The sequence below is a fragment of the Drosophila subobscura genome, chromosome A (genome assembly GCF_008121235.1).
Source record: "Drosophila subobscura isolate 14011-0131.10 chromosome A, UCBerk_Dsub_1.0, whole genome shotgun sequence".
Taxonomy (NCBI): Eukaryota; Metazoa; Arthropoda; class Insecta; order Diptera; family Drosophilidae; genus Drosophila; species Drosophila subobscura.
In genome coordinates, this window is record NC_048530.1 from 8,298,196 (window position 1) to 8,370,284 (window position 72,089).

Below are 72,089 nucleotides of genomic sequence, written 5' to 3' on the forward strand. Positions count from 1 at the left end.
CACAAAGTCTGGAAAACATATTCAACCATCCAAGGATTATGTAACAAACTTGCTTGCGACCAAAAAATGGTAAAAGAACGACGAATCATAAGTATTTGCGGCAATTGAAAACGTTAATGCACAACATTTATCGGAAGTTCCCATCACTAGAAGAAACTTTCGCTTAAATCTGAGCTTGAATTTCAATCGATAGCCGCGAAAATCGCTTTTGTTTTTCTTCCGTGCCAATGCCTCAAGAACGAATTCCAAGCGGAATCGATCCTTCCGCAATTATTAAATTATTATTGCTTACAACTGCGAAAGTTGTGCGTCTTGACCCGATGTGTTTTAAGCTGATCATTTTAGGCATTGATCAAATAAAGGATAGAGTTCAATGCAAATAAAAATGAGCAAAATGAAATCGAATTGTGGAGTGGTTCATTTGAAAACGACTTCTAAACGACTTCAGCTTTCCATGTGCCAAATGCCAGATCAAAAGTAAAGAAAACTTCTCTTTTCTGGTTGTTAATTGTTTTGTTTTGCATATGCCAAATATATTTCGAAGCTTCTTTTATAATTTTCTGTAATTTACTTACATTTAATGCAGAGAAAAATGGAAAATGCTCAGTCGAAGTATAAATGAAAAATTAAATAATTATCTTGGAAATTGTCGCATTGCCACAGCAAGGTCTCAGAGATTGAATTGATTTTTTTGGCGTTGGGGCTGACCACCCATCAGCCTCAGCATCAGCATCAGCATCACTCGCACTCGCACTGCTGCGGCCTGCGGCCTGCGAGTGGGGATCAGTGTGAGAACTGTTTCAGTTTCAGTGAGTATAAGTACACGGCTGGCCGATTAATTTGCTTGGGGCATACAATTTGCGTTAACACAGAGCTTGGAGCCTGCATGAGAATTGGGATGGGAATGGGGTTGGGTTTGGGTTTGGGTTTGGGCTTGGGTTTGGGGATGTGGTTGGGGATGGGGATGTGGTGTCCATCCCCCAGAGAGACAGAGAGGAAGGATCTGCGGCCATGGCCCTCTGATCGTCTAACTGGCAATCTCTGCGGCAAGTGGTCGATCGATTCGTCCAGATCTGTGGCTTGGCTCTGGCTCTGGCTTTGGCTTTGACTGCGACTTAATTCAGGGGCTTAAGTTACGGTACTCGAGTTGGGATTTCGATGGGAGATGAGATGGCCGGGACCTGCCCATTTCATGGCTAGTAGACCGTTTAAGTGCCGGCGCATCCCATCAGGCTCTCAGTCTGGGCATGGGTCTGGGCATGGGCTCATATGCATATGCGCCTGATCATTTCAGAAGTCAGGAGTTTCAGTTTGGAGAGTCAGTCTCGGCTTCAGCTTTGGGTTTGGGCTTTGAGTTTTTGGTTTTGGGTTGGGTTTTGGCATTGGCTTTGGCTTTCGCCACATAATTGGTCTTGGTCTTGCTCTCGGTCTTGGTCTCGGTCTCTGGCGTGGCCTCATCGTCTGGGTATATATGCATTCATATCCGTATCGTATGCCGACCAATTGAGAGGGGCCCCCAATTTGAGTGATAATGATTATGCGTTGCCTCGACTCTTCCCCATATTCTCCATACTCCCAGTTAGGTCGTCGAAGAAGAAGCCCATTCGGAGGCTGATTCTCTGAGGCTCTGAGGCCCATGCTGTGGTGTTATTGTGATTTGTGGTTAGTTGCATCAGCTCCTGTGCTACGTTTAAGCCATTGGTGAGCTGTCAGGTCTACGTTTGACTTTAAGGCTCATTACGTCCATAAGATGCAGAGAAAAAGTATCGTTAAAACCTTTGGCAATCTGTGGGAAAATTCTCTTCACCATAATTTGCATTGAGTTCAATTAAATTTGTGCCTTTGCCGTTCTTGTTGCTGTTGCTGCTGTTGTTGCTGCTGTTGTGGCCCCGTGTATCGACAGGCACAATATGGACATTAGCAGGAAATTGATGTTATTGCCGCTCTGTGGCCCAATCCAATCCCAATGCCAATGCCAATGCCAAGGTCCCATCCCAGCATCAACGCCAATCCCACAGCAATACGTGCCCAGGGCCAGAAGACACACAGAAGCCACCAGCAGCTACTGTATGCAATATTCATTCCATTTCAAAGCATTTCCCATATGTACATCCTAATCATATGCAACCTGCATATTTGCGCACATTTTTGTGCTGAAGAATTGTCTCTTATTTAGTTCTGATCCACAGGAATGCCTGTGGAACTCTTCGGCGCATAAATGAAGCATCAAATTACAACGAAAAGTGGTCGGAATATATTACTTGCATATCCCATAAAAGTAAAAGTCTTTTCACAGCAGTGCATCCGATCAAACGATCACTTTGCGATGATATTTATCCACTTATTGCAAATATTAGCTAGATCAAATGATGGCAATATATTATACCTTCTGGGGGTAAACATATCTTATATAACTAAGTTCTTGTTAGTATTTTAGTTTATGTAATTCATAGATAATTATTTGCAACCAGTCACTGCGCGTTTTGGTTCAAACTGGGTCGTTGTTGGTTGCTTCTTTTCCACAATGAAATATTTCAGTTCATTGGGCACACATGAGCCTGTTGTGTAATCGATTTCTGCATTTATTATTCTACAGCAGGAAAGAATTGTTGGAATGCATCTTAAAAATCTGCAAATATTGTTGAATATTTCTTTCTTTTGTTTTATATTTTGTGAATTAATTCCTCAATTTGTGTTTTACTTTTCGAGTGCTTTGACAGCTTCGATTCGATTCGATTGGATGCCCCTTTTGATCTGAACTATTGACGGTTGCAATCATTCATTAATTTAGCTTCAACTAAGTACCACGAGGCAGCGGCAGGCAGTCGCACCTTGGCCAACACCTTCAGATCCCAGACTCCAGAGCCCAGAGCCCAGATGCCAGATGCCAGACCCCTGGCAGAAGTCGGCACTCTACTCCATTGCTCCATTGCTCCTGTGCTCCTGCTTCTCAGAGCTCCTCCTCCAATGCCATTTCCAACGCAAATCCAAACTAATTAGCATAAAATTGAAAATGCGCTCATTGCCGGCTTAGGCAGGGAAGAGCTGGCAGCCGGAAGAGAGCGAAGTTTAGAGTCAAGTGCAGCCCATAAGCAGCAGCGGCAGCGGCATGGCATGGCATGGAGGCTGTGGTGGGCTGCGGTAGGCGTGGCAGTCGGCCAATTTAAAAGGCATGTTGCTTCTGGAACGATGAAGCGCACAGCTTCCATGACATGAGGCACAGCCGTCGAACGAAGTCGAAGTTTGATATTGCACTCGCACTCGTACTCGTGCTCGTGCTCTTGTAATATTTGTTCGGAGTCGAAAGCAACTCCATAACCATGAGCATCCACACAGCCGCAGACCCAGACCCAGACCAAGACCCAGTCCGAAACCGAGACCCTCTCTGAGTCGCAGTCCACAGAGCCTCAAAGAAACAAAAAAACAAAAAACAGTTTGCGTAGCGAAGCGAGCAACATAAAACAATTACGCCTACACTTGCTCACTGCCGCCTGGTGAATCGTTCGGTGGCTCGGTGGATCTGCGGATCGTTGTGGTTCTTTGGCCGAGGATCAATTCGGAGGAGGCATGGCATGGGCATGGGAGGACGGCGCTACACCAGCGTAAGTGTGTCGTGGTGATCTGTTGATGGCGTGCACGACCTTCCCTGGCAAACGCAGACGAAGACGCAGACGCAGACGCAGACGACGACGATCCATTTGCTCTGCCAAACCCAAAGTCAAACCGTTGCCAAAGCTTCAGCTTCAGCTTCAAGCTTCAAGCTTCCAAAGTTGGGAACACCACACTCTATCGGTTGATTTTCAGTGGGCAAAACGGATTCCAGTCGGAAGCTGTAAAAACGACGACTTTCAGCCTTCTGCGGCAGGCTATGAAACACAATATTCATTAACTTGGAGAGCATTAATGCTGGAGATGGCTGAGGATCGCTCTTTATGCGCGGCTCCTGACGGAGCTGCGAGCTGGCTGACTGGCTGACTGGCGGGGCACAGGCGCACTTACTATGGGGCATAACTGGAACTTGAACGGTGCCAGCGATACTGCGACTACTGCTGCTGCTCGTGTGTATTTCTGCGGCTGCATCTGGGTATGGCATGGTATTGTATGGGGCATGATTTCTTGCTGGCTGTGGCTGTGGCTCTGGCTGTGGCTTGTTTTGTGGGTTTGGTTTTCTTCGAGGAGTTTCATTTTTTTATGGTTTTTGCATGGCTCTGTTTGGCTGTAATAATGCGGCTATTAAACTCTGCAATCACTAACTTGAACCAATCCATTGGTTACCTGAGAACTTACTCTTCTCGCCTGCCTGCCTGCCTGCCTCCTGCCTGCCTGCCATCCTTTTTACTTTAACGATCCACTCGCTCTCCCTCCCGCCCTCTCTCGCTCTCTCTCTCTCTCTGTGTCATTTGGTGGTGCCTGTGATTGTCTCTGATGGATCTACTACAACTACTTTGGGCTACCTGCTATTACGCAAGGTCATTCCATTGAGGTATCCATCGGCCCCGACAGCACTCGCATCTTCCTGCTTGCCCGCACGGTGACAGATCGTGCGATTGGGTTCCAACAGTCGCACACCGATATTCTATCGATATATACGTTGATTACCGATAGATTGATGGGCAAAATAATCGAATCGAATAGCTTCAATCTCAACGATCGTATGGCACATTTCATTATGAAGTTTACCAAGTAAGTCGAAGAGTTTTCCATATATTTAAATGCTATCCCTGCGTAGCCGAAACTACTTTAAGCCGATTGTTGGTTGACATTTTGCTGTGCCCCCCAAGCCACAATAATGTTCAATGCCTTGGCAACGTGCAAGCCTCAGCGTCCAGACCCGCACCCGGCAATCCTCGGCCAGGCTGTGGGAATGGGAATTGCTGTCGGTCTTTGGATCGAGCTTGTCATTAAAGCGCACTCATGATTGCCGGTTTTGGGCTTTATCTGCATCTGGGCTAACCAGGCAGACGGATGAAGCTTGGGGCCCACAGCATGAGCACCGAATGCAGTGCGACATTCGGCAATGACTCTGTTATGACTTGGGGCCACTCTTCCGTATCGCGCCTCTCTGGCCGCCCTGCCGTTTGTCAACGCGTGCCCACGGGGGGGCAGATACGAGTATCTGGTGTCTGCGTGTGGCGTCTTAATTCGATTTTGAATATTGGAGCTCCGGGCTCTGTGGCTTTTGTGACCTCTGCGCTGACTTCGATTCGGTTGGGCACTGCTCCAGCATTTTCTTCTTTTGTCACAATATGCACTACTGCCCTGCCCTAAGTCACATCTAATTTTGATTGATTACTTGACCAGCCTTGGGTCCATTGTCTCTCCGTCCGTCTGTACCCAATTGTGTTTGCTTCTGGGGCTACTGAGACGAGACTCTAAGCCGATTTCTTTTCACACTTCGGCACTCTGTTCTGCGGCAGACAAAGATTATTGCTGCTGAGCGGTCGCTGAGGTAATTACCACATAACCCTCCTTTGACACTTTTTTAACAAGACATTTCGATGCAGCCAAGATCTTTGAGTTTGATTTTGAGCCTGTGGGGATTATTCCACATTATGTTGCAGCTCATTTGAAATGGCAGCTTTATTTTTTATTTGTACTCTGGAGTTCTTTGTAGAAGCTGCTCGACGGTGCATTTTGTTGGCTGTTTTTGGAGATCCATTCAAAATTAAATGCAGTCTCTCGTGGCATTAAACTTAAGTAAATTAATGAGTTTCATTCTTAAGTACATCATAAAAAGCATGTGACACCTTTTATCCTGACAATCAGATTGATTTCAATTCATATTAAAAACTAAAACCACAAGAGGTCTCCTTTCATTTGAATCCTTCGCCTGCGTACTCCTCGAATATTCTGCAAATATTAAACAAATATTTGCATGTGTCTGGCAATAGCTAAATCGCATTTGGAGCGCTTCTACGCCAGTGATCTCTGCCCTGTCGTGGCTGGCGAGCGAGCGAGCGCCTTAATTATTTTCATCATGTTACATTTCCAATGACATTGTTCAACAAGCATGTCTCTGGCTCGTCTTCGCCTCAAATCTCAATCTCAGTCAGAGTCCGTGCCTCAATCCCCCGCCCGCCAGTGCGAGTCCGAGTCCGAGTTCCAGTCCCAGCCACAGCCACAGCCTCAGCCAAACACACACGCAGTCGGGAGATGAATTTGACATGCGTCTCTGATGATGATTTATTTTCATTTTTGTATTTTTAATTCACTCTGCGCCATTGTCGCTCACATGGACACCACAGGCACAGGGCACAGGGCACGACAGGGGGACAGGGGACTGGGGACGACCTGGAACTGGGTATAATCTTCGATGGCAAAAAGTTAATGATAAAGATGATGACCATCAGAATTGGAATAATGTATGTATATATGTGTTGGCTCTGACTGGGGACTGTGGCTGTGGCTGTGGCTTGGACTCTTGGCCCTACCTCGCTGTGGCTCTGCTTTGCTGTGTGTCTCTTGCTCGCCTGCTCCCTCGATGGATAGATGGATGGACAGGCCAAACAGGCAGAGTCTTCGTCGTCGTCGTCGTCGTCAGGCGGCAGGCGGCAGGCGGCACTCGCTTGGACATTCGCTGGACGGACCTGGAGACCGACTTAAGATGAGTTGAGATGAGCTGTCCGAGGCTGGGGCCATTTTTATCGAATGGATTAGAGACCAACCATTGTTCAGTCTAGTTTGGTCAGCTCTTCTCTCTGCCTCCCTTCTCTCTCTCTCTCTCTGTCTCTTTTCTTTTTGCTGCCTGGCTGTTGGCTCGTTCGCCATCGTTTGGGACGGGGCTGTCGCCTTTAGCTTGTTTCGGTTTTGGGTTTGCCTCCTTTTGCCATTAACCTGGTAAATTACGAATGAGGCAAAGTGGATTTAAGTTTTGCCTCTCCACACACCACACCACTGCACTCCACTGCACTCCACACTCCACTTCACTTCACAGTCCACACTCCACAGTCCACAGTCCACAGTCCACTCTTTGCTCTGAGGCCCTGATCCTGGCAATGATTGCAGTGGTGGACTACAAAATTGTTTCTCCACCGTTGTCGCACAACCAGCCACACACACACACACACACACACACACACACACATATATATATATATATATGCCCTTTTGTGTACTGGGGCAGGGCAACAAAATCTGAACAGATAATGACCACTGTTCTCGCACTCAACTACAAGATGAGCGGCTGATATGACGATGACGAATGCGACGATTTTCACAGAGAGAGAGAGACAGAGAGAGAGAGAGAGAGAGAGGGCAGCGTTAACGTTGACTGCCTCATGCCCTGCTTGGAGGTGGGTGAGTCGCAGCATACAGATGGACGGATGGACAGCTGGACAGATGGACTGACTGACAGACAGACATGATGATGGTTATGTTGATGCTGTGTGCAGGGGGAGCAAATTCCATAAAGAAACTCAGCAAACTCTGCAAACTGGCCCTTGCCTGTGTCTCCATCTCCGTCTCCGTCTCCGTCTCTGTCTCCTTTCTGGCTAAGATCTGCTGCTGCTGCTGCGTCCTGTTATTGTAATAATGAGTTTTTAGTGATGCGCATCGATTTGTCAATTGATGATTTGTTGTTTTCAGGCATCAACTTCGTTCGCTTCGGTTTCATTTTCCTTTTCTTGCCTTTGCTGCCTTTTTGCCTTCTTCTTTTCGGGGCCTTCTCTTTTCGGAATTGAAATCGGCATTCAAGTATATCATTAATTCCACTTTTGTCATATTGAGAGCTTTTACAATTCGATGTTTGATTGATCGCCTAGTTGCCTGGCCGCAGCTCATGGGGAGTGAGAAATTGTCACAATTATTGATGCCTCCTTCGCGCCGTAATTTATCTGCCCGGTCGTGGGCTCGTTAAAGGATTCGCTGTCAGTGTGCTCGGACATTGTTGTAACAACTGCATTTAATCATTAAAGGTTAATGATTTACCCACCAGAGGAGTCGGTTCAAACCATTTGTTTCGTCATCGCTCAAGTGCCAAGAGAGGCGTACAAACCTCACAGAGAGAGAAATGAGTAAAAAGAAGCGAAAGAAAAGCGAAATTTAAAATTAAATGCATTCATAATCTATTTATACTTGCATATGCATAAATAAATAAATTAGAATTATACTTTTGATTTTATTTTTGGGCAACAACTATTTTTATTTTAAATATGATAAATGTAATTAAAAGTATTAAATAAAGATACAACAAACTTGTTAATTAAATTTATTGTATCTAATTTGAGCGAAATAAAACAAAGCTACATTTGAACAAATTTAATTTAATAAATAAGTTAAATAATTGGTATTTAAATAAGAAAAAAAAAAAAAAAAAAAAAAAAAAAAAAAAAAAAAAAATAATAATTAGAATTTTGATTTAATTTTTAAGTGTATTTCAAATAAGAAAAATAATTAAATTTCCTTTCATTTAACCATAAATGTAAAAGTATTTAATAAACATATAAAACATATTAAATTAAATTAATTATATTTAATTTGAGTGAAATAAAATAAAGCTAAAATTTAACCAATTTAATTAAAGTAAATAAGTTAAATATTTGTTATTTAAATATAAAAATAGATAATTAAATAAATACAATTATATAATTATAATTTAGATTTAATTTTTAAGCAATTTTTAAATATTTACCACAACTATTTTTATTTAAAATATTCACCAAAATTGTAAAAGTATTTAATGAATATATAAAACAAATTTAAGTTAATTTTTTATATTTAATTAAGCGAAATAAAAGTAAGCCAAATTTGAACATATTTAATTTAAGTAAATAAGTTTAATATTTAGTAAAAAGTTTAAGTTTTAATTCGAGAAATCAAAGATTTTAGTGGCTGAAAAAGTGGAAGCGACATTTTATTTCAGCCTTAGTTACTCGCTTCATATTGATTAACACTAAGAGTATTTCATTGGATTAGATCAAAACCATTGACTATTTTTATAGTTGTGATTTTGGTTTTCGACACAAGTTGATGGCCACAAAATGGATGGCAGGAAAATCTAGCTGGCCAGCCACTCGCATTTTCGCTTATGCTAATGGCTGCTAATTGGAATCCCTGTCTTTGGAGTATTTCAGAGGACATTTGGATCCATAATTGGAATCAGAGTCAGAGTTGTTGTAGTTTTGAAACAACGAAACGAGTACGACTAAGACTACGACTGCTTTCCAGCTATCAAATGTTGGGTGCACCCATCAGTGGCAGGCAGCTTGAAGCTAGCCAAAGGACCCATCCATGTACACGATGGGGGTGGGGTGGGGGTTGCCAATGTGGCAATGTGGCAGGTTCTTTCACATGGATGGATGCATGTAAATGGCTCCACATAGGAGTAGTCGAAGCCGGCAGGGGGAGTCCAGGTTTGCAGGGCTTATGGCGCAGGTAAAATGTCGGTCGGTCGGTGGCACAGATGGATGGATAGATACAGAGCGTGTATCTAGCTACACACATACATATGTACATATGTGCATATGGGGAGGCATGTACTACACACACACACACACATGTGATATCTGGGGGCGGAGGATCCCAGGGCAAATGCAAACTGAATGCTCTGGGGGTGTGGGCGTGGACTGTGTCTGGTGGCATGGTGTGGCACGGGCATGGTGTGGCAATGTTGGCAGTCAAAAACTGATAATGTACTTCTGCCAACTGCAACTAATTTGTTAGTAGGAGCGGTGTCTGCTACTCGTACGTCTACCGCCGCCATCGTAAATACTGCTGCGACCACGGACACTTGCCCAAAAAAAACCCCCCAGCACCCAGGCAGCCAGGCAGCCAGGCAGCCAGCACTCAGTACCCCGCAGCACCCAGGGCCTTGATAAACATTCTCGATATTTAGCGTTAGTTTAGATTGTTATGGCCCAACCACCCAGCCACACACAACACACAGCACACAGCACACCCACTCCCTCCCTCCCCAAAGTAGACATGCAAAATAATCATTTTCGGCATACTCCCCTGCCCAAAGAGGGCGGAGGCGCTGCTCTGTGCATCGCTTTTTGTCAATCAACTCATTTCGATATGGAGAATTGCCATGAGCATTCGATGCAAACTTTCATTGAGCGGAAAAATAATACAACCAGAATTTGGTGATGATTTTAAATGGGGTTTTTCTGCATGCAAAAATATAGAAATAAATGTAAAATATTTATAAAAATTAATTATAGTCGTCAAAGTGTTGCAAATAAGTAACTTTAGAAATGATCTAGAATCTACATTTAATTCTGGTCTCAGGTCTGCGAGCTCAGTAAGCAATTGCTTCAATTAGTTGTATTTTTATTGGCAGCAGTTTAGGAGGGGGAAGCAATTTCTTAGGGCTACGCGTAGATGACGAAACTTGAGGATAATCATGAAAAAGTGTCCACTAAACGTTCTACAACAAAGAATGAGTTTTATGAGTGATCACTACGAGTGCATGCGGATTCGCAGGAGTCTTTGTGGAGAGTGTAATTGGATTGTATAAGCGTGAAGAATTTACAAATATTTTGCGAGGGTTGATTAACAAACTGGATTTGGAGTGGCAGCAGCAAATCTGGGCCAGGCCAGGCCAGACCAGACCAAAGAGTTGCAGGTAGAATTAATCCAATTTCGAAAGCGCTAATCCACGAAGGGAGCAGAGCAGAGCAGAGCAGAGCAGAGCGGGAATGTGGGATCAATGAATGAATCCGATGGCTTTCATTGATCTGCGCCTGCATGGCGATTAGGGGGGGAGATCTGTGCAGATCTGTGCACCACACAGGATATACCCGATAATCCCCCCAGCTTTTCCTATGCCCGACCGAACAGAGCCGATTCCTTTGGGCATTACTATCGCATATATAGGCTGCAGCCGTGCCACAACATTCACAGTTCATCGACGATCCCGACGCAAGTGACAACACATCGAGATGGATGCGACGACACACAGCCCGAAAGTGTTTCAATCGAGCTTCTCCATACGCTCGCTGCTCTCAGCCAAGGGCGAGGAGTACTGCCAGCAGCAGCCCCTACCAACACCGTCCAGCCCCAGTCATTCGTGCAACAGCTCCGAGGATGCCGCCTCCTCCGATGAGACGTCCAGCGGCAGCGGCAGCGGCAGCGGCAGCGGTGGCAGTGCTACCACCAGCCCCAGTGCAACGTGCGGAGCAGACAAGGGTCCGTCGCATGATGCCAGCAAGCCGGCGTTCACCTACAGTGCCCTCATCGTGATGGCCATACGCAGCAGCCCGGAGAAGCGGCTGACCCTCAGCGGCATCTGCAAGTGGATAGCCGATAATTTTGCCTACTACCAGAACCACAAGAGCGTCTGGCAGAACTCCATACGGCACAATCTCAGCCTGAATCCGTGCTTTGTGCGTGTGCCGCGTGCTCTGGATGATCCTGGACGTGGCCACTACTGGGCCCTGGATCCCTATGCCGAGGATCTGACCATTGGCGAGACGACGGGTCGCCTGCGTCGCAGCCAGCAGCATCTGCTGGGACGCTCCAAGGCGGCACATCCCTACCAGCAGCAGATGCAGCTCTATGCACATTCCATGTTCAAGCCGCATGCCGCCTACTTTCCCATTGCAGAAACGGCACGACAGCAGCAGCAGCAGCAGCAGCATCATACGATCATGATGCAGAACTACCATCAGGCAAGTGCAGCAGCGGCACTGGCCCAGGCCCAGGCACAGGCACAGCAGGCGCATCGACAGCAGTCGACGCTATCATCGCACTTCCATCAGCAACAGCAACAGCAGCAGCATCAGCATCAGCAGCATCATCATCGAGCTGGTAACAGCAATTACTACCAGCGACATCAGCAACACAATTATTACTTGCAGCAGCAGCAGCAGCAGCAGCAGCAGCAATATCCCAGCACTTATGCCGCCAAGTGGATGCGACAGCCCATTGAGTGCTTGTGGCGTTAGAAACCAGACAAAATGTTGTGCAGAATCCCTTTGATTGGCACCAAACATTGGCGTAGAACGCGGCTTAGTTAATTAGTTCAACCAAATTAATTAGCAGACAACGTCAAAGACTAAACAAAGACACAGAGCAGAACCCACTCAGGAAGGAAGTGCAGTCCGTCACATACTCAACAGTGCAACAGCACAACAACAGTGAAACAGTATCTAATGCTTACTCTTTTTGTACCTAAGATATGCATAAATGTAGTTCATAGTTTAACATCGTATATATATTTTTTTTTACTATATTTTAAATGAAATTTGGAATAAAGCGTGTTCAAGGGACAAGAAAATTCTTTTTTTTTTTGGTTTTTTTGTTTTGTTTAATTGCTCCAGCGAAAGTGGATGAATGTGCATTGATCAGGAACTTCATTTTATGCTTGGGAAATATTAGAAAACAAATAAAATAAAATACAAAATATTTTACTTAAAATTTGAACTCTAAGAAAACTCTCTCAAAAATAGATATACAAGAAAATACAATCAGTGTTTGTTTTTGTTGGCCAAGTTCACTTTGGGAGGATATTCACAGGCGCATATTGTAATTTCTGTGACCAGAAATGCAATAAACAAATTATATTTTAGTGACAAAAATTGCATCTGCTTTTTTAGCGACTTTTTATTGGCGAAAATATTCATTTATATTTTGCGAATTAATGCATTGAGTCTGCATCAGAGTATCTGTTTTGTTTTTGTTTGTTTGCTTTTAGCCCACCCATTATCATGCCCGACGCAGCCACAAATCTTTGATAACTTTCCCCAACGACTTGGGAGGGGAACAGCGACCGCCCCGCCACTGCCCGATTTGTGCGGACAGATAGTTGACCCTTATGACGGAAATACTCGTATTAAGCATCGTACATCACGAAAGAGTTTTGTTCTTCTGGGGGTCTAACCTTTGGATTTTGTTTTCCTACTTGCTTTGAAGCTGCTCCTTTTGAGATTGGGTTTGCTGTGAGTGCACCTGTCGTATGGTGCATTAACCCAGCCCCCAATGCTCTGGTGTTCAGTGTCATCATCGTGGAGCATCTTTGGCCACTGCCGCTGCCCCTGACTCTGCCGCTGACTCTGTCTATGTGTGTCTCGATGGTACCAGCTTTCGATCGTAACTTAATGCTAGCGGTCAATAGCATTACTGAGAGGCAGCAACAAAAAACGGGCAACACAGCAACAACAAATGGCTTATGAAAAGAGCTAATCTGATAATACAGAATTGAAAGGGGCGGTCACGGCACGAATTCTGCTACACGCTCTTGATACCGATGGCAGCAGCAGCAGCAGCAGCAGCAGCAGCAGCAGCAGCAAACTCCAACTGCAGTAACGACGACCGACGACGTCAACTAAGAAAAAAGAAAAACTTCCATATTGGTATAGTGCACCTCATGGGGCCTTTTGGAACAGAAGGGATCGATGGTCAGACAGCGAAATTGCACTTGGACGGGGTCTCAAAGTTGCGGCTGAACTTGTCTGCACTTGCATTATGGGTAGATACTTGTGCACAGATACACAGATACACAGACACATGCCTGTGCCGTGTTGTACCTGTGTACTCGTCGTAATAGAAGGTTGCCTCAACAGCAGCAGCAGCAGCAGCTGGAGCCGGAGCTGGAGCTGGAGCACCCAAAGTGCTCATAATCTGTCGGGAGATTGGTGGCATGGGACCAGATGTCAATAATTCAGGGCAATACCGGTAGTTTACGGTGTGCCCCAAAAGCAAATGCTTTTCTATACCCACCACAATCGATTACACTGAAAATAGCTACGGAACTACGAGTCGATACCTGCCCGTGTCCTCATCGATCATCAGAGTGGATGCTACAACATCTGTGGCTAGCACATGAATAAGCACAAGTTGGACCTTGGGAGGACTTCATTTTGCACCAGAATAATATATTTATGCTCAGATTTATGCCAGGGAATATTCGTAGAAATGTTTGCCAATAGTTATAGAGGCTTGAATCAAACACATTTCATTCTGCAGAAATTGCTTCGGTTCATCGATTTACTTCCGCACTTCCTGCCCAACTCAGGGCCCGCTGCATCTGCAAGTTGGCCACCAGGAGAACAGCACAGAACAAAAGAAGAGATTAAAAATTGTGCTCAACTCAATTATAAAAATGCAACCCAATCTCAGTTCCCGCGAATCGCCATTTGCCATGCGGCCACTCGGCCATTTCCAGGCTCACATCGAGGCTCGCTTGTGTGTTGTTTGCCATGCTGGGGCCACAGCACACATCTTCTGATCCCGATTCACTCTGCTGCTCTCTTGTCTTGTGGTCATTCGTCATTTTAGGTACAGCAAACAGAGACTGAGACTGAGACTGAGACAGAGCAAGAGCAGGAGCCTGGACCTGGACCTGGGCCCAGTGTCCGGTGCTCAGCTTTGCAGTCCCTCAATCTTCATTTCAATTCCGGGGACCCCATATCCCAGCCAGTTCTCCCCGCCAGTCATTGACACTGATATGTGTGGCAAGGTATGTCTTTTGAAATGACAAACTGCAATTTGCTATTCGAAAACGTTTAAAGTAATTTATTTTTTCCCTGCCGAGGATGCCGAGGACGCGATCCGCGCGATGCCATGCCCCCAAAGGAGCTTCAGGTCGGCCCTGGGACCGGAGCTCCAATGTGTGTGTGTGTGTGTGTGTGTGTGTGTGTGTGTGTGTGTGTAGCATCAATGTGCGAATCGTTTTGTATTGGGGTTTAATGTCTGGGCCGGATGTCGGATTGGCCTTCGAGCACACCGCCCTGGAACATATTAGCCACAGCCATAGATGCGAGAGCTCCCTCTCTGTCTGCCTCTTTTTGGGGGCAGACGTGACAAACGATTGTGATGTTCCATCTTACATTTAATTAATGACCTCTCACTACTCGCACTGACTGGCAAATCAATTCGTGTATCCCGAGAAGGAACGGCAAGGAGCGAATTCCGTTATGCTAAATTGACTTTGTGAATATTTCATGGTCTGCAGCAATACGAAATAGTTCCGACCCAGGCCCAGTCCATGCTTGACCACTTCGTAGCCGCTACATGTGTCCGTGTCCGTGTCCGTGTCCGTGTCCGTGTCCAACCATATGTCAACCCTTTTCTCGGGGGTGTCCACCGTGCAGCAGTCCTGGGACAGTCCTGCAGATCCCATGTCCTCTCATAAATAATGCAGCCAATTAAGCCAGCTGAATGTGTCACAGCCGACACACACACGCCCGATAAATAGTTATCCTTGCTCAGGTTTTGATACACGTAATCCCAGCTAAATGGTGAGGGAAGAAACTTTTAGCCTTTGATTGGAAAAGATTTCAAGGAAGGAACAGCTCGATGCGAGACTCGAGAATTGGAGGCTCAGAGCTTGGAGACAGAATGCCGTACATAGATCATAAGAGTGATTGCCATACATATGCATCGGACTGAAGGAAATCACTTTCACATTCGAAATAATTGCACTCGCGGCACTCACCTGTGGCACTCGCACTGGCCATTGATTGAGCCAACTTGTGGGCTGACTGGCTGCAGCATCTGCATCTATTAAGGCATCTGCACAGCATACAGATACAGCATACAGATACAGATAGAATACAGATGCACACAAGCTTGCTCTTCTCGGGCTCCACCAACGGCCAGCCATTAATCCTGACCTGTCCGTTCTTCCATCTTTGCCCCAACCAGTTCAGTTCAGTTGAGTCCAACGAGCGTACTTGATTGCCTTTGCTCTCTTCGCTATTGTTGTGCCTCCGCCACTGCCACTGCCACCGCTCAGCGCAGTCTTCTTGTTAGTGTAGCGATCGGTGGCGCCGCCTCCGCTTGACATGGGCCTCCTGCATGCTGGCGCTGGCCATGTGTGTAGCTTCCAGTTCGACACATTTCTACCCACATACGAGCACGAATACTCGAGCAGAGCTTTGGCTACTTGAAGCCGAGATTGTGATTTGTTTGCTGCCATCCATCTCGTTCAGTGCATTATTTCAACACCCATTTGCATGCCAGGCAGGCACAGAGATTCTTGGAGAGATCATCACAAGTGTTAAATATATAAAATATGAACATTATTTTGCAGTACTCCATGAAGGCATTTCCAATGCGGCAACACATCAAATACTTACCTTGGTGACCTTCATTGCGGACAGCTAATTAAATGCCTATTTATTGGCAGAACAACCAATTAGCCATAAAAGGAATTAACGACGAGGGAAGGTGCATTGCATGTGACAAGAGACAGATGGACAGACACGAGCGGCTCTGGGCATAGACAAGACCAGTTCAGATCTTGTTTGTGGAGTGGAGTGGAGTGGAGTGGCAGTGGCTTTATCGGGCTTGTCTTATGCTCATTGTAATTACGATATTTACCTGTCGATTTGTTGTGCAACGTGTCGTGGCCTGTAAACGCGAATGTAACCCTGTCCCGGAGCCGTAAAAAAGTGCAGGTAATTAACAATAATTAATAATGCAAAGCCTTTAGCCTATGTACACTGCTCGTTCGTGTAGCGAGCCAGTGGTCATGCCATCGCATTGTTTTGTTCTGTCTTCTGTCGTTATCCTTGTCCCTGTCCCTGGTACTGGCACTGGCACTGGCACTGGCACTGGTACTAGGTCTTGTCTTGGCATTGCTCTTCTCGAATTGCGTGTAAGAGGCACATTTTGGCAGCATGCGTGAATAAATAAGAGTCTCCAAAGGGATTGTCACCCATGCCACTAAAACAAAAATCCGCCTGTCATATATATCACTCGACACACACACACACACACACACACACACACACACACAGACGGGAACAGGAACAGGAACCGGGCCAGGACTGGGGTCGCTGCCAGACGTAACCGGCCCATAAAATATGACAAACTTAACAACGGCACGGACTGGACAACAACAGAGACAACGGCACAGAGACAGCCTGGAGAGGCAGGAACCGTCAAAGCCAAAGCCCGGAGCTGGGGCTCGGACCAGCACCAGGACCAGGACTTGACCGTACCGCACAGGAGCTGTCGGCATTCGTATGTGCAAGCCAAGAGGGGAGGGGCACCCGTGGACACCCACTTCGCAGCTGTCAATCGTCTAAATCGTTATGGGCACTTGACGGTTAAAGCAAAAATGCAGCCATAAAATGCCACAAAGTCAGTCTCTAAATTATGAACGACAAGAAATGTTGTGACCAGTCAAAGCGACTCCACCGAGCCGCCTGCCCGATGCACGGAGACTGCCGCCGCCTCCCTCCCTCCCTGCCTCGTAGATCCAATCGGTCGGATCGGATCGGATCGGATCGGGTAGGCTTTAATGAATGAATGTGAATGTCGCGAAGAGTTCGGTGCCAATGCGAACGCGATACCCAATGTAATGTCGCATTTCGGATGCCATTAACATTGTGATCACTGTCATCATAATTTATAATTGACTTCCTGGGGAATAAATGGGCCTCGACCACGGGCCACGGACCATTGGGCGTCCTGTCGTCACATCTGCATCCTCCACAGCATTCCCCCCGTACATACATACATATGTACATGTGTGCATACATATATGTATGTATGTATGTATATGCGTCGCATGTCCCCCTCCCGGGCGGCAGCATGACGCAGGTTGGGGTGTAGGTGTAGCTCGGATCAGATCTTTTGGGCAATTCCGGCCTATAGGGCCAATTGAATGAGCTGCAGCAATCAGTACATATGGGAAATTATTATTTGCACTGTAGCCACTGTGTGCGACGTTTACCAACACTGATTTGGCTGTTTTTTTGCACATGCTGTGCATGTTTTAGCCTTGATGCCAGGAACTTTTGGCTGAAATTATTACAAAATTTAAATGCTGTTTAATTTGTATTGGAATCAGCACAGTACACGCATAAATAAAAACAATCATTACAATAAATAGTAATTATATTTATGCCATCTTTGCTTTAAATTTGCTTACCAACTGCATTCAGTGATTTCCCAGCTCGCATTAGGGCAGGGGATTGCATTTGCACGTTGGCAGGATGAGAGATTCAGCAGTGGCTGACGCGGACGCGGACCGGTACTCGTCGGCGGTGCTTAAGCCGGGGCAGAAGGCGCCAATGTTTGCACCGCGGGGCGCACTCGGATGCAGTGAAGCGAAGTTTTGCGAACAAACGAAACCACTTACCTTCGGTCGAAGCATATTTAGGCGATTTTATTGCATTGCCTGTGAAATGAGAAATAAAACAATGTTGTCGCTGGAACCCATCTCCTGCCAAGGTATTGGGGACTGGGGATTGGGGATTGGGGACTGGGGATTGCAGGAAAGGGAATGCTTGAGGTGGCTTTGCTTTCTATTTGCCGAAGAGGACGAGCAGGAAGGAAGTTGTGAATCTTATGGAGAACGCATGACAGCTTTACTGGGCCGCCACAGATTGTTTTTGGGTCTCGAACTCCCCTTCCTCAGCTGTTGTTGTTGTTGTTGTTGTTCTTCTGCTGTTCTTTTTTCGGTACTGGTCTTTTGGCCTGCAGCTTTCCCTTTGTTCCTGCTGGGTTTTTTGTTGCCTGGCTTTCGCCAAACATTTGAAAAGTAATCGTTCAACGAACCGATTGACAAGGTAATCTTCCCGAAAACATGTGTTGCCAATATCAAGGCCGTGCATAGGTCCAGCCCACACACACCACACACACCTATCCGCATCCGCACACATCCGCTCGACCGGCTCCAAAGTGGCAGTGAACAAAGGTTTTTGTGGCTGCCAAAGTTCGGCCAAGAAGCAGGGCCCCCCCTCCACCACACCACACCACACCGCGTCCAGGGGCTAAACTCAAATGCCGAAAAGGGAATGAAAATGATGAAGAACAAAAAAGAAAGCAGCGGGAAAAGTCCCCCGCAGATGGGAGAAAAAGGTCTCACGTGATGGGCGAAACTTGAAGCCGCTGATAAGATTTTGGGCGGCGCATTGAAAAGGGTTTTTCGCTTCCACGCCATCAGGGATGTGGGACAGTGGCAGTGGCAGTGGCAGGAGTTCATGGATTCTTTGGGTTCGGGGCAACGTTTTTCTCGCTTCATCACTTATGCATGCTTTGGTCTATTAGATTTCCGTTTCCGGTTCAACTGCAACGCATAAAAGTTCCACAACGTGTTTGAGGTTTTACGCTCTTTTGGCACACACGTCAATGCGATTTGAACCGCTAAGGCTCACACACCTGCCGAAGGTCCTGCCTCGCCGCTCCTTCCCTCAAGCCCTCCTTTCGCATTGCGTATGCCCAAAGTCAGGGACCAAGGCTTGTGCTGTATTACATATTTGCGTTGATTATTATTATTCTTTTTTGGGCTGAATACACTTTCGTTTCCAACACAAAAGTGGCTCAGTTTGTGTGGCAATTTTTGTATTCTTCTACTTTGTGTCCACGGTTAAAATGGAGCCACATATTGATGGACTGTGGAAGCGTCTACAAGTGTATCCATGAGATTTATGATTGCATTTATTTCATTATTTATATAATATTATTGGAAAAGGATATTCCAAGTTCGTTCTCCTGCGCGTCTAGGGACTAGAAAATACTTTCGAAACTCTTGACATTGAAGCCGAAAGCTGACAGAGCTTTCCGTGTTTTTTTGCTGCTGTTGTTCACATAAGCATTTAATTCGTTCTATGCCGTTGGAATCACACCGATAAGGACGAGCGGACAGGCGGGACGGTCAGGTCAGCTCAGGTCAGGTTGTGCCTGGTTGGATTGATGGGTGGAGAAGAGTTTTTGCACCAGTCGCCAGGAGAGACAAAAGGGTTTCCGATATGTGCCAGGGGTTGGCCCTCTCTCCGCTGCTGCCGCTCGGGGTTTATCCCCAGCGAGAGTTATTGTTGCTGATTTCTTAAGTGGCCCTCACATCACATCACAGATGCCCTGCTCGGCCACCCCAGCCCGTCTGTGTGTTTGGGTGCACTCTCCTGTTCCTGTTTCAGATATGTAATAAATAAAGAAACACTCGTCTCACCCATGGCTCGTTCCATGATGGATCGGCCAGCCAACTTTTCATGCATATTAATGCCGAGTTTAGCAAGCTTCTCTTTGCTTTTCCCTGCATTGCCGCTCAACATTTCGTTGGGCTCTTCACGTACTCGGCGCTGGTTCATAATTTCAACGTTAAAGACAACCCACTATTGGGGGATGGCGGCTGCAAGCTCAAGCTATTTAAATGACCGACTTACAGCCAAGCAAAGATACGAAATGTATCTACATGACGACAGCGAATATAACATCTAATTAGAAAGAGATTCTCAGAGTTCATCAAGATCCATTTTGAGGCATTTTTCATGTATCAACCTAAAACATAGCACTGCAAATTCAAACACATTTAATTGGATATTGTTAGGTCTGCTTAGAACACTCGAATTAATTGTTTTAATGTAAAATCGTAGCCCAAACGTTAGGCCATGCTGAGTGAGAAGCTAAGGAACAGGGCAGACACTTGCACATATATTCGTCATAGTGCAAGGGTCTGAGATGGCAACTCTTAGACCTCAAGTTTGTCATCTGCCTGGTACTTGCTTTGCTTTAACTTGTTTATGTTTCGCTTGCAGGCTCCCCACATTGTTGGATTTCTGTCCTTGCTTCAGCTCGCGCTCAGTTGATGTTGCCACCGAGAGCAGAGTGTGCCCGCTTGGCGCCACTAAATGGCATATATTTAAGCGTTTTGTATTAAGGTTGCAAATGAAAGAAACATGCCCGTAGATACGGGCACACACACACACATAAATGATTGCAAGTACGAGGATAAGTACGAGTGTGTACGGGGTGCACCATATGGCAGCATACACGTACTCCTGGGCATGTAATGGTCGGGGAAGAGCACGAGTGTGTGTACATATATGTATGAGTGTGTAGGGGGTACTTGCACATACTCGTATGTGGTACATAAATGGTGCTACTATCTGGATACGTGTACCATCCCCCCGTCCACCCAGTTCCCAGTTCCCAGTTCCCTGTGGCTGTTAACTGTTTGTTGTTGCCGTTGTTTCTGCGTGTCCGTTGCAGGCTTAACGATAACATTGTGGCAATTTTATTTACCCACAATCTGTTGTTTTTCCACCTCGGTCTCGTCTCGTCTCGGGTTCAGTTTCGAGCTGGGGCCTCGATACGAAACGATACGTTAGGATAGGACAGCGCAGCACAGGATGAGAGAGAGAGAGAGAGTCGGTGGCACAGACAGTATGAGCGCGAGTGCGAGCGTCCTGCCAACAGGAAGGAAGAGAACGAATTTCAGCGGAAGGAAACACTAAAATGTTACTTTAAATAAATTGCAGCAAACCGAGGCTCTGGCTCGGCGCTCTGTTATTTTCTGTACGTGTGGTGTGCCACTGCTCCCGCCCGGACCTGGGCTCCTGCCCCGTTCGTCCTAGGGGAGGGCCATTGCCATTGCAATGGTGAATGGCGTCGGTGTGTGCTGCCCCAGGCCCAGGGGTGACATGGACAACCACACAGCCATACAGCAACCATTTATCCATGAGATACACCCTACAGACACTCACTTCCCCTCCTTCCTGCCAGCCTGCCAGCCAGCCAGCCAGCATGTGCAGATACGTACGATAGGAGTACTTGCAGGACCCATACGACGAGGACGACGCTGCATTTATTTATTTGGACACTGACGCCCTCGCAGTGCCAGTGGCAGTACCAGCACCAGTCCCAGTCCCAGTCCCAGTCCCAAAGCCATAGCCAGTGCCAGGACAGGGCCCAAAGGCAGCTAAATTTACGAGCTCCCTTAATCGATCTAAAATTAAATGGCTCGCTAGAACCAACCCTTTTCGAAGCGAGCCAGAGCAAACCATTTGCCAACTTCCATTTTGCATTTTAAGCTACGAGTATCCACTATCTGCAATCCCAATTATTATCAGTTTTGCAATTTGCAATTGCTTCTCCCTCCACATATGAATGGAATTTCAGACTGTTCTTTACAATTAGCCCAAAGTCAAGCCCTTTCTTGGAACACAAGAAAAACAAGCACAGAAACACACAAAAAAAGAGTTTGAATTGCGAAACGATTTTGCATAGTTCTATTTTATTTGAGCATTTACTCGCTGCCATTCGCGAGTGTACAGTTCGACAACCACTATAATTATGACAGCAACATTGACCATAAAATAAGCCCAATAAATGTAACATCAAGTCTTGCTTCAGCTCTGTGCTGAAATCCACAAAGCAAAGCGACTTATGTATGAGCGAGGCAGTCAATGCAACAAGCAAACTTTGTGCTCAGCATCTGGAGAAGTTGAGTGATCGAACCACAACTTGGTTCCAGGCAGCAAGAACAGTGGACACAGTTCCTGGTCTTATTTGCATGGCACATTCCAGTAGGCAATACCACCGAGCACCCCCACCAGAACGACAAACAAGAAGAGCATTTTGGTTTATGATTTTTCATTGATATTTTATTGCAAACATATTTAGGCTTAAGTATGAGTTGAAGGTATTTGCCTGGTTACTGTTTCAGAACTAACTAACTCACTATATAATTACTGTAGGATTGGTTTTTGGGTAGTAAAAAGAAAACAACACAACTTCGGCATGGGTTTGCGATGCACATCCAGATAGTATCAGTAGATGATCAAAGTGATCACAGATCGCTGATCAGTTGATTTCTTTTTCTTTCTTTTCTTTGTTGTTGTGGTTGGTTTCTTCCTAGCAAGCGTTTCGTCATTGACTCATCTCATCGTCGTCCCTATCATATACAAATACACTTACGGATTCTCAGTTACGATAGCATAAAAAAAAAAAAAAATACACATATTATTAGGCGCTGGGCTTAGTGGCTAAACGGTACTTACATAATCGAGTATCACTAACAATATATATCGTTAAGTATTTCTTTATTTGTTACTTGTTATTATAGGTATTTAATTTCCTTCGATCGGGGAGTACGCATCCCATCCCATCCACACCCAATCCTCCCACTCCCACTCCCACTCCCACCCATTCATTTATCAATTCTCTACAATTCTCGATCGACGCCAAAAACAACAAACAGTTTTTCTTTTTCTTTTCTTTTTTCGTTTTATAAATACAAGTTTAAAAAAAAAGGGACTCGCACTATACGTGTGTGTGTGTGTGTGTGGGTGTGGGTGTGTGTGTATACTCATATCTGTTTATATATATAGAAAAAAAAATGCTAGTTGATCCATCTAATATTTTATATTAGCCATTAGCCTAGTAAAATTGTATATTTTTTTATTTTGATGAGCGGGCGGCATCCCCCACCCCATCCCATCCCATCCCACCCCCCATCCAGTCATCCTCCTTTATATCCTTTATATATCGTTGTGAAGTATGAGCAATGCTGTAGTCCTACGTTTTAGCCTGATATTGCATGAATGAATACATATACATATACATATACATATTCTGTGGTGTGTGTGTGTGCGTGTGTGTCTGCATGACATGGGAGTGGCCAAGGCGGCGACTGCTCGTTGATCGTTCGATTTTTAGTGATAAAATGCCAATGCCTTGGCATAGTACGAGGTACATGGTCATGATATGCGATCGGGACTCTGCCTTGGGCCCGCCTCCTGCTCCTCCGCTGCAGTTGATGCCGCCGCAGGCTGCTGCTGTTGCATATCATAGTCCGGCGTTGCCGAGCGGGACCGTGGCCGCAAATACTGGGACTGTGAGTGGGACTGGGAGTGGGAGTGGGAGTGGGACTGAGGCGAGCTCTTCGACACGGGCGGCGTGATCGAGTGCTGCGAATTCGAGTCGGAGGAGGTGCGTCTGCAGAATGGACCCAGTCCGCCGGCAGCAGCAGCACCTGCGGCCAGCATGTGCGGCGCCAGCTGGGGGAAGCGTGGCAGTCGCGGCAAGCCGGCGAACAGCAGCGGATTACCGCCATGATTGAGCAGCAGCCGCGGATCGCCGCTACCCATGAAGGCATTGGCATTGCCACCGCCATCCCCGAATGTCGTCGGCGACTGCCCATGGCCGTGGCCGTGGCCGTGGCCATGGCCGTGACCATGACTCACCGCGAAGCGATGCTGCAGTGCCTCAATGCAGAGGGGCACGCTCAGCCCATGGGCATGGGCACCCGCGCAGATGCGTGCCAGGATCTCCGCCTGGATGTTGCCGGGCACCACGCCCACGGGCGGGCAGCCGCCGAAGCCGCCCTTGTTGTTGTTGAGATTCACATTGAGGCCCATGAGATCCAGCAGGGGATCGTTGCCGCCAGCGCTGCTGGTGCAGGTGCCGGGCAGGTGGCCGTGATCATCGCTTGTCGAGAGCAGCTTCCGGTGCAGATTGAGGTTGGAGCTGTGGCGATCGCGGCTGCGCTTCGAGGGGAATGCCGCATTGCAGCCATCGATGTTGCACTTGTGGTGGAGCTTCAGGTGAACGCTCTGGTAGTGTGTCTTCAGGTGGAAGTGATTCTGAAAGATCTCCCCACACGCGGTGCACTTCAGTGGATTCTCCTTGTCAATGGGCACCTCTGGCTCTGGTTCGGGCTCGGGCTCGGGCTCCGGTTCGGGTTCCGGTTCGGGCTCTGGTTCCGTCTCGCGCTCTGTCTGCTCCTCCTCCTCCTCCTCGCCATTGGCCAGCGTCTTGAGCAAATCCCCACCAGGTGGTGTGTTGTTGTTGTTATTGTTGTGGATCCTGCCGGTACAGTCCTGAATCTCGTCGGTGCCGAGTAGCTCCTGCTTGATGCGCAAATAGCGATTCTCATCGTTATCATAGCCCAGGGCCAGCTCATCCAGCGGCTCCTGCTTGATGATCCCAATCCCAGTGCCAGTGCCAGCCGAAGCCCGTGAGAGATCCAGCGTGGTGCAGCCCGCATCCTTTTCCGCCTCCGTTTCGTCCGGCAGCTCCGTCTTGATGCTGACCGGCGGCGGCCTGCCATCCCCCGGCGTTGTGTAGGGCGTGAGCGGTGGCGAGGGAATGGCCTTGGTGGACTCGCTGCTCGAGCTGGAGCTGCTGAGTCCCATTTCCGTTTCTTTGGCTGATGAAGCATGCTCCTCCCCCCCACCCACTGCCGCTGTGGCGCCCGCACCCGCTCCCGCTGCTCCTGCCACCTCTGCGCCCTCCGCTGCAGCGCCCAGTCGAATCTTCTTGATGGAGAGATCGGCGGCCACGTCATAGTCGAGGGAGTTCTCGCAGGAATTCTCATCCGACTGGACCGTGCAGCGCACTGGATTCTGGCTCTTGCGCTTTCGCTTGCTGGCCGAGATCTGGCCATGGCCATGGCTGGGCGAGTCGTCGCGCTGCTCGTCCATGGCCTCCAGACCGTCTGCCGTCGCTTTGCCCGGGCTGGGCTGCTCTTTGGTTTGACTGTGGCAGTGGCTGTGGCTGGAGACGCTCGCATCGTCCTGGTCCTGCTCCTGCTCCTGGTCCAGCATAAAGTCCCGATCGTGGCCATGGCCGGGCCTGTCCGGTATGCTGTCCAGCTCGTCGCCCACCACCAAAATGCCATCTCCGTCGGGATCGTCGTCATCGTCCTCGCCATCGCCATCGCCATCTGCGTCCCCATCGTCGTCGTCATCGTCGTCGTCGGGCATGTGGATGCCCACCTCGAGTATCTCGTCATCATCCTCGTCCTCGTCCTCGTGGGACTCCACCTCCAGCGCCTTGCGCCTGGGCCCCTGCCCATCGAAGCGTCCGCCCACGAGCATGCCCCCGTTCTCCATGTACGACCGCTGCAGATACTCCTGTCCGTGCTTCAGATCCATGGCCGAGCCCCCGCCCATTGCCGGATGGTGGCGCAGATCGGGGGGCGGTGTCAGCAGGGGGAAGCTGCCGAAGGGCGCCAGCCCCGCCATAATGCCGTTGGGCGCCTGCAGGAGCAGCGGATGCGGCTGGGCGGAGCGTCCATCGTGCGGCGAGATCTTTCGTCGCAGATGCGGCGAATGGAGCTTCGGATTGGGATTGGCGCTGTGCCGATTGCGGGACCTGCGCGAGCTGAACATCATGCTGCAGCCGTCGACGGTGCACTTGTGCATCTCCCGCAGATGCACCGCCGAGAAGTGAATCTTCAGGGCGCCCTTGTCGCAGAAGGTCTTCAGGCAGACGTTGCACTGCACCCGCTTCTTGCCGGTCACCGGATTGATGAACTGCGTCCCCAAATTCGCGGGCATTGAGCCCCACTGGCGCTTGCTGCCGCCCCCTCCCCCGCCACCACCACCGCCACCGCCACCGCCGGGCGAGTGCGTCTTTCGGCCAGAGCGTAGGTTGGAGGACAGAGCCAGGCGGGTCATGCGCTGGGAGCCCGAGCCACCGGAGCCACCGGAGCCGCCCGAGCCCGAGCCTGAGCCAGAGCCCGATCCTGACGCTGTGGAGGAGGAGCAGCTGTTGCTGCCTTTATCCAAGTGACGCGACGACTTGCCCGAGGACTCGTCTCCTCCCCCTCCAGTGGATGATTTTTGGTGGTGCGAATGCGAATGCGAATGCTGCTGATGCGGATGTGGGTGCTGATGCTGATGCTGCTGCGGATGTTGATGCGGATGCTGATACTGGTGACTGTGATTGTGACTGGGCGAATGATTGCCGTGACTGTGACTGTGACTGTGACTGTGTCCGTGGCCGTGGCCATGTCCGTGACTGTGTCCGTGGCCATGACCCATCTCGGAGCGATCGCCCGACGTCTGATTGCTCTGCGATTGCGTGGACGACGAGGACTGCGACGACTGCTGCGGTGGGGGCGGCGGTGGTGGAGGCGGCGGCAGGTGATACGGCAACGGGTGCCCCGCCATGGCCATGGCGCTGAAAAACTGATTGCTTTGGGCGGCTGCCGCAGCCGCTGCTGCAGCAGCAGCCGCCACGGCGGCACTCTTCTCCCCCGGAGTGCTGGCCTCGCTGATCCGACGGCGTGCCTGGGCCAAAACGGCGGCCTGCTGCACCGCCTGCTGCTGCAAATGCTGCTGGTGGTGGTGCACAAACTCGGTGGGGCTGGGCGGCAGTGGTGTGGAGAAGGCCCCCAGGCTGGCGGTGCTGATCTTTCGGAAATCGAAGGGCTGCATATTCTGCAGATCGCTCAGCGGATTCATTTGGGCGGTGCTCATGCTCGTGGCGGGCGGGGACACGGCCGTCGAGGCTGGGGCCGTGGAGCAGGCGGCGGGATTCCGACTGCTGCTGCTGCTGTTGGTATTGGTGGTGTTGTTGTTGTCCGTTGAGGGCGAGGGCGAGGGATTGCGGAAGTAGCTGGCCGCCGAGAGCTTCTGGTGCAGCTGGCTCTGCAGATGCAGCTGGGCGTGGGCCAGCGACGAGAAGTGGGCGCTCATAGACTGATGACTGCTCCCCACATTCGCGTTGGTATGGGAATTGTGATTGTGATTGTGGTTGTGGTTGTGGTTGTGGCTGTGATTGAGGTTCAGGGGATGGCGCAGCGGCAAGGTCAGTGGTAGCGGCAGTGGCGGCGAACTGCGGCGACTGGGTGTCATCACCATCGGAACGGGCACGGGCACGGGGGAGCTGGAGCTGGAGCGCCGAAGATTGCCAATCGATGGATGCTGGTGGAGGTGATGGTGATGATGATGTTGCTGTTGCTGCTGCTGCTGTTGGTGGTGTTGGTGGTGGTGCTGCAGGTGGTGCGTGGGATGTCTCTCATGGCCGTGGTTCAGCGGCAGGCGATAGCCGAGCAGATACGGATAATCGATGGGGATGGCCCCCGACGATGGACTGGCACTGGCCGAACCAGGCGGCGGTGGACTCGCTAAGTCCTGCAGGCGACTGTTGTTGGTCTGTAGATGTTGTTGTTGCTGCTGCTGCTGCTGCTGCTGTTGTTTTGCCTGCGGATGTGAATGCTGCTGCTGTTGTTGCTGCTGCTGCTGCTGCGGATGCGGATGCAAGTGCGGATGCTTCTCCTGACCAATATTCATCAAGCGGCTTACAAACTACAGTTAAACGGTATATTTTGTTTGACAATATCGTAGACTAGATATAGGATGTTGATGTATAGCTCTGTGTTTGTGTTTGTGTGTGTGTGTGTGTGTATAGATTCGTTGTGGTGTGGTCCTCCTCTCTCCTCTTTTGCTGCTCCTTATCCTTCCAATTCCATGCAATGGCTGCAAAAATATTTCAAAAGAGAAGAGATTTCGTTATGGCAAATGGCTGCAGAGATTCTAGCAACAAAAAAGTACTAAATATACCCAAATATACCTCAAATACTAAATGTATTTAAAATGTGCTAAAAAACGAATGACTTAAAATAAGAAATACCAAAAGAAGTACCAGAAAATACCAACTAGCAGGCAGAAAAGCTTCCACAGAAGAAACGGCAAACGAAATATTCGCAAATTGACAATTTTCCTTAATGTAAAACAACTGAAACACCCAACTAGGGTTATAACTAATAAAGTCTACACACCCCTTGGATATCTACGAGCTGTGTGGCAACGAGTTTTTTTCTGTTTTTTGGACCTGCCCCCTCAGTGGCCCTTGGGCCATATCGGCTCTTCATCTGAAACATTGTCCCACTATAAGCACCAAAAAGTGCTCAAGGAGTTTCCACCGAAAACGAAGCCTAACGAAGTGGCCGCCAGACCTCCCAGGCACACATCACCACCACATCTCGGGCGATTCGGGCGATCCGGGCGACCAAGGTGATGTGTGTGCTCTCCCTCTCCCTCTCCTCAACGTGTGTACATATGATTATTGAAAAGAAAAATAAGAATAATGATGTGACAAATTCTGAGTGGACACTTCACGGAGCTCTCTGGAGAGCCGGCGAATGCGAGGACAGACACTTGGAGGCACATGCAAACACACAGAGAAGACAGAGAGATCGCACTGGGCCAGTGTTGGAGAGTGGACGAGTGGAGAGTGGAAGAGTGGAGAGGGAGTGGAGTGGAGAGCCCGGCGTGACATGACAATGTCCGAGTGCCAGAGCGAGTGCCAGAGCGATTGCGAGTGCGAGCAGAAGACGCTCTTCGTGCTGTCCATGACTGGGGCCACTTCAAGTTGCCATGTCACATTCTTGGGCACCGCACAAGAGTCAAGATCTCGATGTCTAGTCGACCCGACCCCTAGCTAAGCCATTGGCCAAAACTGGCTCTGATCGTGATCTTTAAAAGCGATCAAGATCGAGGCAGACACAGAGGTAGAGATTGCGATCTCTGCGGCAAGATCTCTTGACGAATTGCTAAATGATGATGATGACTGCTCCTTGGCAATGAATTCATTAGTTAACGATGCTCCCAAAGCAACTACAGCTAATTCCATGCCTCAGCAATCATTGGAAGTTCTTTGAAGCTTTGAAAAATACATCAAATTGCAGAGTTTCGCTCACCAAGTTATCAGTGGAAAGATAATAATTAATGGCTCAATGTTTCACATATCTTGGGCTTAAATCAACCGCAAATAAATCAACAATGTTCCCAACTTTGGAAGATATTTTTGAAATTGCTCTGCCACAAGCTGATTCAAGCTGAAATGATTTGTTTACGAGTAAGCAAAGAGCGATGCAAACAACCTAATATTGATGTCCTTTGCCACGGATTCAACTATATTTATTAAGTATTACTGGCCTCGAAAGAATAATGTCAATCCAATGTATGTAAATCCCGATTAAGGTAATAGAAAGTAGACAATCATTTTTTGTTGGTTAAGCTGACAGATTTTCGTCCCGAGTATTATCGGTTTTCCCTATATGGCAGTTTTCATTACTCTATTATTAAATTGCTGCCTGACTGGCTGGCTGTCTGTCTTTGCATTGGCATATGTCATCCAGCCAAGAGTCATTTAAATGGTATACAAATTGTATTTTAATTGCCACCTGTTCGGTGTGGTGTCTTTTTGTTGCTGCTGCTGCTGCTGCTGCTGCTGCTGCTGCCTGCCTGACGCTGTAATGACATTTATTTCGATTACGTTTCAGCTCTCTACAGAATCTGTGGCAGCCAGAGATGAACAGTCTCTGTGCGACAGTCTCGGCCGCTTTTAATTGCTTTCGGTTGCCCTCTCCCTCTCCCTCTGCCCCGCACCTCTCTCGAGTATTTTTCTGTTTATTTTTGCTCTGTTCTGTTTCTGTTTCTGTTTTGGCTCGCTCCGAATTCGAGTTCGAGTTCTGACCAAACCAGTTCCCAAGCCCCAGGCCCCAAGCCCCAAGATCGTGTGTGCTTGTGCCGCTGTAGGTCTTGTAAGTATATGGCAGGGCATAAAGCCAGACGACAATTGTATCAATCTGATCTGTTATTGCATCAAAGTGACAGTTATTTAAGTCTATAATTTGGCGCATGTCTGTATTTACGTATTAAGTTCAGGCGGACATTGAGACCCTACCTCCACGATATTCCTAGCATTTCCATCTTCCAGCCCAAGCTGTGCCACACGGCAGCTGGCTGATTGCTCAAGTTTTCATTTGGGCTATCCAGAAGAACCAAATCCAATTCGAATGCAATTTCAAGTTTCATTTATTGTGGTCCGATCGAAGCTTTAGGTCATGGTTTAAGATCATTTTGAGACCACAAACTACAACGATATCACGCAAAGTCCATACAAAATTCGATGTGCATTCATTTATGTTCGTCTAATTGTTCTGTCCAAAGTTTTTCATACCACTTTTGATTGTCATACAATGGCACTAACACGAAAAGCAATAGGGAAAAACCAATCGATAAAACCATTCTGCTATGGGGTGGTTCCATTATAAAATCGGTTAAGATTATCCCGAGAATAATCGGAAATGCATTCAGCTCAGAGATCGCTGCGTTCCTCGCTATACAGTCCCTACAGAGCATGGGCTATACTTGATATTGATTCTGATGGGCAATTTCCGAGGCGTATCCACACTGCCATATCCATCAAATCCATCTCTTGATGGGGCTGCGTGGCAGTCTGGACTCCTTTCAATTTTGAATTTCACATGAAACTCATTTTCGTCTTCACAACAAAATTGCCGCTAAGCTGCGCGACGTGTGTGTTGGTTGTGTGTGTGTGTGTTTGTGTGTGTGTGTGTGTGTGTTTGTGTGTGTATCCTAAAGAAACAAAGAAAAGAGAAAAATGGCATTCCAGACACCAATCATCTTTATTATTGGGCTTTATCGCATGGAATCAGCAGCAGCAGCCGAAGCAGTCATAAGGAACATTTTTTTAACGCATTCCGAAGGCCATAAAGCAGAAGCCATAAATGCGTGTTAAAGTCGACCAACAGAAAATTTCAAATGTCAACCATTAAACGCGGCAAAATGCGATGCGATGCGATGCGATCCGTTCCGATACGATACCAATCCAATCCAATGCGGATTGTCCCACAGATCTTCAACACACAAACCCGTCACGACGGAGGGGGCCCCAGTCCCAGCCTCAGCCCCATCCCCAGCCCCAGACTCAGCCGCGGCTCTATTTTGTAAAACTTAATTTATGAAACACATAAAAAGTGTCAACACGGCTTGCTGCATATGAGATATGTTGGGCAGGCAGCCAAACGCTCAGCACCGATCGCCGTCAAAGCCATGCGCCCCGGCTCCCCGGCTCCGGCCACAGAGCCAGAACTGATGTTAATGCCCGATGCTCGATGCCCCAATGTCCCCGGCTATACCGAGAGTCGACAGCGCCCGTGACCACGGCATCACTTCAGTTCTGATTATGAACGCCTCTGATCGCCCCCGACTGCTGCCGAACAACAAAGCTTAACAAAGTGATTTCAACAACAAAAATCACTTCTTTTTTCATTCTTTTCTTCTTTCATTTTTGTTGTTTCTTTTCTTTTTATGCAAATGGCTTATGGGATCGGTGACGGAAGCCGCTGGTTGCACCACACCACAGAGCACAGCACACCAAGAGCCAGAGAGAGAGAGCGCCAACGGATGAGGCTCAATGGAAAAGGACACGGCACGAACATGGATTTTGGAGCTGTCTCGGAGCTGTGGTCTGGCTTGGTCTCGGTTCTCTGGGGGGGTACAGTGGCGCTACTCTCTGGGCACTGGGCACTGGGCACTGTCTCAGCCGATCAGATGTGATGTTTTGGGTCTGACTGCACAGCAGGAGCTCCGCGGCTGTGTAAGCTGCTGCCGATGCTGCCGAGCTGCTGCTGGCCCTGTCTTAGCGGCCGGCTACCCGTAATCCGGGACTTAGACTGTGTAATAAGTGGAATGGTTGGGTTAGGCCCTCAAGCGCACACGACGCGGACAGCCGCATCAATATGATCTGGCAGCAGGAGCGGCGGCGAGCTGTTTAGGAGGAAAGTGTGATGTTGGGGCTACTGGGATATCTATGGGATATCTGGACAGCGCATCTTAGGGCACACTTTCACGAAATTAACTTTGCTTAATGAGCTGTCGGACACAAGGCCGCCAAGAAGGTTAAAGAAACTCCAGAATTGGGATTTAGAATTCACGAAATTGTCTGATTTCTAATAGGAGAATAATACGAAAGGATTTGCCATCACAGTTCAATGTTCGAGCAGCTGCTGGCACTCTTTTGCAATCTTTATTTGTTACAGTGCTCTTTGTGTGTGTTTTTTTTTTTTTTTTTCGGGGCGTCACCAAAGTGATGACCGAAGTTTGCGTCCGAGCTTTGGCGGAGTTAGAGGAGCACTCAAGCTCTGATCTCTGGGCCTGGCCATGGCATTTTGGAGTGGAGTGGAGTGGAGTGGAAACCAGGCTAAATGTAAACCAAAGCGATCTTCAAGTCTGAAATCCATTCTCCATTCCGGAGACGAGACGAGACGAGACCAGGGCAGCACAAGAGGAGCCATTCTTGTTCGTTGCCGGGAGCGAAACAAACGATTGATTGAAGGCAAGAGGCAAGAGGCAGAAGGCAAGAGGCCGGGAAGCAGCGGCAGCGGCGGCGGCGGCGGCTTTGTTCATCTGCTACAAGCATCGCATTTAATGAGATTTATATCAGTTTTTAATAGCTTTGTGACTCTATTGTGTTGTGGCGTATCTGAAGCGAATCTGGGGCCATCTCGGCTCTTGGTCTCTCTATAGAGATATAAAAATTAGTTTGTTTGGGACATTGTCAAAATGGCTTATGAGTGACCGAACGAAGCAGCGAAACAGAGAGGAGGAGGAAGTGAATACCAGCTAGGCTTTGGCTTATACTATGGATGCCACATACTACTTACATCTCAAGAGAGCGAGAACCGTTGCCGTGTAGCCGTGATCCGACTTTTACTTCCCAAGTGCCTGGACAGTGCTGTGGGATCTGAAAGAGTAGAGAGCAAATGGTTAATCGATGAACTTCACGAGATGTCAAATATAAGCCACATCGAACAACGAAATATTTCACACATCCATGCAAGATCAATCATCGAATCGCATCGAATCTCTGCTGGCCGTGCTCTCAAATATCGATTTGATGTTGGGAACTGCCCCGCAGATCTCATGCCCCTCGGCATTCCCCATCGAAATGGTGTTAATTCAAATCAAATGACAAAATATAATAAACGATCATAATATTTAATCCGAGTCGCCTCTAAAACGATACGACAAATGTGCCAAGTGCCTGGGCACACACAAACAAACAAAAAGTCGCGACATTGGATGGCTGACAGAGGGGCTTACGGTTGGCTCTAGACGACCCACAGATGAGCTCTCAACTATTATTTGAAGTATTGAAAATTATGGCTAAAATATCAGTTACAATTAATAAAGCATTTCAACCAGGAAAAGTCATCCAAATATTTTTCATGCATGCAATCTTTTATCTCTGAGCCCATGGACCTTGCGGTCCCTTCCGTAGCGGAAGCAGCAGCAGCAGCAGCGTATGACACAAAAGTGTAAAGAGAAAACCAATTAAATGAGCTAATCAAATAATATTGTCATTAGCACACACCAGCACACGGCAACAAAAGAGAAGAAACCAAATTTAAACGGCTTATTAGCAGTACCATTTAGGCATTTTTGTCTGTTTTTTGTTGGGGGCTTGAGCAAACAAATTGGGAATCAGAAGCAAGTACCCTACACCCTGCTGACTAGAGCTTGAAGAGTTCGACATATTTTCCATGGTTTCTCGCTCAGCAACTCCTGCTAACTTGTTACAAATAATTGCAAAATATATTCTGTTCTTTGCCCTCTAATGATAGCCCAGCAGAGCGTTTCCTCCCACAGGTCAGTGTAGGGCATTCCTGGGTTCGCCATTCATGGCTCTGCTTTTTACACGTATTTCACTTATTTTGCTTACTTTGTTGGCTTTGATGGCACTTGGACAGTTAACAGTTTTAACTACGCAAACATTGGCGCAATTCATTAGCGGAATTATCGCCTGGCCGTGTATTATTTACGACCATTTGTGTGGCATGAGATGGCATGGGGCACATGTCAACTGCCAGGCAAACAGCAAATCAACATCCATCAAATCTATAACAGATCTCCCCCAGAGGCTTTTTTTGAATGCCTCGCAGCGTATGCGATCGATGGTTGGTTTATTGATTCATTAATGAAATCGTCCTTCGTACCAACTGCACTTTGCAGCTGAATATTTTATGTGCATTTTTCCACTATTTCTCGTTTCCACATCCTGATCCCTGACCCAACGCTCCTTCAGTCCAAGCCCAAGCCCAAGCCCTTCCTTTCTACCAGTGGCAGTGTCTTTCTGCAAAAGTTCGAGTAGTATTTTCCCCTTGACGTTGTAATTGAATCAATAATAAAATCAAAATGTACGACGACAATGACACTTGGGCGGGGTTCTGGGTTCTGGGCTCTGGGCTGTGGGCTCTGGGGTCTCTGTCCGTAGCCGTGTCTCCTTGTTCCGGGCTCTCCCATGTCATCGTTACGGAATGGCAACCAGCACTTCAGTGCCACCTCCTGCTGCCACCTTCTCTCTCTCTTTCCCACCGGAATCCAGGTGGGTGCCATTCGCTTGCAAGTCCGAGCTGTATGTTCAATCAATGACTGACTGCCTGACTGTCTGTCTGTCTGTCTGTCTTACCTCCTCTCTTTTTGCGTTTTAGAATTTGTTATAATGTACATATGTATGTGTATATGTGTATATGTGTACATATGTACAATGTATATGTATATATTTCATTTTTGAACTGTCTCCCTGACAGCCTACGAACGCTTTTTGAGTGACGTACAAAATGATGTCGTGTTGTCGTGCCACGGGGACGCGCTATGCGATGTCGACTTCGACTTCGACTTTGACTTCGAACCAGGTTGACTTTTTTCTTTCTTTCTTTTTTTGTTGTTGCTGTCGTTCCCCGTTCAGTTTTCAATAGTAGTAGAGCGGTGTGGAGGGGAGGGGCGGGGACTGTGTGCGACTTTGACTGGAACTGAGTCGAGCGCGATTTTTCGAGTGCGACGTCAAATTGACTAAACTTTTCATTAAAGTCTTTTGAAATTCGGCATTAACCCTTTGGTGAGGCCGTCACCCATCCCGTCCATTGGCCGCTCATTCTCTCTCTCTGTCTCTGTATCCGTCTCTGTCTCTGTCGTTGTCATTGCCTCCTCTCTCTCTCTCTCTCTCTCCCTCTCCCGCCTGTCTGTCGCTTGTTGTCTCTGTCGCCGCTCAAGTGATCCCCCGGCAAGCCATTAGCAGTTGATCCATTGGGCAGGGGAACTGGAACTGAAGAGGCACCACAGCCACAGCCGCAGCCAGAGCCACACACGACTTGACTTTGTCAGCGGCGTGACAATTCCGCATAAATCATAATCCTTGCGCGCACGGCACACACGGCACCACACAAGGGTTAACAGCGACGACGACGTTTGGCGTCGTCAACTGGCGACGGAACAACATTCTCAAGTTGTGTTTGACGTTTCACAGTGGCCACTGGATATAGGTGACCAATGCAAGAATATATTTGCCACAAATACATAAATGTATGTACATAAATACTCTTACATATACATAAATAAATAAATAAATAAATATAAATTATATTATATTTATCTACTAACTATTGCCACCTCCATCGTTGAAGTCTTTACATAATGAGCCACAAATTTGGTACGAATTACATAAAAATAGTTCAAAAATGGGAAATGAATGTTTAGCCAATCGATTAACAAAGAAGAATTTACCATGTGGAAGCTTGTTGCAAATCTTCAACCTTTCCATAGGATTCCAAATAAATATTTTGAAATATTTTGGTATTGTTACAGTGAGGTCCCCCTCCAATTAGGTTCATTCTTGGCAGCGTCTACTATAAAATCTTTGCTCACGCGCTCTTGCTCTTTGGCTGTGTCTCTCTACGGAGCCATCTGACACTGCAACTGACACTGGGACAGGGACAGGGACAGGGACTCCGACTGGCACGGGAGTGGGACTGGGACTTGGGTCTGGGTATGAGTTTGGTTTTGGGGACCTGGAACTGTGACTGGTGACTGCGATTGGGGACTGTGGACTGTGGACTGGCATTCGGCGGTTCGCGTTTGCGTTTCTTTGAAAGGCACCCGTCATGGCAGTGTCAGTGTTTATATGCCGGCCGAGCCAGCGAGCGTCCAGAGCCTCATACAAGGTAGACAGGCGCTCAGTCAGGCCCCAGTCAAGCCATCCAGCCAGTCAGTCAGTCAGTCAGGCAGTCAGTCACAAAGGAAGCACTTGAGAAGTGAACATGTTAACGGGGAAAAATAGTTGGTCGCCTCCTCCGAAGCAAACCGAACCGAAAAGCAAACCTTACCAATCCAATTCCCCGGTTCACGGCCCAAAAGGGAACCGGAGAGCGTGTCTGTGTGTGTGTGTGTGTGTGTGTGTGTGGAAGGTGCATTGTGTCGCCCGAAAACACTTGCGAAAGGCTCTCGAGAGAGCCTGTCAATCCCGAAAGGCAGCCAGCGAATAAGGCAAACAAATGGGTGGTGAAGCAGCAGACGGGAGACCCAAAAAAAAACAAGAGAAGAGAAGAGAAGAGCATTTCGAGTGGTAGTCGGGGAGTCCATGAGTTGGATATATACTCGTATTCGTATTCGTATTCGTAGTCGTGTGGTTATGGCTTGGAGGGTTATGTTATTAGCCCTCGTCGGTACCAGTTTTTGCTGTTGTTGTTTTCTTTCTTGCTTTTTTTATCCAGGGGCGTTACCTCTGTTCGGACGGCATTAAATGATTATCTGGCTGCGGCTGTGGCTTTGGCCACTGAAGATCTCGGTCTGGGGATCGGTATTGGGTCTCTTAAATTATGCGAATTTTATACTTGAGGGTCCCATGTCCTTTATTATGTTTATGCTGAAGTTATTTCTCGCATTTCGTTGCCGTTTCCTTCGCTTTCATCCGATATCGGGTTATTACACACTCAATTCGGAATGTAACTTGGGTTTTTGTTTTGTTTTTTTGTTGGGGTTAGAAGCAGGTGGAAACCCCATAGCTGGGCATTAAAACTTCCGACTTTGTATGTTTATTTGTTACAGATATTTCGCTTCATATTGAGTGCATTTACTTTGAGGACCTTCTTTTATCTAAGAGCTCTCCCCACAGCCTAGAAGTTTATTGATTTGCAGCACACCAGGATACACTTTTTATATTGCCAGATGAAAGATGTTTGGTCTGGCCAAAGCGGAAGTATCCGGGCGATGAGTGATTAGTTATTGGCTTCAGCAGCTGGCTGGCTATCTGGCTATCTGGCTATCTGGCTGGATGGAGTTTTGCATCGCCTGGATGCAAATGATCTTGCGGGAGAGGAGAGCACCTTTTCTTTTTGTTTCTCTTTATCGGCGAATGGGCATCGCAATGGGCATTCCGCCAAATGGCGGCAGTATCAAAACGAAGAGTCCTGCAGTGCCCGTCGATAGGATGGGAAAATAAGATGGCAACAAATTGCACAGGGCCATGGCTATGGGTGTCTGTAATCGTCAGATTGGGTAACATTCGCTCGTAAATGTATCACCGTGGCCTCCTCCTGCTCTCCTGCCCACCAGAAGGGGCAACACGAACACCGCCAGCCGCCAACACCAACCGCCAGCCACCAGCCGCCAACAACTTCTCCATTCGCCGAGTGTGTGATCTTATGGCTAAAAGCGATGCCGCCGCCGCAGTTGCCAACAAGAAGAACTGAACTGGACCAGCGGACAGCGGGACAGCGACACGGCAGAGCCATGGCCTATTTCGATTCGATTTCAGTGCGTTGGGTGCTGCCGCAAATCGAAAAGAAAAACGAGTACGCGCGACTCAATGGGAATATCGCTGGGAGACTGCCTCGAGTCTCTTGCTACACACTTCAGGTACATAACCCTCCACACTCCACACCCCACACCCCCCACACCGCACACCGCACACCCCCTCCCAGGGCCACCACTCCTGCCCCAAATCACCTTTTGGAGTAGTGACCGAAGCGTCGGGGAGCGTCAAGGAGCCAGGGAGTGGACCACATACGGTGCAAAGACCCACCTGCCCCAGAGCCCTCCCCCCCTGCCGCCCGTCCAAGTCGGATCCTCGTCCATTCAGCGGCAGCCTGATCGACTTTGTCGTCTGGCTTCCCCGACTCACAGCCCCCGACACCAGAAACAACACCAAATAGATACCGATTCGAAGCGGCAGCGGGTAGTCCCGACCGACTGGCTGCTGATCTGCCATGGGGGGATGATCATTGAGGAGCAGTGGGAATGCGACGATTTGATCAGTTCTAATGCCAAATTATTTGCGATAGTTTTCGAGCAAGAGTACGACGAATTAAATCAATGAATTGTCCTTTCCAAATACCAATTGAATGAAAATCAAATACCCAATCCCACAGATATTAAATGAAAGTAGATATTCATTCCCACGTTTCTCGCTTGTTGTTGAAAACATCCATTATCCATGAATCAATTTTGGTTCTATTAATCCTTCAATTATTTATAGGTCTTTCTTTTATATTGTCATCTTTATGGTTCCAGTTAGAATCTGCTTTTATTTACTATTATTTTATTTTATTTATCAGGAAGAAACTATCGATTTGTCTTTCAGTTTTCCATTCTCTTTGGGAAAGTATCCTGGGGGAGTAGTGCCAGTCAGCGGGGGGGAGGGAGCCCCGAGCCCCAAGTAAAAGGATCGCGACGAGTGGCGAGTGGCGAGTGGTTCGGGGTGTCGAGTGTGGCTGCAACTTCTACTCTACTCTGAATGATTTTCGGCTGCGTCTGAAAGGTTTTATTTATTTATTTGTATGCGGCATTACATTTATTTTGTTTTTTATTCTCTCATGGTTCATGGGCTGCTGCTGCCTGCCAGGTGAGATGAGAGCAAGATGCCGGTGCCCATCCGAAGCGGTGCTTCTATCCGTTCCCATTGCCATTCCTGTGCCTGTGCCTGTGCCAGTGTCCGTTTCCATTCCCTTTCCCGCTGGCACGTTTGCTTATTGAGGCTGAGACGAGATAAGTGGCTTTTGCTCCTCTCACTCTCTCTCTCTCTCTCTCTTTCTGGCTTTCTGGCTGATCTACGACACTGTACGTGGACGTGGACGTGGAAGTGGACGCGGACGCGGACACGGACATGGACGTGGCATGGATGTTGGATGCGGCAAATGGCGACGGACTGGGGGCTTTTCGTTCGTTCGCACATTTTATGATGGCTCGAGATTGCCATACTTTTTAGCTGCTCCTTGAGAGCCGCTCGCAATTCACGCCAATACCTGTGTGTGTGTGTGTGTGTGTGGTGTGTGTGTGTGTTTGCCGTTGAGTGATTGGATTGGCTTGTCTTGGCTCAAACCCCAAACACCAAACAAAACGAAAAAAAGATTCCAAAAAAGAGTCTCCTTCTATGGCAGGTGTCTCGTCTAACTGTTTGGCTTTGGCTTTAGCTTCGGCTGCCGATTTTCGTCTGCCATTGTCTTACATACATACTCGTACACCTTTTTTTTTGTTTCATTTTGGAGGAGATTCAACCATCGACCTGAACCTGGACACTGGACACTGGAGACTGGACATCCTCCCCCCCATTCCCATTCCCATTCGCACATTCCCATGGCATCGCCATTGTACATTGGCGGTAACTGGTTTTCCCGTCCATACCATACATCCATCCATCCATCCATCGGGGACCGTCCAACCGAGCCAGGAACACTGGCAGAGGCTGAGGCAGAGGCAGAGGCTGAGGCTGAGGCGGAGGCTGAGAGGCAGAATCAGAGTCTGAGGCACAGCAGCCATTGCCTGCCTTCCCCTGCGTTTTGTCTTTTAGCCAGAATTGCCAATCATTCGCAGCCGCAATAAAATTACATGAGTAAAATGTGTCCGCGAGCATTCGTGGTACTTGATCGTTTTTTTTTCCTTCCTTCTTTTTTTTCGTTCTTTTTGTTTTCAAGAGTGCGGTAATCGGTTTCAATTTCATCTTTATAGTGTTATGAAACTCGGGGTTCACGAAAATACCTTCTCGCTTGCCACCTTCAACATTGGACAGACAGACGGACGGACGGACAGACAGACGGACGGACGGATGGATAGTGGGTCTGACTGGTTGTGGCGGATGCACGAGCGTCGCCATGCGGGGGTCGGGTCGTTGGTCATAACTGAGGACTCTCTAGCCATCTGCCGCATCATCGGAAATTGATTGATCTGGTTCAATCTTTGGTTGGGGCATGGGCATGAGGAACTGGCAATGGTCAGCAGAGGTGCATAGGAGGGCAAATGAATCTAAAGTTTATCTGGTTTTATTTTTCAGCTAACTCCAAAATAAAAGCAAAACAAAGCTGGGAGTGCATTCCCGGGGATTTTCTGCATATTGTTCTTGCCAAATAACTCGAAATCGAGCTCTCTAAATTATGGCTTTGCACATATTATATTTAAATTATCTTCAAGTAATAATAATTAAAATTGATTGCCATTAACTATGTCTAATTAATGGCATTTGTTGGTTCTGTTTTTCCGGTTTTCCTTTTTGGTGATTATGGAAAATATTTGTAACATTTTCACGCTCTAACCAATGATCGGTCACCCTGGATATCCACACTGTGGATCGACGACGACGCCCCTGGGTCGTCCACTGCAGCTGCATGTCCCAGTCGCTGCAGCCGCTGCAGCCGCTGCATCCGCTTTAGTGCTGTGTCCATGCCGCTGGGCTCAGCTCTATTGCTGCTGCTGCTCCATCGGCTCCTGCTGCTGCTCCTACTTCACCATTTATTTCGGCATGCCCTGGACTTGGACTTGGACTTGGACTCACAGGCCTGTAGAAAGCAATTCACTGTAATTGCTTTGTGACTTATGGCCCGGCCCAACTTGCGCGTCCATCGTTCGTGGCCGCAGTCGCGGGGCAGGTAGCCGGCCAGCCAGTCAGAGACAAAGCTGAAGCTGAAGCTGAAGCTGTATAGCTGCCTCTTGTCGTGGTCGTGGCCCAAGTCTGATGATGCCTGACGCTGCTGAGACTGAGACTGAGGCTGAGGCTGAGACTGCGTAGCCCATGGAAATGGTAGTGGCGTCTTGACCTTGTCATGCCATTAAATAAATTCAAACAGAAACTGAACTTGGTCTTGATGTGTGCTGTGTGCTGTGTGTGCATGCAGCAGTGTGCTCTGTACTGTGTACTGTGCTCTCCAGAGCTGAGCTAAGGCTGTGGCTGAGCTTTGCCCGTAGCCAGGGCCTAGTCGTGCGACATGACAAGTGTCCGCCTCTCCCTCTGGAGCCCCTCCCAGTGCCGCACCACAGCGATCTCTGCTGAACCTTGGGGTTCCACCCCCTTTGCTGCTGCCTGCCTGCTGCTGCTGCCTTCAACAGTTCCCAACACTCCCATCGCGCAATCCTTTTGGCCATATAACGAGTTGCCATATTTTGATGGATTCGTCTCTGCGAGGTGTAAATATTAACCAAAGGGCAGTGCGAAAACGTGCAAAACCCCAAAAGCAAAACGCAAAAAGCAACAAGCAACAAGCAAAAAGCCTTCTCCTGCCTCTCGCATCTCGCAGCCCGCCTGTTGCCGCTTTTTAGCGTTGCCGCTTCTTCGGCAGTAACTGGTAACTGGTTGCTGGTTACTGGTTGTTGCTGCTTGCTGCTTGCTGGCTACTCCATACTCCAGCAGTTGTTAAACTTGATGACTGATGCTCATTGAATCTAATACGAATACGAATACGAATATGAGTATGAATGCCATGCCATGCCGGCACCTTCCCCTTGTGGCTTATGGGGCTCCTGACTGCCTGCAGCGCGTTCGGCTTCGCTTGCAGAAATTGTCATCAAGGACTGGCTACTGACAGCTGGCATAATCGTCCCATCAATTGGTGACTTCAATTATCACAAAAATTATGAACATGCAATGGCAACTGTTGGCAGGAGGGGAAGCTTTAAGGAAATCCAACGGAATATTTAGACTCTCCTCAGCCTAAGTTTAAAGATTAGGATTTAGCTAGAGGCGGGGAAATGCGTTTGTCATTTGGTTTGGCTAATGTTTTCTTCGGTTGGGAATGGGGGCAATGTGCTATGGAAATGGAAATGGAAATGGGGAATATTGACTAATCAACATATCAGCACGATGGTGGATTCTTTCGTCCAGGAGTTGAGCTCGCTGGACTCGACTTGCGTGTCTGTTGCCCCGTCCCATGCGGTGTGGCAATTGCAGCAGATAATGGCGCAAAGTGCCCCGCCACGGGATGGGACTCGAAGTGGAACTGGAACTGCAATGGCAACTGCAATGGCAACAGGGAATCGACAGGGAGAATGGCAACAGGGAATTGGACTTGGGTTTGGCTTTGGCTTTGGCTTTGGGTTAGGATCACGGGCCAAAGTTGGTCGACACAGCTGATGCGTGTGCCTGGTACGAGCTGCGAGGTCCGCTCTGTCCGCTCTGTCCGCTCCGTCCGCTGGGTCCGCTTTGCTTGGACTCGACTTGTCATTAGCTCACAGCTGCCAGCGTGAGCTCAATTATTGGCGCTGGCCCTACACGGCGCTCTCCTCTTGCAGTCTGGCGGTCGGGCAGGAAATCGCATGCCATTACAAATTGTCCACATCAATAAATGCTGCGGCAAGCGAAATGCTCTGCGCTGTGTGTGCCCCGAGTACTCGTCTTGTCCGCTGTAATTGTGTCTCCCGATGTCACCCGTGTGTTCTCATGCCAACCCAAACCCTTCGATTGCCGGTGCAGGGAGTACGACGACCTTGGGCCATGAGTTTCACTCAGTCAGTCAGTCAATCCGTGCGAGCTTCCCTCGGTGTTATGTGTTCCAAGGGGAAAGAGCCTCAAGAGTTGTGACATAAATAATCTTGGCCTACGATTGCGAAATAAATCAATCCATTGATGGATAACGCAGAGATGAAAACTTCAGACTTCATTTCAGAGTACATTTCTGTTGACTTATTTTACAATCTTAATCTACAACATAAAATATTGAATCATCGTAGGAACTATTAGTTGTGGCTTTTTGTGCATTCTTCAATCATTTTATCCTTAACTTTGATCACTAGTAACACTGAATTAGCCAGGGAATTGGAGGAAAAGGAGGTACAAAGGAGAGAATAGTTTGTGGGGTGTTGGGGGTCGCATGTCGAATGCTTTAACTTGTAAAATATATCTACATATGTACATGCAGCTATGTACCTACGAGTACATAAAAGAGATTATTTATAAATGTGTGCATAAATATTCAGTATATGGCACGACTAATATAATCGCAGTTCTTTATTATCGGAAAGGTCGGAAATTGGCTTGTCTCCATTCTCCATTCCTGCGAAGCTTTAATATTCCAATTATTTCTTTATTGGTTTGTCAAACATATTCACATCGCTGTCGTATCATAAACTACCCATTGGGATCGTCGTCTCCCTCTCCCTCTCCCTGTCCCTCTCCCTGTCCCTCTCCCTGTCCATCTCCCTCTGGCTCTGTTCGTCTCCATCTTGGTCTGGTCTGGCCTGCTGCTGCTTCTTGGTCTCTCACCCATTTCCTCGAGTGCAGCAGTCCCCAAATGCGAACTAATTGCAGAGCTTGCTTCAAAAAGCGGGGGACTAACCACGAGACACGGGACAGTGGGACAGTGGACATCATTGGACGGTGGGCAATCGAAAATCTTTGACCCAAACATAAACATGAATGCCGGAGCCGCCAGCCTCTGGCCATCATCAGTGGGGCTCGTTAAAAGCGAGTCTGAGTCTGAGTCTGAGTCTTGGTCTTCGGTCTTGGGCCTTGGGCTTTTGGCGTCGTCTCCGCACTCTGTGCCGTGCCCCAAAGTAGTGTTTGACTTTGGCTCCAACTCCAATTCCAACTCTGTCTGGGAGAGTCGGGGACTCTGCTCTGGTTGGGGCTTTCTTTGCCACAATAGCCCCAGTGTTGCCCCATGGAAACTGTTTGGCATGCGTGATAATTTGAATATAAAAGCCTATTAAAATGTTGCAGGGGAGGGAGCATGACGACTACATCAGCGCTTCCCGAAAAAAAGAGAAGCATTCACTTCTCAAGCCTTAAATGCATAATTAATTTCCCAAAGAGAGCGAGGGAGAGAGCGAGATGTTTTCCCAGAGAATTGTCAACCTGCGGAGTTTGGAGAATGGAAATGGGAGAGGGAGAGGGAGAGGATGGAGGGCTTTGGTTTGGGTTTTATTTTGGTTTGGTTAGACGGCAATTAAACTGCGGAGCAGGGGGACAGAGAATGGGGAGTTTACGATGTGAAAAGAAGCCATTAAGGTCGCGCATGTCACAAATTAGCCAAAATTAAAAACATTTAATCTCTGCCGTGCTCAGGCCCAAGCCCAAGCCCAAGCCCAAGTGTATCCAAGAAGCCACTTTTCAGGCGACTTCAAGCCGTTCCAACCGCGATGAAAAGCCCCACAAAAAGAGACAACAACAACAGCCACAAAACATCAAACTGAATAGAGAGACAAAGCGCAGCTGAGCAGCAGGAGAAAAAAGAAAAGCACACACACCGCCCGTCACATGAATAGCCCCATCATTCATTTTCGCACTCAACTGCAACTGCAGCTCCCAAAAAAGAAAAATCAGCAGAGAAGACAGCACACGATCGAAACTGGAGCACAAGAACGAGAACTGCCAGAGAATGACAGAAATATTTACGATCTATGTATGTAAAGATGTACATATATTTACGAATGAATGCAGTTCTGTAGAAGAGAATGATGCAATCCGAGCAATATAGAAATAGAGGGAGCATTCGTCGATATAAATTATATACCTAATTTATTAACAAATACATGAGAGTTCAAAGAGATGTAAGAGTGATAGAGCCATCAACAAACATCAGAGAATTAAGGAATAGCATTGTTATGCATAAGTTCCTTCTATACCTGCAACGATTTCAATGAAAATTGCTAGATTAATACCAGATTATTACCACAAATAAATACAAGATCTAATATCTAAAACTATCTGCAAACGGTATACCATAAAAATGTCTGCTTCTATTCACATTTCCTGCAGTGTGACGCTCCATTCAATTGCCACAAATAGAAAGTTGACGAGACTTTTACGAGAGAGCACCGCACCCCAGAGCACAAGAGGAATGAAGTCTAGAAGACTAAATGAGATGATACCCACACCCAAGTATCAAGTATTTTGTTGGATTACTGTTTAGATGGTAATGCACGGATGCGACAGGCACAAGCAATACAATTTGTACACAATGCGAATGAATGCCAGCAAGTTCTTAATGCAGTCCAAACAGAAACGAGAACCGAGAGCCGAGAGATTTGTGTGTCAGTTATCTGTCTGGGAGCAGATCAACAGGGATACAATGCAGGAAGTCACTGCTCATAGAGATGGGACCGGGACACAAGAATAACTACAAATTCAATAAAAATGCACTCGTCTGAGAGAAGTTTGCTTCCATATAAAGCTAACGATTTAACATGCAGTCTGTGCGACTCACGCACATCTCTAGCATCGATACCGATGGCAAAGCAGCGTGCTAATCGATTTTGGACCATCAACAGCCACAGACTGGCCGGACTGGACGGACTGGCCGGACTGCTGATTCATCATCATCTTTGTCGAATGGCCGCCAGTCTTGGACGCTGCTTTGATTTAGCCATCGTATCAGTAAATGTGTATTAATAATTGAGGCATGGTAATTATTTTGGGTTGCCAGCGACCTTGTCGACTCAATGAATGACTGACTGACTGACTGGCTGCGGTCTGGCCAGAGCAGAGAGCGAGAGATGAACCTCTGGCAGAGATGGAGCTCTCGCTAGCTTTTGCCAATCTCTCACGGCCTCGTGACTATGACTCTGACTGTGAATTGATTTTTGTATGAATTATGAAAAAAGAAAAAGAAAAAAAATAATAATAACGCGCCGCTTGTAAGTAGTACATGAATTATGTACGAGTATCTGTGGTTGTAGCTGTATCTTTAGCTGTGGCTGTAGCTGTAGCTGTATCCATGAAGTGCGAGCTGTACGCATGTTTCGGCTGCTGTTTTCAGTTTCTGTTTCTGTATTGGCAACATCCCAAGCAGAGCCAAAAAGCAACATAAAACAAAAACAAAAACAGCAAACCAATCCAATCCAATCCAATCCAATCCGATCCGATCCTATACACATCCATCCATCCATCCATACCCGCAATGCCCCTTCATCATCAGACCGCCACAGACAATGGAACAATTTGATTTTGCTTGTTATTTTGCCGGGCGAATAATAATAAAGAAACAGCAACAGAAAGATTGCCTTTGAGTGGGTCTGCAGTGCAATTGTACATACAAAAATATGTATGTACATATGTACACATGTATGTATTGGCTTGTCTGTACCTTGAACCGCGACCCCCTGTCGTTGGGGTGGATGTCGAGAGCTCGGGGTTTGGGGATTGGGGATTGGGTCGGTGCAGCGATTGACGACTGCGATTTTTCGAGGCGTTGATTGACGCGACGAGATTTCAGAATGCAGGTCCGGGTACATACGTACATATGTATGTACATATTTACATACATTTCGTTTGTCAATTGTCAATTGCAAAACGAAAAAGAAAAAAAGATTCGCAATCACACACTGAATGAATGAATGAATGGAATGCCGTTCAGGGGACATCGCCAGCCTTCTAAATAATTTCCCTTGAATTAAATACGAAAAATATTGCAATAATATTACTCAGAAAAAATGTTTCTTAGACCTTGCCTCCCGTGGGATTATCATTTGCAGCACGATAGTCGAGTTGGCATTCGATTTCATGTTTTATTTGTTAATAGATTTTGGTTTGCTATCTAGCACCGCACCTTGCATATTTATTTAAAGCTTTAAATTCTTGGGTTGCGTCTGCAAGTGAAAGTTCTGAATTTGGACTTCAACCTTGTAAGTTTAGGACTAGGACACTTAGCCATGAAATTTCCATCAATTGGTTTTAGATTTTACAGCAGAAAAACTATTAAAATAGTTCTGGCCATTGCATAATTACCAATACATCTCCAACCCACAATTTGTAGTCTCACTCAACATTTTGTCACTTTTGGGCACCGCAAAGAAAATTCGTAGATGAAAGATCTCGTCCGATCTGCGATCTGCGATCAGCGATCTGCTGTATTCGGGCCATTTGCCGCATTCGTTATGGTTATGGCTCTGTTGGACAATGAGTGGCCAAATGGTCGAAACGAAACGAAACGGACTCCGACTCCGAGTCGGGTTGCAACAGCAACAGCAACGCTGATGGAGGAAAATTCAATTTAGTGCCACAGCCACAAAAACAAAAAAAATAAATAAAAATAAAAAATAAAACAGAAGAAAAAGGCAGGCAGGCAGCAGCAGCAGCAGCAAAAACACAACACTACAAGGAAAAAAAACACCGCAAAAGCGAGTGGCGAGTGCAATAAATTGTTTCATTCGCGGCACGACGCGCACCTGACACATAAGCTCCGAATTGTCGTCTTCATCTGCCTCTGCCTGGAAGAGTCGGAGAGCCCGACACAGCCCGAACCCGATACCGATCCCGATCTGGCCACAACCCTCCCCCCCGGAACAGACCAGACCAGCACCGAGCCTGGCCAGAGCCAATCGAGCGACCGACCGCCTCGTCCCGTCCCGTTCCGACCCGTCGGTCGGAGCAGCGGCCTGGCCTCTACATGGTTTGAACATCTGGTGACTCTTGCTGTGAGGAGAGTAGCAGTGCACAGTGGTGCACCACACAAAGAACCACCGAAGATCTACACTGGCAGATCGTAAAAATAGCAATTATCCGTATGCGTAAAACAAAAGTTTGACTTCGGGAACGTACATCTTACATGTACTATGTACATATGTATATACATACATTTATGTATGTACATATGTTTGTATGTAGATCTAGAGGAAGAAAAAACACGACGCATAAACGTGATTTTTACTATATTTAGCTTTAATTTAATTTGAACATACTCAATCAATTAGGAAGTCAGCTCAAAGTGCTCTGATTGGAATAGTAGATGAGGCTTTCATTTCATTTTGAAGGCAGTTTTTGAGAGGGTTTGAATCGAATATTTCAGGCATAACCATGACTTGGGCTGTAAGCAGAACTATAACCTGTAGGTATATCAAATAAATAAATAAATATGTAGACCTGTGCGCCACATCCATTTATTATTGGTATGTGTATATTACGATTATATGTTTTTATCGCACATTCATGATTGTTCCCTTTGCCAGGGCGAGCTGAGCTGAGGTTGTTGAAAGAGATCAGATGGGCTGGCAACAACCACTGTGCCACAGCAGAGGAACAGGAGAAGGAGGCATGGCAGGCATGCAGGCAGCAAGCAGTGGCGGTGGCGGTTGGCGGTGGCGGCACTGCAATTATACGCCATGGCTGGCGGGGGCGATGGCGATTCAGGCGACGGTGCAGCAGCAGCAGCAGCAGCGGCAGCGGCAGCGGATTGAGCGGATTATGCGAGAGCCGGCGCTGGGCAGCAACGATTACGATGACGAGGTCGGATATGGTATGTGGATGTGGATGGGGCAGAGGATGAGGATGAAGACGAGGACGAGGACGAGGACGAGAACGATGTCGTATTGCATCTGCACATTTTCTGTTGCTGTTGTTGCAATTTTCATTTTATGCCACCGCGGGCAAAGGGGTCTCTGGAGTTGAGCTTCGGTTCCACACACAGAACCGTGCAAAATGATTACAGCTTTAGCTTCAGAGCAAGAGAGCAAAAGAGAGACAGAGACAGAGAGAGAGAGAGAGAGAGAGAGAGAGAGAAAGAGAGAGAGAGAGAGATCTTAAGAGTGAAAGAGATCGATTGATCTATCCTTGCCCCTGTGTTCGGTGGGTTGGGGGGGGGAGTGCCAGTTGTCTGTTCTGTTCGGCCCCGCGGCCTGGTGGCTTTCCACCTCATTATAACTTGACTTTACTTTGCTAATTCATGACGAAATATGCTAATTAATAGCCGGCAAAAGGGCACCCAGAAGAGTCGGAGACTCGGACGACAAAAATATGTATATTCAGCCATAAGAGGAACGGAGTGAGACAGAGAGATACGTCTTGGATCCCACGCGGATACGGAAAGAAGCCATCAAACCTAATGAAGAATGATGAGTCCATTAGGAAGGCAACTTATCAGGCCACTTACGAAACACAGATGTAACATGTCATACCGGTTGCCCGGTATCAAGTGTAAGGTTTCTCCATTTTGGTTAAAATTAACACAATTCGGATACATAACACAGATCCACAAAGCGTTTAACAAGAGAGTAAATAATACAATTCTTTTATGCGAATAATTGTCTTGCGAACTGGTACTAAACTGTAATATTTTCTTCACTATTCCATTCTATTTGCTTGAACATTTCTCATAATTCAACAGCATTGAATATTTGGATTCTAATGGTATCAGCTCAATGATCAATGGCATAGTTATGGATGAAGGGCCTTTCTTCTCAACACTATCGCGTGGGCATCGAGTACTCCAAGTACTGTGTATCTTCTATAAAAATACCTAGTTAGCAGAGACCCTTTTTGTTTTCTTTAGCTATCTGTGAAAAGCCTGTCAGTGGTTGGTTGGCTGTGGTGGTGGTGGTGCTGCTGCTGGGACAATCAACAAATTCATTTGCACTTCCATTTAGCACGTCTGCCCAACACTGGCACTGGCACTGGCCATTGCACAATCTGGAGGAGACAAATTCATTTGCCATTTCTTAACATTGTTTGCTTTGCGGTTGGCATGGCTTGGCATTGCTTGGGTTCGGGCTTCTGGAGAGGGGAACGGAGAGGTGCCGCCACCGCAGGTGCAGTGATGCATTTGGGCCCCTCGTTGGCGCCCATTGGGATCGCCTGAGCGACAATTTTTGCTGGCACTGAAGCATGAGATCGGAGAGGGAGAGCCGGAGTGAAGGAGGTGCCTAAAGAGCTTTTAGTCTGTCATTATAACCAGGTGCTAGTACCCGTAGGGTAGGAGTATGGCATGGTACAAGTTACAAAATTAATTTGATTTTTTATTCCACTTTAAAGTTGTTCTTCGAATTGTTTTTCATTTTAAACTGAACGAATCTGATTAGAGGGTATGCCCTAGTCTCTCTTTGTCGCTTTGCTCTGTCACCTTCCTAACGTTGAGATCAGTTTATCTGGTAAACGGTTACGGTTATACCCGGTTGCGGTTGCAGGTTGCCAGTTACCAGTTGCCAGTTGCCACTTGCAGGTTGCAGCGAAACGAACGAAACGAAACGGAAAGGCGTTAAGAGAGGGCATGGCATGAAGCGAATAACAACTGGAAAAGTCAACTGCCGTTCTATTGCTAATTATAAGCATGGTGTAAATTTACAATGCCTGTGTTTACAGCTCACGAACAAGCGATTATATGGCTATATAGTTATGGCCTCCGCTGTGTGACACGGCACCCTCGCACACCCGCACCACCAACCACCAGCACACCAACCACACCCGTGTTTATACAAAAAGACACTCGAATATACATACATATGGATCTGCAACTGTATGCTAGATAGTATAGACATGTGCGATTTGACAAAGGCAGAGACAGAGACGGAGACGGAGACAGAGACAGTGAGAGATAAACAAGAAGACAAAAGGCAAATGTCGGAAGAATTCTCATTCCACTTGCTACCGTTCCGCCAGTGAATTTTTCTGTTGTCTTCATTTGTCATTTCGTATCCGAGAGATGAGATGAGGAGAACGGAACGAAACGGAACGGAACCCCAAAAGAACAGAAACAGAACACCGAAGAAGCACAGATATTTCCACATTTAATTTAATTTATTGTTCATCGGGCATCGTCACATCTGCGAATAGGAAATCAATGTTCAGGCAAGACGAGAGACCTTGAAGCGAGGAGGAGCACAAAAGTCACAATGCTGTGCCATGGGAACCATACACATGTATGGGGGGTACAACTTGGTAGTGAAAGTGCTGTTGCTATAAGTCATAATAATTTATCTATTCTAATTCAAGTCAAAGTTTGAAGAGAACGCAACGGAAAGTGAACTAACAACTTCAGCCAACGATTTTATCAAAATGAATCGAAGATACTTGCTTCTCGACCTTTTTCCGCAACTATTTCTGAATCTTTGAATTAAGACAAATTCAGTTTTTAATAAGAATGTTCCCCATAGATAATTGCATTCCATGAAATCTATTTAAATGCCTTCAAATAAAATGCGAACAATTGTTCATGCACTTGCCATTAAAGTGGTTATAATCTCGAGACTGAAAAATGCAATAAAAATACAGGTATGTACACACCGATTTTTCATTTGATTACCTAATTAAATTCGGTTGATTTTACCCCATGAATTTAGTTATGTTTTTCGCTCTATTTGGTTCTTTTTCAGGCAAAACGTTTGAGTACATGTACATTCATACATAGGTATATATGTATATGTATGTATGTACATACATATATGTATGCATGTACATATGTATACAAACATATGTAAATGTGTATAGAACTTTTGATTTCCCTTTTAGTTTCTCTATCGATGAAAATCAAAAACATTATTCTCTCCAGACAGCTTTTTATGGAATTGACAATGGAATTGAAATAGTTTTAAATTAATGCCGAAAAATGCTAAGCAATTTTTGAATCGTATTTATAAGTAGATTAAAAAGAGTTTTAAGATTGTAAAAATAGTATCTCTACAAAAATGTTAAGATATTGCAATAATTTCGGAAATAAATGGTTCAAATTCCAAGAATTAAAGTCATAAACAAAACTTTTTTATATTTAGAATCGCTTTGAATATTGAAACATACCAGAAATATATGTATGTTGAGCTCAAATCGCTGAAACACTGATTGGTTGAGTCTTTCAGCTTGACACTCCTTTACATTAAGTAAAACTCATGTTTTCTTCTAAGTTCACTTAGAAAATCGACTTAAAATAACTCGATACTGCGATAAATAAGATCTTAGGAACATGTGAACACATGGAAAAGGGTTAGGTAGTATCCTGCGGATCGCTCCACAACCGAACCTACAGGGATATTCTGGAGAGAGTAACTCATTCGGGATGAACAACCTTAGGCGGTGGGCAGTATAACCAATGGGCCAACCTAGTAGGCCGACTATACTGAGTATATATTGGGTTATCTGGCTCATGCTCTCGCTGAAAATGTCGCATATGATGTATACATTCCCTAGGATCTGAAACGTTTGATGTGCTACATTTGGCAACCAATTTATTATAGCTAGAACATTTCGAATCTCGAATGGTATTCCTGTACTGCGGCGTTAACCCGTGCCAAATAATTCAATAACAACAACAAAAAATGTAACTACAAAAAAATAGCTGAAAATCTGTTGGGTTCGAATAGTTTTTAGAAATATTATTATGGTTCTTTTTAGTTGACTTTCAATACAGTTTCCAGCTTTTAATCGTTTCGCTCACCTGTGAGTGTGTGTGTGTGTGTGTGTGCGTGAATGGTTGGTGTTTGCGTTTCGATGTTTCCTTTGTTGCAAGTGATATTTTCTCTCTTCAGTTTTTCTCTTGTTGTAATTATTGCAATGTTGCTCTCACACATGCACGCATACATGCATGTGTATACACATAAAAATGCACCTGAACATACATAAAATATGTATTAAAATTGATTTGTTTTGTTGTTAAAATTTAATCTCTCGTTTTTTGTTGCTATTGCCTCTCTCTCTCCACGGCTGCTACCCTCGCTGCTTTTGGGCATTTTATTTTATTTACGTTCGTTATTTTGTTCATTTTAATCACATTTTAATTAACATTTTGAGTGTGGATTTCTTTTTTTTTTGTTTAGTTTTAGTTTTTAGCTGGAAAATACATATGGGAATTATTTTTTTTGGAGATATTCTCAAGCGTTACGATGCACGGTGCCTGGAATTTCTTTTAAATTATTTTATTTTCTTGTTTTCTTGTTTTTTGATGGTTTTGCTGCCTTTCTTTCTCCTTTCTTCTTGTTTCACATTCAATTGGACACGCACGTGCACTATTTTTTCGCGTTCGAATTTTTGCAATAATTTTTGGTTGAATGTCCGTCCGTCCGCTCGTCCGTTTGTCCGTTTTGGTTGCTGCGACGACAGGCAGAGGCAGCAACGCCGCCGCTTTTAAAAACGGTTATAAAATCCGCACGACACAAAAAATTGTTTTGCGCGATGTCCGCCGCCTGCTGCTGCTGCTGCTGCCAGTGCTGCCACCAGTCGCTGCTTCTGTCGTCGTTGTCGTTGTCGCCATTTTTATGCACTTTGCACTCGCTCGCACACAGGCACGACACTCGCACACACACACACACACTCATGCATTTGCAGCCAAAGCAGCGCTCTCTTTCTCTCTCTCACACACACCCGCACCCGACGACACGACAACAACAACGACAACGACAAACGACGACGACGACGACGACGACATACAATCAAAAACTCATTCGGCTACTTGGGCGCACACGCCCCCTCAAAAGCCCCTACAGGACAGGACACACACACCCACACCCACAGCAAAAGGACAGAAGAGGGATGAGTGCAGAAGGTGGTACATGGGTCGGGTGGGGGAAGGTATGTTCTAATAAAATGCCAGCAGCAAAGAAGCCATGGATGGGGGGAAAAACGTGCGACAGCAACAGTGCGACCGAAGGTTTTTTTTGTGCGCTGCTTGTGACTCTGCTTGGCAGTCCGACCAATGACACCCGACGACAATATTAAAGAACGCACACCGACACGCAAGCAGTCTCTCTCACACACATACACACACAACACAGAAAACGAATCACAAAAAACGAAATGTCGTCGTCGTCGTCGTCGTTTGCTTGATCGCGGGAGGGGATGTCGCCGTCGCTGTCGTTGGGGCGCTACCACAGATGCTGGGGAACACAACGATGAAGGAAAAAAAAGAAGAACGACGACCCGAACATCAAGGAATGGAACGTTTGTTGTTGGCGGGGAATTGAGGGGGTCCAATGTAATCCAATCGAAACGAGAACAAATACGCACACGCACGCACACACACACATTTGTGGAGTGAGCGGTGGTGTGGGTGGAGATGGAGAGGTTATAAAAAACGAACGCATTTGAAGCGGTCGAAACCAATCCAAGAGAAGAAGCAGTGCAAGAGGACGGTCGCACGGGCTTTCTGCTTCAAAAGAATAAGCAGTGCAAGGGAGAGAGGACATTAAAAGCAGTACAATCAGAAGTAGAAGTAAAAGCAGTGTCAGCAGAGCAAGGGAGAGACCGATACTAAAATAAGTGGGGGTGGGCAAGGAACGGACCAGAGCGACAAGCGACAAACGACGACACTTTTTGCCAGTGCGAGTGGGACAGAGACACACACACACACACGTGGGGATGGGGTGGGCATACTCCATGCGTGGCAAAACCATTCCCCCACCCACATCGGTACATCGTATCCTTTGGCCGAGGGGCGGAGCGCGCACTCTGCAGATGTGTCTGTGTGTGTATTTAACCCCCGAAACAAACCGTTAGCAATTTACCCAATACCCTGGAACGACCCCTACACGAAATCGGGACTGGGACTGGACCTGCCTCCCGTGCCACCACCCTCCGTCGACCAGTGTTCGTGCTGGCTGGGCGACACTTCCCAGGGTAGACATTTTTTATGCGCCACCAATGTGTTTGTGTGTGTGTGTGTGTGTGTGTGTATGTGCAGAGAGGAGTCAGTCGCCTATTTATATACATATGTATGTATATACCTCGTAGATCCTGTCATTGTGTGGGTGCTGAGCACTCTTCCTCACCCACTGCACGGATTCCTCCTTGGGGGTGAACATAAACTCCCCCACTGCTCTTTGCTTCTTGCACTGGCACTGCTTTATGGAAGGGTGGGTGCGCTGGGTCCACAGCTGCAGGTCTCCTCAACTGCTTTCTGTGTGGGTTGATGTTGATGCACTTCTCCACTGCTTTCTGGAAAAGGTGAATCCTCTTAAACTGCTTTCGGGTCGGATGCACTACGCCTGAACTGGTTCTTCCGTGAAGGGGTTGGTGGGGGCAGTGCACAACAATGTTTTCTTTGAGCGCTCCTTCTGGCTTCCAGGGGCGTTCACCCTGCCGCCTCAACTGTTATGTCTTCAACATTTTTTTTGTCTCATATTTATCATTTTCACAGCAAAAACAACAGAAAAAAAAACGAATACAACTTAAAAAATTCGCACCACAGCGGATTGAAGGTTGAAGAGTGTTGTTGTGGTTCTCAGGGCTGTTTGGGGTTCGGTTCGGTTCGGTTTGGGGCTCTCCGGGGGCTCTTGCTGGCGTTTTGTCGTTTTAGCGACGGCAAAACCACACGCGCGCCAAACAACAACAGCAAAAACAGAATAGAATGGTCCGCAGAGCAGTGCGGATGGAGAGACAGAGGAGAACATGCGAGAGGCAGAAACAACAACGACAACGACACCAACGCAGGCGACGACGGCGACGGTGGGCGGACGGACGGGCGATGGATGGCGACAAGCAGTCCAAAAAAAAACAAAAAAAAAGAGCGACCGATTCCCGAGGGTTTACCGTTCTTGCGATGCGGTGCGATGCGGCAGCGGCAAGTCGACGTCGACGTTTGAAATCACGTCGCTGCCGTCGCGGTGGTTGCTGCGGCTGCGGCGGCTTGATTCTGCCGTTGACTCTGCTGCTGCGCCTTTTTGGCGCTCGTGTGAGCCAACGACACGCACACTCGAAGGGGAGTGCTGTGTGTGCACATGTATATATATTGAAGCAAGCAGCGGCCACTGGTGGCCAGCACACTCACACACACGCGCAGCGAGAGAGTGAGAGAGAGACGCCGCCCGCCACCACTGTCCATGCAGTATTGCCGGCTCGCTCACTCTCGGGCGATCACGCCCAAGCACAACAAAGAGGTGTAAGCAGAGCAGGAGAAGCGAAGGCAAGCAGTTTTCAAGCACGCAGAAGAGGCAAAAGCAATCATCAAGCAGTGCAGTGCTGCTTTTAAGAGAGTATGAGTCGACTCGTTCGGCTCTCTTCAATGCACACACAAGCATCAGCAGCTCTCTGCTATCACTTCGTGCACCCTACACTGCTGCTTCTGCTGATGCAGCTCATCGTTTACAGTGGCGCTTATTTGTGGAATGCTGGAGAGTCCAAGCAGCGCCGAGCAGTTCTTGCGATGCAGGAGATTCCACAGAGCAGTGTGGCCGAATCGAGAGTCCGAATCGAGTGGTGCTCTAATGAAATAATTAATTACGAGTACAAGCAGCAAATCCCCAGCCACATCGATGGGTGCACCACCCATACGAGAGTTCCCCTTCCCTCCTCCACGCACAAACTGCACGATGTACATATCTGGAGATGAAAGTCTCGGGACGGGGCAATGGCTGGTGTGTGTCACTTGTGGGTAGGACCGAGCTCGGACTCCCTCTGTGACCACTTCAGAGGGTGTGCAGCGAGTGGGGTGGGGCTGCAATCGACTTTAATTAAATCACATTTCGGGATTACTTTTAAAAGGTTGTCTGTGAGAATTTCCATTTAAAATGCAGCCCGCATACAATATTATGTACATAAACTTAAGACATAGATTTATTTTTCGTTTCTACTGGGGAACATTCTGAAAAATTCTCATACGCAAAGATGAGTGATTGGGTATGTATTAATAGGAATAAAACCATTATTTGAGCGTTTCTATAACTGAGTCATATATTTATTTAGTTATTTATAATATTTATAATCCATTTGTATCTGCATATGTAGTACCGTACAGCCATGAGCATTTATCTATGCAGATCTACAGATTCTTTTTCCAGTTCATATATTTACGCTCATAAGACTACGACTTAGGCAGCCTCAAAAACTATTTAAAAACTCCGTTCGGAGTCACTGAATAAATATTATTTTTGGAATCTTTTTTTTCTGGTATTTTCTTTAGCATTCAGCGTTATCAGAACTTTCTCTATTAAAACCTTCAGACATCAACTGACAAACATTTGAATACGAGTATCAGGCTCTTACACTCCACGAATAACTCGGGGACTCCCAATATTATTTGTACTGAAACCGAAACGGCAATGCTGTGTAGGTGATATAAAGGAGGAGGAACGTTGTGAGAAGCTACTACGAAGCGACTAAGCGTCACTACCATTGCACCCGGTACTCACTCAGGATACCCATACATTTGTATGTACTGTGATTTTTGTCTAATATAGTTTACATTTTGACTGCTATATCTGTAAAAAACGGAACTGCGTTTTTTCTTTTTTTGTATCTTAAAAATTGTGGATTTCACGGATTCAATTGAATTAAATTGAATTTATATGCCTGGATATAATTTCTGGACAATTGAAATTTGTAAGCGTTCTAATCTGTGAGATTCTGCTGTATTTGCTAACTGCTTGTTCATTGCCTCTTTAAGCTCGGGCAATCAATTTGTTAAAGCTGCATGCCCCCTCTCCAATCCTGTCTGAATCTCAAAGATGCGCAACTTCAATGGGGGAAATTGCACCACAGCCAAAGCAAATGTCAATTGCATACAAATAAACGATTCTACCATTCGTATGTGTGCGTGTTTTAATGTACATATCTGCATCTGCATTTGCACCTGTGTGTGTATCTTTAGATGTGCGTGTGTGCTGCTGGTTGTATTCTTGGATTTGTAGACAGATTTTGTTTATTGGACACACAAGTAAATGGTCATGTATCTGCCAGAGACTCTTATGTGCTACCCCATCTATATATTCTCTGTATATGTTTCTGTATCTGTATCTGGGATTATATCTGCAACTGTGTGTGTGTGTGTTCTTGTTGCTGAACGAAGTTCTCTGTGCATCCGTAAACGGTTGTACGGATGTGCCGTACGTACGGGTGCCGGTCAAATCGTAATCGCAGCTCCATCCAGGCACCTGCCCCACAGCCCTGTCCACAGCCACATCCCTCTCTCCAAACCCCTCTCCACTCACTACTCTCCAATCAACATTCGTGCCACATAGAGCTCTCCCGTTCCCCCACACACGCCCTCAAGGCAAGGCCCGACAGAGTGCGCGCGGTAATCCTCGGTGGTCGCTGTGGAAGGCTGGGCTGTGGCAGGGCTATGGGGCGTTGGGGCTGACGGCGGAGCCCATGTGACACATGAAATGTGTCGCCTGCGACCATACACCCACCCACCCACTCGGCCAGGGCGGCAGGCAGGCAGGGGCCCCATGCCAGGTGCACCTACTCCCAGCACATTGGTCGAGGCGAACGGATGGCTGCGCATGGCCCGAAGAGAGAGAGAGAGAGCCGCCACTCTATTGCTCTCTCGTTCGCTCTCCGCCTTTGTCTCTCTCTTGCTCTCGCTCTCGGCGGGCTACTCCCGTCGGCTAAGCAGTGCACGCAGACTGGCAGGCTAGGCGGCGGGCCAGTTTTTTTGGTTTGCATGGGGTCAGAGGGATACCTATACGGAAATTCCGAATTTTATCGCAGCACTTCACTCCACCCAGAGCAAGTGAATGCGATTTGACAGGGAATTATGATAACGTTTATAATCAGTATAAATGCTAATCGCACACACACCACCATAAGCACACACACACACACACACACACACACGCGCGATGGGTATGCGCGTCAAGGTCGCGGCTCAAATTGCAGCTAAAGAATCCCCAAGTGATTTTGTTGCTTTGTGTGTGTGTATTTTGGCGGGGTGGAGGGAGGCGAGTGCAGGAGATTCCTTTGGCTGTGTGTTGGAACCAGTTTTCGAGATGCTTCCCCGACACCACTCCATGCGAACAGTGTGGGGGCCTTGGGCGTGCGACTCCACGCCGAATCACGCCCCCTTTCGCATACAGAACTTTTGGTTCTGCCTTAACTATGAGAAATTGCCGGGCATCATCTAGATATGATTAGAGTTGGGCCATACACATCCATTATCCAAAGAGGACCACGCATGCATCGCGGGAGAATGGACATGGAAATGGAAATGGAAATGGAAAGGGCACTACAGTTTCTAGTAAACAGTTTGACAGAGCTTGAGGGAGAGCTAAGCTACACTCTAATGTACATGTAAATAAATGTAAATGGGGGAAGTTTTAGGTGCATAATGTTTAAAGATCTGACAAATACCTTAAGGTAATTTTAGCCATAAGGATTATCTATAAATATACAAACATGCATCCAAATTCATAGATTCATTACTAGATTATAATTGGATATACTTTGGAGAATTGTAAATATACATAAATAACAAATTTACACATGTACAGTTTTTACTTTATTTTTCATCTAAAATATTGTGTATTGGACAGACTCTTTTCTAATCACATTTCTATTCTTTTCAAACATTTCGAGTTAGTGTTTCGCGGCTTTCGAGCTCTACAGTTTCCAAGGCTTTCAAAGGCGAATCCTGCACAACGTTGAGTGCACTTCTGGCCTTTATTCTACTTCTAACGCTTCCTGAGAGCTATGCCACCCCGATCTTAGCGGACATTCTTTCTCTTGTTGACCAAAAAGTTCAGTTGGACAGTTCGGGGTTGGGGTCAGCCCCGTTACGCCCCACCATGGAAACACACCTTTGGGGGCTGAGAAGAATGAGAGAATGGCATATGGGATATGGGCAAATGGAAATGGGAGTACGAGAAGATAATAATGAGAGCTAGAATGGGCATGGGCATGGGCATGGGATAAACGTAACGAAACGAAACTAAACGAAACGAAAAAGAAAGGCATATTGTTCGATTCACAACAAGAGCGTTTCAAGAGCGTTAATTTGTGACAAGAAGATAAATGTTGTCCGCTCCGCTCCGCTCTCCCTTCGCTCTCTCTCTCTCTCTCTCGCTCTCGCTCGCTCTACGCCTTTCCGCCCCTTCTTTAGTGAACGCCCTGCCGCCCCTGCACCTTCACCTTGCCGCGTTCTAATGTGGGGGAACGTCCCATGTCCGCTGTCCACTGTCCGCTGTCCGCTGGAGAGGAGAGGCTATCGAGAGGCTAGTGAATGTATTGTAGCCATGGCAAATGATCAAAAGCCAAAGCCGAAAACGAAAACGAAGCCACAGCCACCGATTAGGACGTAGGTCGGCGGACGGGGACGGGGACGGAGAAGAAGTATTGAAATCATGCCAAGTCGGGGCCAGCGATACACTGCAACAAATACTTACTAACATCTGGGACTATAACATAAATAAGCAGAAATAAGCATAAATAAATGAGCAGCATTTTTTGTATAATATTCAAACGCAAAGACTCACCTCGGGGGCTAAATGAATATGTGCATAGTACATAAATAAATATCTATGTAAATACAATACAAATTTAATTTCAACCCAAATATTTGTACCACAATTGAAGCCTAAAGAAATGAAATTACCTCATTTCTAATGTACGCAATTTCTTGCAAATTGTTCTTAGTGTAGAGAGCCGTGGCCAAGAGAGAGAATTGACCGCAATTATGCGATAAAGATAAAACAATGTGGTGTCATTTTTATGGTTCTTTTTGGATGGTCGGAAGGTCCGACACACACAGGCACAGGCGCAGGCACAGGCACACATATCAGGCTGTGGCTGTGGCTGTGGCTGCACCCAAGGTGCGGGAGAGAGAAGGTGATAATCTATAATTGCCCTTGCTACAACAATTGTTCCTTTAATTCCACCGCCACCGCCACCGCCGACGATGACGACAACGACAACGGCGACGACGACGAAACAGACAAAGAAATTGTGTCCTACTGTCGCGGGGGCTGGCAGGACGGGGATGGGCATGGGACACGGGCAAAGGTACACGGAAAAGGTAGATATATTGGGTATTGGTAATAGGACAGCGACACAGAGAGACATTTGGTAACACGTGAAACGAATGCGTTGACAGCTTGTGAGTGTCTCTCCTCCGTGCGTTCCTCTCCGCTCCATGCTCGAGTCCATGTGTGTGCGTGTGTCCCTCTCTCGCTCTGTGGAAAAGTGATTAGGGATCAAAATATCGTTTATAACTCATAATGACCATGACAAATATTACATTCAATGGGCATCGCATAGCGCTTCGGCTTGGCCTCTGTGGTCGGTCTCTGCGGTCAACAGTTGTTGAGTTGACCCTCAAGGCAGCAGCAGGAGTAGGGAGGAAGGAGGAAGGAGGACAGAGAACGGGGATCGGGGATCGGGGATCGGGGAACGGAGGACCCTGGCCAAAAACTGGACTTCTTGCCCACATGGCACACATGGATGGATCGTGGTCGGAGAGCTGTCAGCGTCATCTGACGCTCCCAAAAAATAAAGGAACGAAAAAAAACAAACGCTAATGAACACGAAGGGGAATGCGTGCGGCTACAGGGTGGGCTACACCCTGATGGAGGGGAGCGTCTAGCCTATTCGCGGTTTCGGGTAATCGTTTAATCGCTTATCAGAATTGCGCCCATTGTCTCAGGGGACTCGGGGCTCGGGACTGGACTCTCTATCGGTTCCACATTAAGCACAATTAGAGCGGCCGTGCCGGCAATTAATTTATCTTCTGTTAATTCTAATTGACGTTCCACAGGCCCTGGCCCATACCGGACCAACGATGGTGCACAGTGGGCCGCAAGTTCGTTGTAAAAACTAAATTTATAAAATTAAAATTGTTTATTTCTCTCCTTTTTTTTAATAGAAACTTATTCTATGCGACTAAGTTTTGTACATGTAGCAATTAGTTCAACGATTAAAATCATTTGAGATGCTGACATTTATGTAATTTATTTATTATTAATTCTGTTCCATGTGGCTAAGTTTCCTTTACTTGCAATAGTTTAAGTTTCATAATCTCTTATAGTCTCTTTAAGACTTCTAACTTAATTCTAAAACTCTTTGGTGTTTAGTTGTAAGTTTTATTTGATTTTAATTCGTTTTTTACCCAACATCTTCTCGCATCAGTGCCACTGTTTAAGCCAGTGTGCGGAAGTGCGTTTCGGTTTCGTATCAAAAGTTCTCAGCCTCAATCATTATGCTCGTAAATTTGCCAATTGCCTGAACTGAACAGCTTATCATTATCGCTTTCGAGTTACGAGTGGAGTGCATCATCACAAAGCTCCATGTAGAGAGAGGAAGTTCTCAAATGACACTCAAGAGTGTGGGACAAGGGCACTCCATCTAGACAGCATTCCGCCCGAATATATATATATTTTTGGTTGTTTTATTTATTTATTTTGGCTGATTCTTTTGCTCATTTTTAGCGATGTCACCTTGCATGGATTGCGCACTTGACTCAGGGAGAAAGAGAGAGAGAGGGAGAGGGAGAGGGGAGAGGCCTGGACCTGAGCCCGAACCTTAACCTGAACCTGAACCACTTGCCAGCCCAAAAGGCAGGACAGGGCAGGCCAAAGGCAAAAAGGATGCGCCAACGAGGCTGGCAAAACAATGAAATTGTGGAATTTGTGCCCTCTGTCCTCTGTCCTCGGTACGCTCTGTTCTCGGTGTTTTGTTTGAGAGAATTGCCGTCATGAGCGTTTTATGTTTTAATCCCTCTTTGTGTGAAGCCAAACATTTGCTGGATCAGGGACACGGTCTCCAGGACTTCTACTCCCGGGTGTCGTCGGTGTCCGTCGGTGTCCGTCGGTGTCCGTCTGTGCGTCTGCGTGTGAGATCAGGGCTCTTGAAGTGGCCTGTACACACCCCCGATCCCAGCGAGATCCCAATCAAAACGGTGACAGCTACAATGTGCTGGATTTGTCATTTGTGTCGTGGGTAACGCAGTCACAGTCACAGTCCGACACTCGAGTCAATCCTCACAGCCACTTGACTGCGCCGAGACGACACCTACAATGCCATACACCTGACAAGAGGCGATTAGTGACCCGCACACAGCCCGAACTCTGCCCTGTCGTCTTTTTGTGGCCCACCTTTGGAGGACCAGCATCAGCACCAGCACCAGTTAATGTGATTTGGTTTACACGTCAAAATCTCAGGCAGTCAGCGAGCGAAATGAAACGAAACGAAACGAAACGAAAGGAAAACAGCAAACGGCAAACGCAATGCGGCGGATCCCTGCAGATGCTATCGATGGACCGGACTGGACCGGACCGGACCGGGTCCAGACGGAAATTCACAACTGCCGCGGGTCATCCAATCCCCAGCTGCATGGAAACACTTAGAGGCCCAGGTCCTAGTCTACTCCGCCTCCACCACATCCTCCTCCGCCTGCTTCTGCCGATGACTTTCAACGATAACTGGCACTCGACTGGAGCAGCTTTAGGAAGCTTTGCACCTGGCCAGCGAATCCCAAACGAATCGAATGGCATCGCATTGAGCCGCCACCCACTTTGGGCCATTCATTCGGTGTAATCGAAGGGGAAGAATATTCATAATAATATTTCCCAAATATTAAATGTAATGCCTGTGAATGATGAGTACCTAAAAAAAGCCAGATCAAGCCTTTTCCAAGGAACAAAACATCCACCAATGCCATCAGCTTATCGTCTAGATTTTCAAATAACTAAGGAATGTGTGCCGTGCCCTAGCAAATAAAAGACAAGTGCGAGTGCGAGTGCGAGTATCCTACATCCATTTTCACATGTCGGAATGCTCCACAAAACGCATGTGAATCTGCGCGTATCTGTGGCACATCTGCCGCAACTACTCGTACAAGAGCTCGGAGACTCCGCGGAGTCACTTGTCGATCGTGAGAACCTCGCTTAATTGATTTCCACATGCCTTGGCCATTGGCCAGCGCAGAATCACAGAATCACAGAATCGAAGAATCACAGCACCACTCGAGTGCCACATGTGGGGCAGCAGCAGCAACTTGGCTTGTCTTGGGGACTGCAAAAAGTTCAAATGCCACGCATGACCGTCACAAATTCGATGTAATCTGCGCGTTCCCCGACGATCTGGCGTTCTTCTTTATGCAAATCGGAATTGGAATTTCAAGCGTTCAGAGATTGTGATGGATTGAAGCTGAAGAGTATTGAGTGTTCAAATATGCTGAATTAATATCCAATATCCTTTCATTTGTATACTTAAGTTGATTTTTTGTCGTAACCCTGGAACGGGGCCATCAAAGGGCACCACCTACAACAGCGTATCTCTGTATCTGTCTCCCAACGACAGATGAGACTCTAACCTCGGCCGTTTAACCGATAGCCAATGCCATGGATACTCTTTAACTCGAAACCCTTTGCCGCCAGATCGAACCCTCCTCCGACTTGTCTGCCCATATAAACACTTTTCAATGCCCCCCCCCATGTGTGTGTGTGTGTGTGTGTGTGTGCACGAGTATCTGTGTTATCTACAAACAACAACAACAAAAAACGAGCGAAAAATAGGCAACAAAAAATGCAGCGAACGAAGCTGTGTGCCCCCGCGGCATGTTCCTGCAATTTTTTATTATTCGTACTCTTTAAGTGATCGATCGAAATTAAATAAGAAAAGTAAGAAAAGGAACGGAAAATGCCCCAACCCTGTCCCAGTCCCAGTCCCTGTCCCTGTTCCTGGTCCTTGTCCTGGTCCCACAAAAAGGGGGAACCCACTGCCCTGCCCCGCACCATGGAACTCACTCTCTGGACACGCTCTGGGGAAGCTCTGGCGACTCTTCTGGCGAACGCGATGGTTAATGTGCGTTTAGATACGAAGACATGTAATTTCCCAGCTTCAGCTTCAGCTTCGGTGGAGTTGAGTGGAGTGGAGTGCAGCCTGCTGGAGTGGAGTGCTGGAGAATTCGCAGACAGTTGTCAATGGCAGGCAGCAGGCGGACGGCAAGGCAAGGAGTCCGATCCCACAATGCGGGAGACATTTTGCCCAGGGAACTTGCTCTGGCTCTCGCTCGCTCGCTGGCTCGCTGGCCCTGGCCCTGGCCCTGGCCAAGATGTCTATGATGACGGCATTGATTATGATGGGCCCCGGCCATACCATGGTGCTGACTATATGGAGAGTCTGCTCCTATATGATATTTGAGAGGCAGAGCTTCGGTTTTGCTTGGCAGAGGCTACTGCTTGCTGAACGATGGGGCCACAGAGACGGAATCACGCAAGCTGCAAGCTGCATTTGGCATCAGCGCTATCGCTCGGCATCATCATCAACGTCGTTATGAGCCAGGCAGAGGCTCAGCAGAGGTGCAAGCAGCGGAGACCCAGTGGGAGCACCTGTGCACCCCGAAAGCCCGCAGACTTCTACTCCACATTTGGTGTGACCAAAAAGGCAAACAAAACCGAACTTCATTTGATTTTATGCTAACAATAAATACAGCACTCAGCCACATAGAACATTAGTTGAACCAATAGTTGATGTCCTAGAAAATATCAAAAGCAAAGCATGGATTGCATGAGTTGAAGTTTGATTGACTTTTGTGTGAAGTGCTGCCAAGGCAGGAAAGTCCTTTCATGGGGAAGTTTCCTCCCAAGTCGCGCGGTTGAGCGTCTCCAATCGCTGGTCATTTGGCCTGACAGTTTTTTTGCTGTTGCGGCTTGGCACAAATCCAGTTAATTAACGAATCAGCAGAGGATCGGCGAGGCAGTGTGGACTGGGTGCATGCTGAGGAGTCAAATTCACACTCGCCACCAACTTTCCCATTGGCCCCACAGCTTGAGTCCAGGGATGAGACCTGGGACTGGGACTGGCACTGGCACTGGGACTTGGGGACTTGGACCTAGACTTTCAGACTTCTCCATCGCAAATTGTTTACAATTCGAAAATTGTTTGCCGACTCTTATCGTTGGGGGCATCTTAACGAACACGCAGCAGCAGCACCTGAACGGTGTGGCAGCATACGAGTATGTGGCATCATTCATCGTGCCCAAATGTCATGCAATGGGCAATGGGCAATGGGCCCCAGCAGACAGATCCTCTGATCGCTCGCTAATTACAGCCTCTTGTCTGTGGTCACGTGACATAAGCTCTGCGCAGGCAGATCGAATGCAATAGATCACAAATCGGGGCTCTCTCTCGCTCTCGCTCCTTCTCCTTTTCCACTCAGCATGGCCACACTCAGTCAGTTCTTGGCCATAGAAATCAGTCATGCCGTGGAACAGATTAAGGGGAGCCCACATGGGGGATGCTATGGCTATGGCTCGGTATGGGATGCTGAACGATTAGGAGTGGAATGGTAGATGGGGGATGTGAATGTTGGACTGCGTCATGCATGGCGCGGCTTCATTAAATGCCCAACTAACGCACAAGCACACACACACACACGCAGACACACACACACTCGATTTATGCCAGAAACAAATCTACTCCCATTCGCGGCAGTTCGACAAACTTTGCAGCTAATTGGTGCGTGTGCGATGCACATTAAGCCATAGCCCCAGATCCGATCACAGATGATGGGGACGCCCGTGGGCCCACAAAAGATAACTGCAACTATATTAGACTCCATTTGACAGTGCCCCAAGGCAGTTGGATGATCAATAAGAGCAGGAAATGAACACCAAAAAGAACACAGAAGTAAATCAAGTAACATTCAATCATTATAAATAGACAGGAAGCACTTTTTGGTGCTGCAAAATAAGGATATGCCTACGAGTATGCATTGTTTGAGGTGCAATTTATTTACACTTGTTAGCCCAAAAACAATAAATCCATCATAGGACCAATGACGAAACCCTTTGCCCAGCGCACGGATGCATGACGCGTCTGAGAGGAGTTTTACGTAAATGAATATGAATTTATGGACCCCAGCAGTTGCGAGTGTGTCAGAGATCCACGCAGATGGGTCTGGTTCTCATTTCGAGTCTCTGGCGGCAATGAGCTGCTGTCATGCGAAAGCATTTCTGCTGTGCGTTGACACTTGTCTGGTAGATGGTTAGCTGAGGGCTGAGGGCTGTTAGCTGTGAGCTGTGAGCTCTGAGCTTGCCCAGTGGAACATTTGTGGCCCTGTCGCATAATATGCAATCGCAATCGCCGGAGGTAGCACCAAACAACAACAACAACAAAGAGATCTGTCCGCGACAACGGTGACGGCGACGGTGACGGTGGGCGACGTCGTCGTCGTCGGCGGTAGCACTGACATGGCGTTTGCGTGTCAAGCGACATCATTTGCATAACAATGCTGGGGACGATTCGAAATTTCTCGGTCTCCCAGAGCAATTTTCACGACGACACAAACACACACAGAGAGAAAAAGAGAGAGAGATAAACAGAAAGAGAGACGACACCCTGCGGCACCTGCCACATCCATGAACTGCCAGCCCATACCTGTAGCTTCTTAGCGAGTTGGAGATGGAGATGGAGGAGTAAATGAATGATTTTCAGTTTCAGTTGAGGCCAAAGCTGTTGCTGAACAGTGTACACACACACCACACACGCGTATGCATATGACATTATCCAAGACACGACCCACGCCCAGAAAGTAGCCCCAGAGTGCACCAGAGACACAGACACTGGCACTTCGTAGGGCTTGAGCCCGAGCTCGGGGAGCTTGATCTCAAGATCTGCGCTGCGCTGCGTTGCGTTGCGTCGCCAATGCGGAACGGAATGAGGGCCGAGAATCGCGAGCTTGAGGGCCGAACACCGAGGCCAGACCCAGACTCAGAGTCAGACCCAGAGACAGAGACAGAGACAGAGCTCAGTCCCAGATCGGTTGGGCCAGCCAACCAGCTGATGAATAATTTATGCGCCACCGCCAACCGTCACCACCGAAGTCACCTCCTCCTCCTCCTCCTCCTCCTCCCTCTCCATCTCCGAGCTGAGCTGAGCTTTTGCGCGCTCGCGCAATAGGCTCTATCGGGGGGTTGGTGGCGGAGGCAGAATTATTTGCGTTTGCCTCCTTGCCCGTCTTCTAATTAAGCGAGAGAAATATTCAAAACCTTTGCCATTGTCTCAGCGATTTTCAAGTTCAATTTACATAACATTCCTAACCGCCTAACCGCCCAACCAACCCCCCTCCCCTGTTCAGCATTCTGTTTTGTTTTTTTCTTCTTTTCATTTCACATTATGAGCAGCGCGCTCCCCACAGACGCAGACGCAGGCGCAGACGCAGCGCAACTGCAGCGCAGCTGTGACTCTGTGTTTGTTGTAGCTTTAGCTTTTTGCCAGATAATAACGTCGCAGGCCATGAATTGATAATCGGCTGGCAATGCAAAAGGCTCAAGGGCAGCCCAGCGAGACGGGCGAAAGGTCGCTGCGCTGCATGGGGGCCTAGGCGTCGGGGTGGGTCCATCCACAGTCGTCTTCTTGTCAGCCTCCTCTTCGCACAAGAGTCATTGTCTCATAGTAACTCGTAAACACAAACTGTGGGATCTATAAGACAGCAAGTTTCGTGGCCCTAAATCAACTTGTCACTTTTAATACAAATATTATATAAAACAAAAAGTATTCTCTGCCATCTTGTCGGTCCTCTGTTAAGAGCGAAAGACTAATCACAAGAAGACTTCTGTTCTGAAGAATTTTGCAGACACCATGGCATATCGATTACATTCGAATCTTAGAGCCAATAATAGTCAGAACCATTTTTGCGGGACTCGTGAATAAATTTTGGTGCAGAAACCCAGAGATGAGCTCGGGGAGATTCGGGTTTCGGCTGTCAATCAGAGTGGCCTGAGAGAGCATGGATATGATAAGACTAAGACTACGGCAATTACTCAGAGAGTCTCTGTTAATTGTGATTAAAACGCATTGAGTTTCGATGTTTTATTCCGCTTTACTCCGTTCTCTTCGAGTATCCTGTCTTTGGGCAAACAATTGCTGGCAGACAGACAGGCTGCGGCTCAATCAAGGAAGCAACTGTCTCGATTCCCAAAAACGAAAAAACACGAGAACGAGAAAAAAGAGATAAGTGAAGAAGCGTTGAACGATGGATGCCCTCTGCCTGAATGGAACCGATGAACCGATGAGAGACCAGACAATGCCTTGGCAGACAGACGGCCTGGCCTGCTCTCATAAATGATAATAATTTCTGTAAATAAATATTGTGTAATCATCGCAGGAACGACCCCTGGCCCCGTCATTATTATGCTGTCATAATTTCCAATAGAAAATCCCAATCCTCGTACTCGTCCTCGTCCTCGTCCTCGCCCGCGATCCGTTACTCAAGCAGAAGGAGCAACAGCAGCAGCCGTCATCGCATCGTGGCCCTAATGACGAGCATAATGTGGAAGACACAGCCACGTCTAAGTATTACCCAGGGTCAGCGCCATCTGCCATCACTGTGCGTTCCTCCTTAGGCTCGGTGCCAGGCCCTGGCTGAGTATCAGGATTCAGAACTCACAGGACTCGCAGGCAGGCAGGCATGGAATATGGAGTAAGGAGTATGGAGTACTTGGCATATTGTTTGTATTGTACCTAAGCGTTTTCTCATTGTGTGCATTGCCATTGGCCTCCTCCATTGTGCAGACACTTACGCAACTCCGGGGCAGGGCAGGAGTGAGGATGTGCTCTGCTCAGGGACATGTACTTGGGCTGGTGGTTGCTTTTTTGTCTCTCCATTTCTGCTCTCTTTCTTTCACGTACTTAGTATGCGATATCCTGCCAAGTCCATGATGAACAGACATACACACACACACATGTGTATATGGTAATTGTCAGGTAGTGCGTGTCCCCAATCCCATTACGCGATGGGGGGAGTTCTCTGCTATGGTTCCCACCGTTGAGAAATCATTCGGGAGACATTGAAGCTTCCAATTGAGATACAAAATACGCCATGGATTGGATCAAACAGGTTCCCTTCAGGTATCTCTAGCAAGTTTATTTACTTTTTGTTCTCTTGCTGGCAAAAATACTTAAGTTAAATTACAATTTGTATTTACTTCACACTTCATTTATTTGCGTTTATTTCCGCTGTCTTCAAGTGTATTTAAATTATTATAAGCTCTTGCCCAAGCTCCTTTGTGATCGAAACTGTGCAAAAAAAGAGAGAAGAATCCACATACATTGTGGCATTTTGAGAGTTGGTTTCCAGCCCGAATCCTTATTGTTGTGCGTTGCTTTTATTCGAAATGAATGGCCAAAGTGGCCGTTTGGGCGATTGAAAGCAGATCTGAATTTTGCAAATCCCATTTTATGGCCCGTAATAATCGTTGCCCCTACCTATCCTTTTTTTTGGAACTAATTAAATGTGATTTGGGATACTTTGTATATTTGTTAAGTGTTGATTCCAAATTATATGAACTCTGATGATTTAAGGAAGGCAAAAGGAGAGACTTCAATCAATTGCTGCAGCAATAAGAAAGGGAATTCTTTGGAGTCTATCAATGCAGGAGGATTCCGATCAATTCCAATAAATATTGTGGGCTTTATGGAGCTGGAATACAAAGAGATCTTCCAAGGTGGCCTTTGATGTTAAACCACTATAAATCCGATCCGACTTGAAATCTATATCCAAATACACACTGGTGCGTGTGTGTGTGTGCTGGCCAGCGGATTGGCCGAGATGTGTGTGTGTGTGTGTGGCGCAGCGACATGCCAATGATAGGGTAGGTAATGTAATGTGTATAGCGTTTCTTTACCTCCCCATTCCGAGCAAAGGCCCAGCACAGCCCAACCCAACCCATCCCATCCCATTCCATCCCATCCCGTTCCATCCCATTCCTTGCCAACGTATCTAATTAAGTAAAAATTTATGCGCGTGTTCACTGAGGACGATGAAACAAACGGCAACTGCAGAGCCGGAGACGTTAGGTTTTTCTTTCTCTTCTGTTGGTTTTGTTTTTCGTTGTTCGTTTTTCTTTTTAGTTTAGTTTTTTGTGTTCATTTTTGCTGGTGCTGTTGAGGCTTTAATTGCGACTAGGCAGAGTAATAACTGCGACTACGAAATCATAGTGGCCGCTGACTGACGGCAGGCGGCAGGGCCACTGGCCAGTGGATGGGCTACAGGGGTGCCAGGGGTACGGGGGCCTGGCCTCCTACAGATGAGTGACGCAGCCGCAGCCGCAGCCCCAGCCCCAGCTGACAACGACAACCATCTTCGCGGCGATAGTCATAGTCGGACCGTAGTCATTGGCCACTGCGCGCTCTATGGGTACACCGACCATTGGAGCGTACCACTGGACACACTGAGAGAAAACTGAGCTCTCGTTGGAACATTCTTTGCTGCTCACACAAGAGAGGAAACGAATTTCAAGACTTTATTCATCACTAAATTATTATAAATGCAGCTAAGGGGAGTTTAGGAATTTAGGAAAAGTATTGGGGAGTAAAAATGCATTTCATTTCATTTAAAATAAGTAAATAAATAATTATGTTTTAGATGTTTGCCCCAAAATATTTGTGATTCTGTTTAGTTTCTTCGAGTGCATCTGGTTTGGAAAGACAGCGGCCGCAGCGCAATCTCTCGGCATAATAAATCCATTTAATATATTGTATTTAAACCGTTCGTTATGATCTTCGCGCTCGCTTCTGCAACGCCCTGATTGCTTCGCTATTAATGCAACGAACGGCCGTCGAGCAGAGCAGAGCAGAGCAGAGCAGGTGGAGCCAACGCCAAACTTGGCAGACAGACAGAAAGAGAGAGAGAGAGAGAGAGAGCGACAGCAGAGGGTGACTGTGAGCTGCCAGCACTAGCACCAGGTACTGTTCGGAGTCCAGTCCGAATCGGAGTCGTACTTAGTCACGCTCAAGCGCATCGCACAGCAGAGCAAAACCGCTCGCTGCTTTTCTGATTAGAGGACGAATGTGTTTTTCTCTTCGGTTTTTCTTTTTCTCTGACTTCAACTCTGCCCGCCTGCCCGCCTGCCTGCCTGCCTGCCTGCCGTTTCTTGGATCCGCCTCTGCCTCTGCAGTGATCCATATGCATAGAGTCATAGAATTGCCATTTCCATCTCCCTCTCTCCCTGTGGCTGTCGCTACGGTAACTGGCGATGGATTGTTGCTGTTTCTGTTGCTGTCGTCGGTGATTGTCGATGGCGATGGCGATTGGCGATAGCTACATCGATACCAATGTCGGTGTCGAAATGCCCCCCCAACCGGCAACCGGCAACCCAACACATTCACAATTTACGATCTTGCTGGCAGGACTTTATTTGGGCCACACCGAGCCACACCCAGGCAGAGCTGTCAGCAATGTATCTTCATGGATCACTCGATGGATTAATAAATATTTATGGACCATTTGGCGCTGAAAGGATCTGAAAGCATCAGCATAGATGTCCAAGATCCCGAGTGGTTTCCTTTCATCGAAATATCATTATGATTCCCATTAACCACCCGATCAACCGATCAACCGATCAACCACAATCGTTATGTGGAGTAAAGTCTTGGAGGGATTAACCAGTTGGGTTTGCATATCTGATCCCAGATCTCAGATCTGATCAGATGTT

The 72,089-nt window shown here is 47.2% G+C and overlaps 2 protein-coding genes across 4 annotated transcripts; one reads left to right on the forward strand and one right to left on the reverse strand.

Moving 5' to 3' along the window:
- Positions 1–10,880: 10,880 nt before the first annotated feature.
- Positions 10,881–13,112, forward strand: LOC117894821 (forkhead box protein G1). Its single transcript, XM_034802070.1, has 2 exons — positions 10,881–11,509; positions 12,935–13,112. Exons 1-2 carry the CDS (start codon positions 10,881–10,883, stop codon positions 13,110–13,112), a joined length of 807 nt encoding a protein of 268 aa, XP_034657961.1.
- Positions 13,113–23,126: 10,014 nt separating this feature from the next.
- LOC117893227 (Ca(2+)/calmodulin-responsive adenylate cyclase) lies at positions 23,127–55,490 on the reverse strand. 3 transcript variants are annotated; one of them, XM_034799778.1, is made up of 4 exons: positions 55,474–55,490; positions 52,388–52,558; positions 32,879–32,958; positions 23,127–27,881 (listed from the first exon to the last, which is right to left on the reverse strand). In XM_034799778.1, the coding sequence occupies exon 4, from the start codon at positions 27,693–27,695 to the stop codon at positions 23,373–23,375; it is 4,323 nt and encodes a 1,440-aa protein (XP_034655669.1). In that variant the 5' UTR covers positions 27,696–27,881; positions 32,879–32,958; positions 52,388–52,558; positions 55,474–55,490; the 3' UTR covers positions 23,127–23,372. The 3 variants fall into 3 exon arrangements, with proteins under 3 accessions (XP_034655669.1, XP_034655679.1, XP_034655658.1); XM_034799788.1 differs by lacking the exon at positions 55,474–55,490 and having other exon boundaries at positions 23,127–23,518; positions 23,549–27,881; positions 52,388–52,732; XM_034799767.1 differs by lacking the exon at positions 55,474–55,490 and having other exon boundaries at positions 52,388–52,732.
- Between the last annotated feature and the right edge of the window lie 16,599 nt (positions 55,491–72,089).

Coding starts and splice junctions, on each gene's coding strand:
- LOC117894821 (XM_034802070.1), top strand. CDS start 10,881: ATGGATGCGACGACACACAGCCCGAAAGTGTTTCAATCGAGCTTCTCC. Junction 11,510..12,934: donor CAGCTCTATGCACATTCCAT/GTTCAAGCCGCA, acceptor TCTGGTGTTCAG/TGTCATCATCGTGGAGCATC.
- LOC117893227 (XM_034799778.1), bottom strand. CDS start 27,695: ATGAATATTGGTCAGGAGAAGCATCCGCACTTGCATCCGCATCCGCAG.